The sequence below is a fragment of the Myxocyprinus asiaticus genome, chromosome 41, assembly GCF_019703515.2.
Source record: "Myxocyprinus asiaticus isolate MX2 ecotype Aquarium Trade chromosome 41, UBuf_Myxa_2, whole genome shotgun sequence".
Lineage (NCBI taxonomy): Eukaryota > Metazoa > Chordata > Actinopteri > Cypriniformes > Catostomidae > Myxocyprinus > Myxocyprinus asiaticus.
Genome location: NC_059384.1, coordinates 30,522,696 through 30,594,784, shown reverse-complemented (window position 1 = coordinate 30,594,784; position 72,089 = coordinate 30,522,696). Strand labels below are relative to the sequence as shown.

The 72,089-nt window shown below is 40.3% G+C and overlaps 1 long non-coding RNA gene across 1 annotated transcript; it reads left to right on the top strand.

Moving 5' to 3' along the window:
• The first annotated feature begins 21,196 nt into the window (after positions 1-21,196).
• LOC127432040 (uncharacterized) lies at positions 21,197-47,709 on the top strand. The gene is made up of 3 exons (XR_007895677.1): positions 21,197-21,241; positions 44,973-45,137; positions 47,466-47,709. It is a non-coding gene; the product is annotated as an uncharacterized LOC127432040 (long non-coding RNA).
• Positions 47,710-72,089: the final 24,380 nt, after the last annotated feature.

Here is a 72,089-nt window from a genome sequence, read left to right as displayed (position 1 = left end):
CTGCCGGCCGTCGGACAGCAGAAAGGCTAAAGCAGCACATCATTTGCAATTCAGATCATGGGCTGCCAGTCTGGGAATCAATGGTGCTGTATCAATCTGTCGACTGCAAATGTCATCTGCATTTTGATTCTTGACCCTCTTTTCTGATGCTCCCCACACAGGGGCCATTGTCCTCTGGGGCCACCCCTTGCTGTGTCCTCCCTTTCCCTACCCAAAGTCCCACAAGCCACATTGCCTTTCAGAGCAGCCCCAGTGACTGCTATTTAGCCGTGTGGTCTGCAGGTCTCTCACATTCCCATAAAGGAATTAGGAGTGTGAGACAAAGCTCGAATACCAGTCACTGTTTGGAAAGCTAAATGGTGCTAACCTTTGTGGTCATTGTGATGATGTAACAATTTGTGTCACAAGTCTGGTTAGAATGTAATGGTAAATCAGAACACAACAAAATAAATGGCAAAAGTCACAGCGGTCGGAGCATGTTGCGGTGATGCATGCCATGTCCAGGGGAGAGGGACTTGAGGAGTTGAGAATTAGAAACAAATTTCACAATGTGACACGCATCAAAAACACATTTTATTTTAATTCTTTTGTTGAATTTTTGCTAATTGCTTATGCCTCCTACACACTACAAGACTTTCAAAGACAGAGAATTGGCAATTTTTCTCCACCCGGTTGTGGTACAGTTCAGTGGAATCATCAAATAGGAACTGGTGCTCCTGCCAATGTTCCACTAATTTTTCCTCCATTTCTTTGGTCTAATGAGACTTTCTTGATACCGCAGCCATGCTAATTGATGTTCTGTTGCAGGTACATCAGGACTCCATTTCTTGCTCTCTCATTGGCTGTAGGTCAACGCTGCAGTTGTATTCAGTCAAAACATATTTCACATTGCGCGATTTGGAATTGCAGACAGGTCCAGATATTTAATATGCTAGATATCTTGCTGACATCGGCGACGCGTCAGCGCTTCTCTCAGATCGCGTATTTGATAATTCATACATTGCCTTTGTTGCTCACGGGAGCAAGCTCTGATTTGCCTATGATTTCGTGCTTTTGTCGGCGAGCTCCACAAAACTCGTGTAGTGTAAACTCAGCATTATGGTTTGATAACACTAAATAGTTGTTTCTATCCCAATTTTTCTTTATTATAAAAATCCATGAAATGTTTCTTTTGTTTATTTCCTTTGTGTTGTGAAAAATCTAAATAAATCAATAAAAATATTACTTGCAAAATATAAGGAATATCACTAAACAAAACTATTTAGCCATTATGTAATGTACATCAACTTTCAATTGTATTAATATCTAAGTGAGAGTTTATGAGACCACATTGCTAATAACAAACACTAGCCAAACAGAAACTTACTTCACATCTATTATTTACCTTCAACTCTCTAGAAAAATAGATGAATTCATTCTGAAATAATTAATGTCCAACACATAGAAATTTTCAGCTGAGGTCAAATGAATTCATTATCTATAATGTTAATAACAATACAGAGCTTTTGATGGTGTTTACAAAGCAAAGACGTCTAAATTAAAAGAAGGGGCTTTGGAATTAGACATTTAAGTATTTACACTCAAGTCTCTTCTTTTAGTCCTTTCATCTAATGAAAGACACACACACACACACACACACACACACACACTCACACTCATACACACAAACACGCACACACACACACACACACACGTTGGTGCGGCTACAACTTTTTTCCTTCCTTTTTCTCCCCAATTTGCTCTAAGTCCTCCTGGTGGCATAATGACTTGCCTCAATCTGGGTGGCAGAGGACGAATCTCAGTTGCCTCCACGTCTGATACTGTCAATCCGTGCATCTTATCACGTGGCTTGTTGAGCGTGTTACTGCGGAGACGCAGTGCATGTGGAGGCCCACGCTAATCTGGATTGTAAATTGGGAGTAATTTGCCCGTAAAATAGATCTTCCCGAAAACTTTCTGCCGGATTTACAAACGTCACGTACATCCGAGATTAATAGTTAATGGTGTGTATGTCAGTGAATACCAAACATTCGTCAATAGGGCACATGTGCACGCTCATCCACAATTATCATAATCTCCTCCCATTCAAGGAAAACATCAGACTTGCTGGTAAGTGCATAAACAGAGTTCCCTATCTGTCACTCACTCGACGTTGTGTCGATGTAGTGAAACTAGGGGTCACTCTTGGGAGCCTGAAACACCTCTGGTCTTTGAAAAAAGGCTCCTGGACGGGCCCGCGGCTGCGTTGGCACATCAACTGCCTCGAGTTGTTGGCAATTCTGCTTGCCCTGTGGAGGTTTCGGCCGTTGATCCAGGGCAAGCATGATTTAGTTCGGACAGACAACACGGCAACGGTGGAATACATCAACCGTCAAGGCAGTTTACGCTCCCGTTGTATGTCATAACTCGCCCGCCATCTCCTCCTCTGGAGTCAGCAGCACCTCAAGTCGCTGCGAGCCACTCACATCCCGGGCGACCTCAACACTGCAGCGGATGCGCTGTCACGACAGGTTACCCTCAGGGGAGAGTGGAGACTCCACCTTCAGGTGGTCCAGCTGATTTGGAGTCGATTCGGGCAGGCACAGGTTGACCTGTTCGCTTCCTGAGAATCCTCCTACTGCCCGCTCTGGTACTCCCTGTCCGAGGCACCTCTCGGTATAGACGCGCTGGCACACAGCTGGCCCCCTGGACTATGCAAATATGCATTTCCCCCAGTGAGCCTACTTGCACAGACCCTGAGCAGGTCATCCTGGTAGCACCCTACTGGCCCACACAGACGTGGTTCTCAGACCTCACGCTCCTCGCGACAGCCCCCCCGGCGAATTCCCCTGAGGAAGGACCTTCTTATAGGGCACTATCTGGCACCTGCAACCAGACCTCTGGAATCTCCATGTCTGGCCCCTGGATGGGATGTGGAAGACTTAAGTGGCCTACCACCCACGGTGGTAGACACGATCACTCAGGCTAGGGCTCCCTCTAAGGCCTGTGTGCCTTGAAGTGGCGTCTGTTTGCTAAGTGGTGTTCTTCCCGATGCGAAGACCCCCAGAGATGCGCAGTCAGGTCGGTGCTTTCCTTCCTGCAGGAGAGGTTGGAGGGGCGGCTGTCCCCCTCTACCTTGAAGGTGTCTGTAGCTGCTATAGCGGCACACCATGACACAGTGGATGGTAAGTCCTTAAGGAAGCACGACCTGATCATCAGGTTCCTGAGTGGTGCCAGGAGGTTGAATCCCTCCAGACCGTGCCTCATTCCCTCATGGGACCTCTCTGTAGTTCTTCAGGGTCTATGGGGAGCCCCCTTTGAGCCCCTGCAGTCAGATGAGCTTAAGGCACTCTCTTTAAAGACTTCCCTCCTGACTGCACTCACTTCCATCAAGAGGGTAGGAGACCTGTAACCGTTCTCTGTCAGTGAAACATGCCTGGAGTTCGGTCTGGGCTACTCTCACATGATCCTGAGACCCCGACCGGGCTATGTGCCCAAGGTTCCCACGACCCCATTTAGGGATCAGGTGGTGAACCTGCAAGCACTGCCCCAGGAGGAGGCAGACCCAGCCCTGACGTTGCTGTGTCCGGTGCGTGCCTTACGCATATATTTGGATTGCATGCAGAGCTTTAGAGTCTCTGAGCAGCTCTTTGTCTGCTTTGGCGGACAGCAGAAAGGAAGCGCTGTCTCTAAGCAGAGGATCGCCCACTGGCTCATTGATGCCATAGCAATGGCATATCATGCTCAGGACCTGCCGCCCCCGGCAAGGCTATGAGCCCATTCTACCAGGAGTGTGGCGGCCTCCTGGGCCTTGACCAGTGGCGCCTCTCTAAGAGACATTTGCAGAGCAGCGGGCTGGGCAACACCCAACATCTTTGCGAGGTTCTACAATCTCCGGGTGGAGCCGGTTTCATCCTGTGTAGTGGCAGGCACAAGCAGGTAAGTCCGGGACAGCTGGCCGGGTGTATCGCTTGCGCATAGCACCTTTCACCTCCCCTGAGCTGAAGACGTGCGCTGTTGACTCCCAGTAGTGTTCACAAACTGTGTTCCCTGGATGACTTCCTCCGAGCCCTGTGGCAGACGAGTTTGCGGAGAAACTCGCTGCTGGATCAGTACATGTGCTAACTAAGCCCTGTACTGGGGTAGGTGCTCCGCATGTGTTGGTTCCCCACTGGTAACCTCATGCGACGTATATCTTCCGCTAATTTGTTTCCCTGTTGGTAAACTGCATCTTCCTTGAGCAGAGGCCCCTCTGTCCCAGTAACCATGTTTTTAGAAACTCCTCCCCCATAGGGTAGGACCTACCATGGGACTTCTCCACATGACATACTTCCGACAAGGCTCGGCAAGACCATGTGACGTATTTCCACTCAAAATACCCCCCCCCCCGGGTGGGGTGTGGTCTCCGCAGTGTCTTCCCCTTAGGAGTGACACCCCACCCGTGTAGACCTGGTGGCCCCAGTCGGTTAACAAATTTCACTCTTTTTTTGAAAAAACAAAAAAACAAAAAAGAGGATAATAGGCCACGACTGGGCTAGCTTGTCTCTATCTTTTGGGCAGTTGACTTGTTCCCGAAGGGTCGTTCGACACTCATAACAGCGTTGGGGGAGGTTACGTGTTGGCCTTGTGCGCTGGCTACGAGGCACACAGTGGTCTGCCCATCACACACCGCCAGTTCACGTAACACAGTTCAGCTAGTTGTGGCGTTTCTTATAGGGACCCCTAGTGTCACTACATCGACACAACATCTAGTGAGTGACAGATAGGGAACGTCCTGGTTACTTTTGTAACCTCCGTTCCCTGATGGAGGGAACGAGACGTTGTGTCCCTCCTGCCACAATGCTGGACTACCCGCTAAAATGGCCGGGACCTTGTCTCGGCTCCTCAGCACAAAACCTGAATGAGTGTTTGCATACCAGCTCCTTTTATACCCGTATGTTTGGGGGAGTGGTATGTAAATACCACTCGCCAATTTTCATTGGCCTTTTTTCAAAGACCTGGGGTGTTTCGGGCTCCCAAGAGTGACCCTTAGTGTCACTACATCGACACAATGTCTCGTTCCCTCCATCAGGGAACGTTGGTTACGAAAGTAACCAGGATGTTCTCAGAAGGTAAGGAACTCACTTCAGAACTCATCGGTTCTTTTGTGAATCAAACAGTCCAAGGTCAAGAAAAATTATACCCCCTTGAAGTATACCCTACTAGCAAATGTATGAATCTTCAGAGAAATTAACAAAATGCGTGAAAGTTCTTTACCCTAACGTTTTAATCCAATAAAGATATGCAACCACAGTGTGCTGGGTTTCATTTTTTTTTTTTTTACTTCATTGTATTAACTGTGTCCTACACACCTGCCCATGATGTTTATTTATAACAGCATTAACATAGACCATACATTATCATCTGAATGCAATTTATCGATGCTCATACTAAATCAGTGAAACTTAAACTTTTCATGAGCAGGGTCTAAATTCCCCTGCAGTGACACTGCACAGCCGGTAGAGGTGGGCAGAGTGTAGAGGAGTCTTTTTTAATTTATTTCATTTAAATTTTAGATTTCTTGTCATAAAAATAATTAATAAAATACTGTATATAATATTGAAAACATGAGAACAAATGTGTTATGTCTGCTGTACTGTATTTGTTTTATTTATTTTGGTTTTATAGCTGTAAAAAACGAATGAACAAATAATAACAGCAGTCCGGTTTGCCTGTATGCACTGTTTGACTTCTCAGACATGTGTGTGTGTGTGTGTGTGTGTGTGTGTGTGTGTGTGTGTGTGTGTGCGTGTGTTCATATAGTGTGTGATTAACATCTGTCTCTGCTGTGATCTTTACTTGTGGAACACATCATCAGATTCTGCTCCATAAAGCTGCTCTTATGGAAGACTCACACACACAATAATATGTGGGTTTATGTGCAGTGTTGCCTATAGTTAATGCAAGTATTCGTCATTTCAGTCCATGGCTGTGTATCACATCAAGCATTTCAGGAAAAAGTAATCAATAAAATGCTTATGTTTTATAAGACAAAACCAACTTCTTAGCTGCTTGAAGATGTTCAGCTCACCTTAAATTGGATTGACTTGTTTACTTTATCCATCCTTTACAAAAATTAATCATGGTTTTACAGTAACCATAGTTGAAGTATGGTATTTGTAGTAAAACTACAATAGTAACCACAATATATATACAGGGTTGGGAGGGTTACTTTTGAAATGTATTCCTCTACAGATTACAGAATACATGCTGTAAAATGTAATTTGTGATGTATTCCGTTAGATTACTCAAGGTCAGTAGTATTCTAAATCATTTGGATTACTTCTTCAGCACTGGTAAATTTTTTCACTTGTTTTAACTAAAAAACTCTGCCAGAAAAGTAAGACAAAATACACATTAAAAATACATTCTCTGAAAAACCTAAATATCTTATGCAGTGTTGGTTCTAAAATCAAATTGATCTTGTTTTAAGGATTTTTAGATATTTTTACAGGAAAACAATACAAAAATTATTATCAAGAATACGATTTTTGCCCTAATATCAAAGGTCTTACTAGAAAAAAAGAAATTATGATCCAACGTGAATTTTCTAGATAAAACAATATGATCGTGTCTGGTAACATGTGAATGTAAAATGGCTAGAAATAGCATTTTAGCTTAGCGTAATGCTGACAATTTACACAAGGTTTATTTCTATTTCTTCTGCTCCAAATTTACTTCAAACTTACTTCTTTGTCTGCTCGTATGAATGTAACACTTCATAAGAATGTGTTTCACTGCTGTTCAAATGCACTTTGGATCGCATCATTTATATGTATAAATGTTTTCAATCTGAAAGGATTAAATATTAAATAAAACAAATGACAATAAAATGCAAAGTAATCTCTTCAGTAATCAAAATATTTTTTGAATGTAACTGTATTCTAATTACCAATGATTTAAATTGTAACTGTAGTGGAATACAGTTACTTATATTTTGTATTTTAAATACATAATCCCGTTACATGTATTCCGTTACTCCCCAACCCTGTATGTATATATATATATATATATATATATATATATATATATATATATATATGTGTGTGTGTGTGTGTGTGTGTGTGTGTGTGTGTGTGTGTGTGTGAAATCTGGAGTAATCACAACTGTAATAACCTTTTCCTTTTTTTTTTCTTTTTTTGTTTGGAGAACCATGCTTTTAAAAACCATGGAATAATAATGATAATGAAATGATTGTTACTACCATAGTTCCCTATCTGTCACTCACTCGACGTTGGTGTCGATGTAGTGACACTAGGGGTCACTCTTGGGAGCCCGAGACACCTCTGGTCTTTGATAAAAGGCCAATGAAAATTGGCGAGTGGTATTTGCATGCCACTCCCCCGAACATACGGGTATAAAAGGAGCTGGTATGCAACCACTCATTCAGATTTTCTCTTCGGAGCCGAACGGTCATGCTCGCTGAGCTGAATACTACTGTTCATTCACCTGCTGGATCTGACGGCGCATTTCAGCGGCTTCTCCCTCCTCTGCACTGGTGCACTGCAGAGAACGCCCCTGGGCGCTTCGGCAGAAAAACTAGAGAGTATATTTTCTGAAAGAGCATTTTTCCCCTCTAAAAAGAGTATATATTTCTCTAAAAGAGCGCACACACGGAACGTCTTTTTAAAGACGCGTCTTTTTAAAGATGCTTTTCCGATTGTGTGTTATTCCTGGTTGTGCTCGTTATCTCTCGCCTTCTAACGGTCACGATCACTGTCTTTCGTGTCTGGGCACTGCTCACGCGGAGACAGCGTTCGTGGATGGTCACATTCTCATTGCGAGAATGTGTCCATGGCAACGTTGCGGTCGCGGCTCGCCTTCGTAAAGAAGCGAGCCACCCCAGAGGCTCCCGCCTCGGTCCTTTTACCCACGGGTTTGAGGCCAGCGCGGCTAGCACTGGGGGCGATTTGGGGACCCCAATGGGACCGCCTCCACCGGGTATCCCCCCGCGGAACTCCCATTCCCCAGCACGCTCGTCTGCCCCGATCGGGCTTCCGGGTGAGTCCGCCGGCTCGTCTCACGGCGAGTTCGACCTCTTATTCGGAGCCCGCGAAAGTGATGAGCTCTCGAGCGCAGCATCGGAGAGCGGGCTCGTCCAGTCGGAAGCCTCGGCTGGGCTCCTCCCTTCGGGGTCGATCGCCCAGTCACAGGCTGACGCGGAGATGACGACATGCTTTCCCGGACAGCCGCGAGCGTCGGTTAGAGTGGATTGCACCGCTCTTCCCTGAACCCTCGCGGCTCTGTGATTGGTTCCTGGGCTCGCGGCGCCGCTCAAAGCCACGCCCCGCCCCGTTCCTTTCTTCCCGGAAGTGCATGAAGAGCTGACAAGTTCGCGGGAGGCACCTTTTACTGCCCAGTCCCAATCTTTTCAGCTTCCCCGCTCTCACTACCCTCGATGGTGGGGCGGCCAAGGGTTATTCGGCAATCCCCCGGTGGATAAAGGCGCTCGCGGTGCACCTATGCCCGCAGAGCGCCGCCACCTGGCGTGGGTGCCCAAAGCCCCCGTCCAAGGCCTGTAGGTTTACGTCGTCTCTGACGGTCAAAGCCTACGGTGCTGCTGGACAAGCCGCCTCCGCCCTGCACGCCATGGCTCTCCTGCAAGTCCGCCAAGGCGCTAAAGGAACTGCACGAGGGTAGTTCTGCCCCGGGATTGATGCAGGAACTGCGCTCGGCGACCGACCTCGCTCTCCGAGCGACGGAGGTCACGGCGCGGTCTCCCGGGCGGACGATGGCCACACTAGTGGTCCAGGAGCGCCACCTTTGGCTCAACCTGGTCGAGATGGGTGAGGCCGACAGGACACGATTCCTTGCTGCCCCCATTTTCCAGGCGGGCCTATTCGGCGACACTGTCGAGGACTTTGCCCAGCAGTTCTCGATGGTAGAGCAGTAGATGGATGCTAGCCGGCTTGTCCTGCCCCGGCGTGGCTCAAGATCCCCCCATCTACTCATCGCCGAGGGCGTCCCCCTGCGGTGACTGCACCGGCTCCGCCGCAGCCCGCCCCTCCGGCCCGGCCCCGGCGTGGAGCCCACCGCAGAAAGCCGACGCCACCCGTCTGACAGCCGGCACCGAAGAACCCACGGAGGTCTTTGAAGCGCCCCTGAGACGGGCGACCCAGGGACAATGAAACCCTCTGCTCTGGAGCTGGTAAGCAGATCTTCTTTTTGTTACCTTTTACATTTAGTTGCGCTGCATGCCCAAGTGGCTGCAGTACTCAAGAGCTCCGCAAGAGTAGTTTCCTTGTTCCCTGGGTCACATATTCGGTGTGTACGGCTGGCATCACGACCACCGTCCACCACTACATTTGGCAGGTTGGCGCTCCAGCGGCGGTCTCCCGCCCTGAGCGCCCAGCTGTGGCACAAATCCGCCCCCGATGTGACTCCACGGGTCATGAGGACAGGCCTCTTCCTCCCCCGTCCCAGGCTGTTCCGGGGGTGGTCACAAGGAGCCAGGTAAGTGCTTCGATGTCCTCGGACTCAGCACGGCCACGATGTGGTGTGGCACCTCAAGCTCCGCCCCGCCGCGAGGCCCCACCCGCCGGAACATCCGATGACGTTGTCCCTTTGGTCCCCCTTGCGCGGAACTTGGGTGCATGGCTTGCGCTTTCCAGTCCGTCGCGAGGGCTGGTCCGGACCATCCGACTCGGCTGCACGATTCACTTCGCTGGGCATCCGCCCAGGTCCAGCGGTGTCCACTTCACCTTGGTGAAGGATGGAAACGCTGCTACCTTGCGCGGAGATCGCTACCCTCCTACGGAAGGACGCGATAGAACCTGTCCCTCCAGCCGAGATGAAGAGGGGGTTTTACAGCCCCTACTTCATTGTACCGAAAAAAGGCGGTGGGTTGCGGCCAATCTTGGACCTGCGAGTATTGAACCGGGCCTTACACAGACTCCCGTTCAAGATGCTGATGCAAAGACGCATTCTAGCGAGCGTCCGGCATCAAGATTGGTTCGCGGCGGTAGACCCGAAGGATGCGTACTTTCACGTCTCGATCCTTCCTCAACACAGACCCTTCCTGCGGTTTGCGTTCGAGGGTCAGGCGTATCGGTACAAGTCCTCCCTTTCGGCCTGTCCCTGTCTCCTCGCATCTTTACGAAGATCGCAGAGGCTGCCCTTGCCCCGTTAAGGGAGGTGGGCATTCGCATTCTCAACTATCTCGATGACTGGCTAGTCCTAGCTCACTCTCGAGACGTGTTGTGCGCACACAGGGACCTGGTGCTCTCACACCTCAGCCGACTAGGGCTTCGGGTCAGCTGGGAAAAGAGCAAGCTCCTCCCGGTTCAGAGCATCTCTTTTCTCGGTTTGGAGTTGGACTCAGTCTCCTTGACGGCGCACCTTACGAACGAGCGCGCCCAGTCGGTGCTGGCCTGTTTGAAGGCGTTCAAACAGAAAACAGCGGTTCCACTGAAACATTTTCAGAGGCTCCTGGGGCATATGGCGTCCTCGGCGGTGGCCACCCCGCTCGGGTTGATGCATATGAGGCCGCTTCAGCACTGGCTCCAGACTCGAGTCCCGAGACGGGCATGGCGCCACGGGACACACCGCGTGGCATTACGTCAGTCTGTCACCGTCTTTTCAGCCCTTGGACCGACCTCTCGTTTTCACGAGCAGGTGTTCCGCTAGAACTGGTCTCCAGGCGCGTCGTGGTCACGACAGACGCCTCCAAAATGGGCTGGGGTGCTGTTGGCAACGGGCACGCAGCTGCCGGCCTCTAGATGGGTCCGCAGCTGCGTTGGCACATCAACTGCCTCCAGTTACTGGCAATTCTGCTCGCCCTGCGGAGGTTCCGGCCGTTGATCCAGGGCAAGCACGTGCTAGTTCGGACAGACAGCACGGCAGCGGTAGCATATGTCAACCGCCAAGGCGGTCTGCGCTCCCGCTGTATGTCATAACTCGCCCGCCGTCTCCTCCAACGGAGTTAGCAGCACCAAGTCGCTGCAAGCCACTCACATCCCGGGCAACCTCAACACTTCAGCGGACGCGCCGTAACAACAGGTTACCCTCAAGGGAGAGTGGAGACTCCACCTTCAGGTGGTCCAGCTGATTTGGAGTCGATTCAGTCAGGCACAGGTGCACCTGTTCGCCTCCCAAGAATCCTCCCACTGCCCGCTCTAGTACGCCCTCACCGAGGCCTTCCTCGGCATAGACGCGCTGGCACACAGCTGGTCCCCTGGCATTCGCAAATATGCGTTTTCCCCAGTGAGCCTGCTCGCACAGACCCTGTGCAAGGTCAGGGAGGACGAGGAGAAGGTCGTCCTGGTAAGCACCCTACTGGCCCGCCCAGACGTGGTGCTCGGACCTCACGCTCCTCATGACAGCTCCCCCCGGGCAATCATCACCATCCGGCACCCGCGCCCAGACCTCTGGAATCTCCATGTCTGGCCCCTGGACGGGACGCGGAAGACCTAAGCTGTCTCCCACCTGCGGTGGTAGACACATTCACTCAGGCTAGGGCTCCCTCTACGAGGCGCCTGTATGCCTTTAAGTGGTGTCTGTTCGCTAAGTGATGTTCTTCCCATCAGGAAGACCCCCAGAGGTGCGCAGTCAGATCAGTGCTTTCCTTCCTGCAAGAGAGGTTGGAAGGGAGGCTGTCCCCTTCCACCTTGAAGGTGTATGTTGCACACCATGACGCAGTCGACGGTGAGTCCTTAGGGAAGCATGATCTGATCATCAGGTTCCTAAGAGGCGCCAGGAGGCTGAATCCCTCCAGGCCACGCCTTGTTCCCTCATCGGACCTCTGTAGTTTTTCAGGGTCTACAGAGAGCCCCCTTTGAGTTTTGCAGTCAGCCGGGCTTAAGGCACTCTCCTTGAAGACTGCCCTCCTGACTGCGCTCACTTCCATCAAGAGGATAGGTGACCTGCAAGCGTTCTCTGTCAGCGAAACGTGCCTGGAGTTCGGTCCGGGCTATTTTCACGTGATCCTGAGACCCCCGACCGGGCTATGTGCCCAAGGTTCCCACCACTCCTTTTAGAGACCAGGTGGTGAACCTGCAAGCGCTGCCCCAGGAGGAGGCAGACCCAGCCCTGGCGTTGCTGTGTCCGGTGCGCGCTTTGCGCATCTATTTGGATCGCACGCAGAGCTTTAGACTCTCTGAGCAGCTCTTTGTCTGCTTCGGTGCACAGCGGAAAGGAAGCGCTGTCTCCAAGCAGAGGATCGCCCACTGGCTCATTGACGCCATAACTATGGCATGTCTCGCCCAAAACATGCCGCCCCCGGTAGGGCTACGAGCCCATTCTACTCGTGGTGTAGCGGCTTCTTGGGCCCTGGCCAGAGGTGCCTCTCTAACAGACATTGCAGAGCAGCGGGCTGGGCAACACCCAACACCTTTGCAAGGTTCTACAACCTCCGGGTGGAACCGGTTTCGTCCCAGGTAGTGGCACGCAACACAAGCGGATAAGCCCGGGATAGCCGGCCGGGTGTATCGCTTGCACATAGCGCCTTCCACCTCCTTTTGAGCTGAAGACGTGCGCTGTTAATTCCCAGTAGTGTTCACAAAGGTTGTTCCCTGGTTGACTTCCTCCGAGCCCTGTGGCAGTCGAGTTTTCGGAGAGACTCGCTGCCGGCCCAGTACACGCGCTAACTAAGAGCCCGGTTCTGGGGTAGGTGCTCCGCATGTGGCGGTTCCCTCTGAGGCTAACCCCATGCGATCTATATCTTCCGCTAGTTCGTTTCCCTACTGGCAAACTGCGTCTTCCTTGGGCAGAGCCCCTCAGTCTCCATGTTGTAGTAACTCCTCCCCCATTGGGTAGGATCTACCTTGAAGGCTCTCCACATGGTTGGAAAGACCATGTGATGTATTCTTCCACTTAAATATCCCCCCCTCTCTTGGGGCGAGGTGTGGTCTCCGCGGTGTCCTCCCCTTGGGAGGGACACCCCCCGACTAGACCTGGCGGCCCAGTCAGATAATCCCCCTTCTTTTTAGGGAGTGGAAAAAGAGAAGGGGAAAGAGGCCATGACTGGGTTAAGCCTGTCTCTATCTCTGGGTAGTCGACTTGTCCCCAAAAAGGGCCGTTCGACACTCATAACTGTGTTGGGGGAGGTTACGTGTCGACCTGGTGTGCTGGCTATGAGGCACACAGCAAGTCTGCCCACCACACACCGCCAGTTCACGTAACACAGTTCAGCCTTGTGGCGTTTTGTATAGGGACCCCTAGTGTCACTACATCGACACCAATGTCGAGTGAGTGACAGATAGGGAACGTCATGGTTACTGGTGTAACCTCCGTTCCCTGATGGAGGGAACGAGACGTTGGTCCCTCCTGCCACAACGCTGAACTACCCGCTGAAATGGCCGGACCTTATATCAGCTCCTCAGTGTAAAACCTGAATGAGTGGTTGCATACCAGCTCCTTTTATACCCGTATGTTCGGGGGAGTGGCATGCAAATACCACTCGCCAATTTTCATTGGCCTTTTATCAAAGACCAGAGGTGTCTCGGGCTCCCAAGAGTGACCCCTAGTGTCACTACATCGACACCAACGTCTCGTTCCCTCCATCAGGGAACGGAGGTTACACCAGTAACCATGACGTTAAAGTTACTATAGTTTTACTATGAATATCATGGTTCAAGTATGGTTACTATAATAAAAAATAATGCTATTGCGAGGGAACCCGAAATAATTGTGAAGGAATGCAAACATTTTTGTGAGGACATTTTAAACTATTGCAAGGGAAAGCAAAACAATTTCTGAAAATAAATCCCCTCTCTGTCCTCTAGGGTCTCCATAGAGTTGTTCAGCAGAACTACCATAAAGCATAAAAGTATCCTTATGACGTTCTATATTCCAAGTCTTCTGAAGCCATTTGATTGCTTTATGTGATGAGCAGACCAAAATTTAAGTCGTTATTCACTAAAAAAGTATAAGGATGATAAAATGTAAATTGTGGGTAAACTACTCCTTTAAGCAAATTAAATTGTTACATGTTAGCACTGAATATTTCACACACAGCATTGTGCATTTCACACAGATTTATTAGTGAAATATACTGTACACATAAATATGTGTCTTAAAAATGGAAGCATATAAGCAAAATTACGATGATGTATTTATAGTGAGAAGAAAGTTGTAGCATGTATAGTATTTATTATAAAAATATAAATAAATAAAAATAAAATCAACTTGCCAAAATCTATATATGTTTATCTTCAGTTATAAACTCTTTTTTAACATTGTTCTCATTGATAGGTCAAGTGGCTCGAGGACATCACAATTAGTAAGATGACACATTATCCTGTCAATACCTCATGTGTCACTCATCTGTCTGTCTGTCTGATCAGGAAGGTGACACTGTTAATCTAATACATCCTCATGTCCTTGTGTGTCCCAGTGTGTATGTGTGTGTGTGTGTGTGTGTGTGTGTGTGTGTGTGTGTGTGTGTGTGTGTGAAATGCCAATTTTCATTGTTGCGATAAAAATAAATAGACTAGCCATAGGGAGTATATGTGTGTGTGTGTGTGACAAGCGCTAATGTAATCAGACTTGGCTGGGTGCATCAGATAATCACGCTCAATCAGCATGTTTTCACTGTGAGTATACGAGTTTTAAACTGTTATCGTGGTGCTTTTGTGATAGTTTGGCTGTCTGATAGAACTCATATCAGATTTCTTCAAAAAATCTAATACAAACTGTGCTTTCCCATGACCTATTTGCCTCATGCCATGTACTTTTGCTGAAAAAACAAGATAAAGTTTATGAAGCAGAGTTGGGAATAAACTATACTTTGAAGAAATAAACGCAAGCATCAAAGAAACATGTAATTCAATTAGCCGGAGTATATGTTAAAAAGTAGACAAAATAAAAATCCACTTTTATTATTTCATTAGTTACTTTTTCGTTAATTTTTTTTTTTTTTTTTTTTTTTGAGTCACTTTTATCAAAATGTAGTTACTGTAGTTTACCTGTAAGAGCAAAACATGTTTGGATGCCTTTTTATTTTGTTCATACAGTGCCATATAATATTTTGAATATACAAAAACATTCACGAATCCAAGAATTTACATCAAAACAGCTTTACAAAAGATTTACAAAATAATAGTGTATTTACATATGTAAGCATACTAGTGTAGAGTATGCTTCGGCCTTAACGTAGAGCACATGCCAAAAAAAAAAAAAAAAAAAAAAAAAACAGTGGCAGTCAACAGTGGCCAAATCTTATTTTGAAAGCCAGATGTTGTAGGTCTTCTCTCTCAGGCATTACTCTGTTAAACTGAATTCATATTGTGACAACACTCAGTCCCTCTCTGGGAATAAACATATGGATCTCCCTGATCATAAGCAAGACACCAAGGGACCCAGACATTAAAATGTAGGCAGTGTACAGTTATAACTAGCTCTAAAAAGGGACTGTGAGAGTATTTTTTGTAGTATAAATACGATTCAAATGCAAAGCTGCTACATTTTATTAGCATTGATTGCTAAGGTAAGCATCACTATTACTGTTGGTCATACTTTGGCATAGGAGTTTTAACAAACCACTAACCCTAAGGATTTAATTTCACTGCATATCTCATCCCACATCATTTAAGCCTACTTTTGTTTTGTTTTTGTTTTTTGTTTTTTTGCTTTGTGGATGATTAGAAGTGGGCAGTAACAGGTGAAAAAAATCCCATAAATTTTAATTAAATTATGGACTCAAGCCATATCTGGGGACCAGAATATTTTAGAGACTTGGGGGTGGTCTTTTTGACCTAAGTCAAAACTAAGCAACAAGCTAGAAAACATCCAGAACACCCTGGCAACCACATAGCAACATGCTAATAACCACTTAGAACACCGTAGCAACTGCCAAGCAATGCCCTGGCAACCACCCTTGCATCATGCAGGGGAATTTTGCCGAACACACAAGGGACAGATGATTGGTATGCAGCCATTGATTGCTGGGAGGTTATAAAGTATACTGACTTCTTCTATAGCATTCCCTGAGAGATGTAGAGAGATAAAAAAAGAGTGTGTTAGTTGAGGTTACAAAGTGCACGCTACCTCTTTTACTCTCTGTTATGAGCGACACATGAAGGGTCTCTCCAACTCCAGTGCCTCACTGCTGGTCCTCTGCTGTATGGAAATGATATACAGTGCATTATCTCTGCCTGAAGAGCTTAATTTGGAAGACTGTGGCTTCATCTACTTATGTTTCATGCACAGTAACACCACGCTCGTGCCCAGGCAATGAGAGGAACAGACTTGTGTTTATTTATGAGAGCTTCTTGCTTCATTCGCTTTCAATCATTCATGAGGCTGGAGTGGACAGCCAAGTCAACCCCAATCCAATTCAGTTCAAACCACTACTGAGGGAGAGAGTGCAGAAAACACAGTCAATTTAATTTCCCACCCAAATCTAAATGACCCCAAAGATAATGACTTGATTAAAAAGTATTGCTTACTTTATTTGTGGTCTTTTTTGGAAGACGTTTTTTTTTGTTTAGTTTTGTTGGGCCAAAGTTACAACCTTTAAAAACACAGATAGAGTTTGATTGATATGACCACCACTGACACTCATGCAATCTTTATGCATGTCATATTTTAGAAGTTGATTACCCATTCGTTCAATAAATAATTGTTTGCGATATGTCTTACATGCTAACCTGATAACCCGTCCATAGACATTGCTTATAATTCCACCCAGACCTCTCAATCTGATAAAGTAATGTCCATTTGATTCTAAACAAATGGCTAAATAAATTAAAATATTGCTGTCAAGTGATGGTAAAGGTCAGTGATATGAAAAAAGACATTTCTAATTCACACAGACAATGTATTTACTCCGAAGGCTGCCAGATAAAGGAAAAAAAAAATAGAACAACAGATTGAATTCAAACTCAATCGATTAAACTTGCTTGACATTCTAATGTTTGTTTTTTTTAAAAGGCAATGGTTAAGTATTTTTGCAGAACGTTTTGCAGAAAGGGTTCCAGAGTTATTGTTATACTTTTAAGCCCCCATAAAATGGTTTGACACAGTTTTCTTTCTTGTGTTTACGTATTTCCTATTGAAACAGGAAGGGCCCCCAGTCAAGCCTGGTTTATGGCGCATCCAGTGCAAGGATGCAAGTGAGTCGCGCCACGCTGTACAAATGGGAAGCACATTTAGCTCCTAAAAAATGCTTTTGGGATAAACCACTGAATGTCTTAAGGGGGATCACACACTAGATCATCTTTTATTATCAAGTAAGAGCAGTCTCATTTTAGCTAACCAGTGCAAAGTAGCCATTTTTGCAGGAAAAGAGTAGGAGGTTCTGCTGGTTCCCCCTGTCTGTCCAGGGCCCTTAGAATTGTCCTAACCTTCCCGCCTGTTATGGTGCCCCTGTTGGTAACATGATTCAATGAGACCAGGTTGCAAAACCTACCAGTTTCCATAGCCCATTTATTACTGTATTTTTGTCTAGCTTCTAGATCACATGACACACAACATGAATGTCTTGTGAACTGTACTTAGTGTGGGGAGAAAATGAGTACAATAACCTCATAAACAACATTAACATTGCAATCAACTTCCTGCTGAACAAGCACACTCAAGAAATCACTTCCTCTTCTGTTCTACATGTTAGCGAAGCCCAGCTCTCCCAGCCAAAATGACAAAAACTATTTATCACTTTGGCCATTGTAAATGCTAATTTATGGCTTGTGAGGATGCACATGGCTTGTCCCTAACCAATACAGCAATCTGTAAAAACATTTAAATTAAAACCCTGAAAAGGGAGTTACCCCAATGAAACCAAGATTTTGTGGCTTTTAATCCAAGTTTGTTAGTGTAGCAGTTTCTTCAGATTTCTGTTTAGTCATCAAATTTTTGTAATTTATTTGCACATGAAGAAATTGTTCATATATTAAGAAGAGGGAAATAACAGTACACACATGCAGCCATGGATGGCATGTCCACGTTCCCTATCTGTCACTCACTCGACGTTGTGTTGATGTAGTGACACTAGGGGTCACTCTTGGCCTGAAACACCTCTGGTCTTTGATAAAAGGCCAATGAAAATTGGCGAGTGGTATTTGCATACCACTCCCCCGGACATACGGGTATAAAAGGAGCTGGTATGCAACCACTCATTCAGATTTTCGCTTCGGAGCCGAACGGTCGATACTCACTGAGCTGAATTCCCACGGCTGTTCATTCACCTCTGCTGGATCTGACGGCGCATTTCAGTGGGCGCTTCGGCAGAAATAAAAGAGTATATTCTAAAAAAAGAGTATATTTCTCTAAAAGATCGGCACACACGGAACATCTTTTTAAAGAGGCGTCTTTTTAAAGATGCCTTTCCGTTTGTGTGTTATTCCTGGTTGCGGTCGTTATCTCTCGCCTTCTGATGGTCACGATCGCTGTCTTTTGTGTCTGGGCACGACCCACACAGAGACAGCATTCGTGGATGGGTCATGTACTCATTGCAAGAACATGTCCATGGCAACGATGCGGTCATGGCTTGCCTTCGTAAGAGAGCATGCCACCCCAGAGTCTCCCCGCCTCGGTCCTTCTACCCACGGGTATGAGGCCAGCATGGCTAGCACTGGGGGCGATTTGGGGACCCCAATAGGACCACCTCCGACGGGTTCTTTTCTGCTCCCCATGGCTCAGTATCTAGCCTGCTTAGTGCATCCATGTGAGAGCTAACAAACTCATTGACTATTTATACACAGACACTAATTGCAATTTTAAAAGCTACAGGTGTGGGAAATTAAACTTTTATTGTCATTTAAACCTGTGTGTGTCACCTTGTATGTCTGTAACAAGGCCAAACATTCAAGGGTATGTAAACTTTTGGTCAGGGCCATTTGGATGTTTTCTGTTATCATTATGATTTAAAAAGGAGCCAAACAACTATGTGATAATAAATGGCTTCATATGATCACTATCCTTAAATAAAAATTTTAATAATTTTTTTTTTTGCATGATCAGTCATATTTTCAAATCAATGCCAAAATTTCAACATTTCTGCCAGAGTATGCAAACCTTTGAGCACAACTGTGTCACCCTTCTATGAAGGATTTTATGGGGCTGACAGCACGCCCCTGTGTAAAAGATTAACTAATGTGATATTAAAATGTTATCAGTAATTACATGCCTCATTCCATGAGTAGAAATCACATGAGATCAGTAAAAGGAGCTGTTTTAACCACTCGATGATGATTTAAAGTAATGTATATGCAGAAGAATTTGTCATGTTTACATTCTGCATTCATGCTAATGCTAACATGCTATACACGGTCCTAATTTGCATCAGTTATCTTCTGCTATTGTATTTTAGGATGAATTTTGTGAAAAGAATCCTCGTACTATCATGAAAAGGTTTTTTAATACTCTTTTTTTTTTTATCAAAGATATACTTTCATACTACTGCAAAGATAGGTGTGTAAAAGTGTGGCAACTCTGCACTCTCTTAGAAAAAAAAATGTAGAGTTCTGATAAACTTGCTGCAAACTTGTTCATTTGCATGTGAAAATAATGAGTGGCAAATCTGAAGCAAGTTTGCCAGAACTCTCGATTTTTGTAAGGGCTCCAGTGCTTTCATGTTGACTGATCTTGACTCAGTGAAGAAATTAACAAGAAAAAGATGTTGGCATCAAATTAAGTGGAGCACAGGGTCACACCCACTGATGACATGGACCAGTGGAAGTAAGAAGGTGTTTAACAGCTGGTATGATGTTTTCCTTAATGTTTGCGGTGGTAAGATTTGTCGACCCCTGCAACAGACTTAAAAACACCTTTTTGGCCAGATTTTGTTCCAAATAACGTCACATGCATTTTTTCCTTGATTTTGCTAGTAGTATATTGGCACCTTAAGGTAGTTAGATCATCTCACAGCTTAAAACAACAGAGGTTGTTTTTTTCCACTGCTTTTAGGGGGGTTTTGGGCATTTGTTTGCTGGTCATGCTGGGAGAGTAGCTAAACAATCTTAGGCTGGTTGAAGCTGTTTACTTTAGTAGGGAAAATTTACTTTTAGAAGAAATACACATGTAAAATTCACAGTCTCTCTCATGCCAGGAAATCAGACAAAATTTTGTTAAGTTATCTTGCACTGAGGAGCGTATATACAGTAATTTTGTATTCAGTGATTGTTTGTTTTCAAGTGAGATTGTCTTCCCCCTAATACCACCTACCTCTGACTGGTAATAGTAAGTAGGAAACCATGGTTTGTGGCTGTGACATAAACTAAAGCCTTTTGGTTGTTAAAAAATTCAAGCACTTCAATATGTTCCACCCAAATTTTCTGTGTCTATGGTCAACACAGGAAATAAAGCTTTTGAAGTCATTTCATAGAGTCTTCATGGCTGATATTTTATATCAGTCATCAAGTCTATATTTTGATATATATTATTAGCATTTTCATAATGATGCAGCACTCTCACCCTGGGCAGAAATATAAGGTCATCACATTACTAACCATTAACTGGTATTAAACTGGAATGCACATGAATACAAAAAACAGAAAAAATGCATTACTGTAAAAGACACTAAATTTTCTGAAATCAAGATGGCGTTTGTTATTTCGGAGGCAGATGTAAACCAGAATACAGGCCCCACTTGCCAAATGTTGAGTACTTAAGCCCCGAGAAGGGCTGTACGGCCACCCTGCAATAAGACTGTGCACTGTGCCTTGTAATAAGACCAGGATTCTAGAATGCTGCTTCCGCCACTTGAAGACAAGATTTGACAAATGGGAGGCACAGCTGCCACAAAAGTTTTGGAAATATTTAGTAGCATGGCTTTGCCAAGTCCCATGGCTGAAAAAAACAAAAACAAATAGAAAGCGTAACAGCATCTGTCCTGTGGCACTTGAGAAGATGGAAAGTTCTTCTTGCTTTCCAACAAAAGGGATGGAGTGTGCACAGGGGTGTTTTGTCAGAGGAGGTTAGAGAGGCAGTGCCTGCTCAATAACTTAGGATAAAAAATAACTGACAGTAAAGAAATAAAACAAAACAAACAATACAAAAGTGTGAGATCAAATAGTATGTAAAGCACTCTATTTTCTTTTTTAATAGTATTTTATACTACTATACTTTAACATTGTGTGACCCAATGTCCACATGGGCTTTGTATTTTGGTTTTGCTATACACAACGCATAAGTTTATTTCATTTAAACTGACTGATCTCAGTTCAGGAGACTCTAGGCTGTCAGTAAAGGGTTAAACTTTCGACCTATGGAGTCATGTGACAAAACAACAGGGCGCTGGCCACAGCAGAGATTGTCTTTGGGAGAAACACCAACAAAACTACATCTGGTAAGAAACATAACTAAGTTTTTACATTGAAACCTGTTTGAGTCAGAAGATTAGAGGCTCTAGTTTAATCCGATATGCCATTTTCTTTTTTTTTTTTTTGTTGTTGTTTGTTTTGTTTTTTTATTTGAGCGATTTATCACGAAATAGCATGCTGCTAAACACAATGTACTCTATAGTGGACAATAGTGCTAGATTTACATTAGAAATCCTATATTTACTATGCATTATCACATTGAGAAAAAAAATGCTGAGAGGCTTTATCCAGAGTTAGGATGAAAATAAGGTGCATTTCGAACTGTTCTGCGACCAGTGCAGAAAGACAGCACACTATGTCAACATGGCTGGTAGTGATAGGACAATGCTTGCCATTACTTTGAATCAGAATAATTTATGCTAATTTATTTCACAACTTAGTCCCGCTGTACACATACTGTATGAGGACATCAATCTTATGGATGTTTATCAGGTGCTACTAGTTACAAATCAAAAAGGGAAATGGAAAATGCATACAGCAGTCACACTCGGGTCTCAGCAGGTTAAGTAGAGTAATGCATTTATTAACAGGTTAGAAATAACAAGCAGAAAAGTGGTGTAACAGAATCAGGACATGACCAATGGTGGCCTGATTTGTACATGGATTCCCATAAACTATCAGTTCTATGTTAAGGGCAAGTGCACTACCTTTTGCATCACAAATTTTTCCAACATGATCACATGGGAATTTGACATGTTGCTTCCGAATGTTCAGATATTCTAAAATCAATCCAGTTCTGCCTAATTACTTACAAACGCAGTCCCCAATCAGACATTTTTACATCAATTGCACTGAGAGCAGTGGTTTGTATAAACTCGACGAGAATTTAATGTGACTTTACAATACGTTTCCATTTATTAATATTAGTTAATGCACTATGTATCATGAACTAACAATGAACAATATTTTTAAGCCGGATTTATTAATCTTGGTTAATATGAATTGATAAAAACAAAATTGTTCATTGTTAGTTCTTGTTGGTTTAAAAATGTATTAGTAAATGTTGAAATTAACATGAACCGAGATTAACAAATGTTGTAAAAGTATTATACATTGTTATTCATGTTAACAAATGTAATTTCCTAATGTTAACAAATACAGCCTTATTGTAAAGTGTTACTTTAATAGCATAAGGTAAATGGTGTTGCATGTGTTTTTAACCTGGAAACCATGTAAATATTAAATAAAGAAAAAGCATATATTTAAATTGAAAAAAAAAAAAAAAAAAAAAAAAAAACGCAAACCCAGTGAGGGAACTTTGCCTCTTCATTTCAGAAGTCCACCACACACCAATGAATCTACCACCAGCTCTATGGAAAGGTTTTCTAAATTTCCTAAAACCAAATGGCACTTGATTGTGTGGTGGAGGTTCAGATGCAGGATGATGGTATGGGGAGCATTTACAAATGATGTGGTCAGTGACTGAGCAATCCACACCAACTGAGATAAGCCTATTAAACAAGGGCACGCAACACAATCTCACTTGGCATTGTTGCACAGATGCGTAACCCATGTCACAGTGTCTCACTGAGGCATCAGGACAACAGAAAGCAGTGATTAAGAATAAGATGAATTGGTCACTTTTAGGGTCAGCTTTGTTTGAGTGTTTGCTCTTGCTGTTTGCCCAAGAAAACCCTCTTCTACTTCTTTTTTTTTGATGCCATCTGTGCAAGACAGTGTAACTATTAACGAAAACTGACAACAAATGAAAAAAATTTATTTACCTGAAGAAACATAAGTAGAAAAATTGGAACTAAACTATAATACATTTTCACTTCTCCAAAATAAAGTAAAGGGTTAGGGTAATAAACATCTAAATTTCGGTTTAAGTTTTTGAAACACTTTATTACCCATCTTCATTAAACATCACAATTAATGCCACAAGGTGGCGATAAAACTTAGCATTAAACATATTTTCATGATACAGTATGTTTACTATATACATATTGGCAGCCGTAAAATATAAAAATATATTGAAAAACAAACTAGAATAAACAGAAACTAGAAAACAGTGGCAAAACTTAAACTAGATGAAAACTAATACTAATGAAAAATAAACAAAATTGAAAGGACAGATAGAAAATAAAATAAAAAATAGAAAAAAAAATAGAAATAAAGTTTTAATAAAAAAAAAAAAAAATAAAAAATAAACTATAATAAGCCTTGTACAAGGCTTGAAAAATGAGGATATACTGTACAAATAGAGACCTGCAATGAGTGATCATCCACCGAAACGTTAATTACAAAACCATTTTAACTTCCAGCACAGTCCCACTTTTTTTCTTGGAAGGTTTAAAGTTCGACTTCAAGTGCCAAACAAAACAGGCTGTAATGGACATTTTCTGCCCGAGTAATTATGTGAAACGCAACTGCCCTTCAGTTTGTTTATCATGGTTGATGGCAGAGCAAATGCCGGTCCTGGGCAAAGGACAAAAGTTCAGACTCCGGTTCTGTTTGACTGTTTGTTTTTCTTTTTCAGAGCGCTCTAAATGTCTCTTTATGTACTCAGTGATCATACGAAAATGTTATAATTTAGACATGACATTTTATTGTTGTACAAACTGGAAAAAACGTTACTTAACCACTTTATGGAGTGGATTTGTGGTGGCTTTGTTTCTGAAGGTTGTCATTTTGGGCCATATTCTCACACAAAGTAATAGTAAAGACATTTGTCCTCCAAAAATAAAAATTCTATCATCATTTACTCACCCTCAAGTTCCAAATCCTGAACGATGTTCTTTCTTCCATGGTGCACTAAATATGTTTTGAATGTTTCGTGCTGTTCTTTTCCATACAATGAAAGTGAATGGTGAAGAATACTGTTGAGCTCCAAAAATTACAACACAGCACCAAAAATGTGATAAAAGTAGTCCATATGACTCCTGCACTGTATTCAAATTCTTCTAAAGCCATACTACAGCTTTGTGTGAAGAACAAAGCAAAATTTTGGTCATTATTCACTGAAAATCTTGCTGCCCACAACTCTAAAAACTCTTTAATGTTCGGATTTCAGACTTGTTGTTACAGGGTCAATTAATACTTTAGTATAGAATCAATCCTGGTGCGACGCGTCCTCATGCGCCATGTTTAAATATATGCAGATACAAATGAGAGACTTGGAATGTAGCGATTGAGTCATATAGACTATAATGTCCATATAGACATTCTTCCTTTTTGGAGCTCAACAGCGTCCATCCTCTTTCCTTTCATTGTATTAAAAAAAAAAAAAAAAAAAAATCATGCTATATTTATCTACATATTTCCTTGAAAAAAAAAGTAATGTGGGTTTTAAATGGCATGAGAGTAAATGATAGGGTGAACTATCCCTTTAACTGTTTTAACTAACGCAACATTTTTTTTCTTAACTGCATATCTGAGAGTAAAGTAATGTTTTGTTGAGGATTCATTGTATATGTTGACAATATAGAGGAGTATTAAATTACAAGTTTGCTGTTTTCTTATATATCTTTGTTACAAGGCTTCTTTGCTATCCATACATTCTTCCCAAAGATCAAATTAAGCTCATAATCATTCACTGTTTGTTTGGACTTGATAATGTTTGGATGACTTTCCTTCCCAAGAATAGTGTCTGGCAAATGAGACCAAATAATCTCACGCATATTCTGGCAACCGCTCTTTGTTCATTCAGTTCAGTTCACTCCAACAGAGTGTTGCTGTGTTCTCACATAGATAGATTTACAGCGACGCTGCCAAGCAGTGAACATTTCCCTCCGCAGGCATTTGAACATTATACCCAACTTTACATTTGGCAGGGTCCGCAGCATTCCACTAAACAATTTGATTTGTGTTATCCACTCCACACACTTCCCTTTATTACTACGGGGTATAATATTCTTACCACAACCATCATTTATAAATAAGTAAGTATAAATTAAAATATTACTCTGAAGAATTGGTTAAAGTTTGCGAATTTGGAATTGTGTGGCCACTTCTGAAGTGTCGGAATCAAGAACACTGGCCAGAATTTTTTAGCAGCAGATTTTCACACCTAGCATGTAACCCTCAGACAATTCTAAATATTTCACATGGTTGGTACTAGGTGAGTCTTGAAAGTTCTCATCCTAGTTAAGAAACAAGGCATTGTGCTTGAATCTGCTTGCACTGCACACATAAAACATACAATCTCAGCCATTCTGATCAGTTAATTGTATCATCCGTAGATGCCATTGCTGTTGTTGTTGTCATTTCCAATATTGTTTAGGAGCTGATTCTTAAAGTGGTAATTCACCCAAAAATGAAAATTATTTAAGTTGTTCCAAACACGCATGACTTTCTCTCTTCCATGGAACATAAAAGGTAAATTTTTGAAGAATGTCCTGGCTGCTTTTCCCTATGTAGTTAAAGTGAATGGGAACTGGGTCTGTCAACCTAAAAAATGACAAAAGAGCACCCTTAAAGTATCATAATAAAGTATCATAAGTAGTCCATACAATATGTGCACTATATTCCAAGTCTCCTAAAATCATATGATGGTTTGTGCGAGTAACAGACCAATATTTAAGTTAGACTAAGTTTCACTGAAACTCAAAAATGTACTATAAAAGTCAAATAGACTAAAGTTAAAGTGTCAAAACCTTTTGACACTAAACATCATTGGTTCTTGCATGTATCGAGACTAAATGTCTTTGATGCCCTGCCCGCCCACTTTTTCAGCCGTCTTGGTTCCAGAAGTATTTTTCCTATTCATTTTTTCCATAGGGATTTCATAAAATTCTTCATGAAAGCCATGAACCAAACCAAACAGCTTCGAGGTAAATTCCAACATTACAAACTTTAATTTGAAGCAAAAGATTATTATAAAATTGGACAAAAAGGTTTAAGACTAACAGCTTTACAGGCCATGAACTACAATTCCATGAAGCATTGTGAATGACATAATTGAATTAAAAACAATGGAAAAATATAAAACTATTCATTTAAAGTTGTTGAGGTAAGTATAGTAACAATATATTGTAATTTTATTGCAAAATATTCAGATATATACAAATAAACAACAGTTAGTTCCGGTCCTCGAATATAAGTGGACGAGAAGCATTCCAAGAGTGCTGATGTCTCAGAACATCAGCACTCAGACACTTTAATGTTTGGATCACTCCGCTTGTGTTCATGGTGCTCTAAACTAAAATGTAAGAGCACCGCAGATGTTTCTCTTTTTATTTATTCCTGTGACAAAGAATTTAGCCAGCAGGTGAAAAAATACTATTTTGTGTGTCTTGAGCAAATTGAGCTGACGATCATTTGAGTCGGCGCTGACAGGTTTCTTTGAAGTCACCAGTAATTGCCACTCACTCCATGATCGCTCAGATTTCTACTACACTTCAGCTTGGAAATAAAGTTAAACTAACAGCTTCAGCTTTAAGGCTTATCACAGCTGAGAGACACAACAGGCTGAGTAATCACACATTCGCTTATCTGACACTATTGGAGTGTCCACTTTTGGAGGAGATGTAAACAAACATTCAACATGGCGGAGGAGAGCATGGTTTCAATAGTGAATGACTCTTGCTCAATGCCACCGGCAACTTGTAAGAAACAGCCCAAGACGTCTTTACTAGTTCTAAAGTGATGTTTTTTTAAATTAGTAACGGAGGGTTGAGTGCATCTTTTCAACTAGCAATGGCAGATTCTCATCCGTGGTGTGAGAAAGTAGTTCCATGCACAAGTGCTAGAGGTCTGCACGTGCCTTAAAATGAAACCCGAACCTGACCCACATCCGAGACCGTGTGGCCCGACTCTACCCAGCCTGAACGATACAGTCAAATTTTTAAGCCCGAACCCGATCTGAACCCGAAATAGCTTAATATATAATTTCTTCTCCTAGCAAGTACCATTGCAATAGGCTGTATTTTATGCAAGCATATAGGCAACATTTGTAACAGTACTGAAACAGTAAACATACACAGTTTTAACAAGGCACAGCAGCCCTTTAGCCCTTTAGCCCCACACTAGAGCTAGAGCAGAAGGGGAAAAAATGCATTAACTTACCATTTATTTGCTGAAACTTCACTTGGTGCAGAACAATGTGGAATAAAATGAAACAATGCAACAGTCCCCTCTTGGTGCAGAACAATCTGGAATAATATGAAACACTGCAACAGTCCCCTCTGTTAACAAGTACCGTTGCAATAGGCTGTATTTTATGTAAGCATATAGGCAACATTCGTAACAGTACTGAAACCATAAACATACACAGTTTTAACAAGGCACGGCAGCCCCTTAGTACACTAGAACTAGAGCAGAAGGGGAAAAAAAAAGCATTAACTTACCGTTTATTTGCTGAAACTTCACTTGGTGCAGAACAATGTGGAATAAAATGAAACAATGCAACAGTCCCCTCTTGGTGCAGAACAATCTGGAATAATATGAAACACTGCAACTGTCCCCTCCATGCAGCCTGAACTTGCTCAGATTGTTAAATCTTTGTGACAACTGCGCTAAAAACAATCTAGACGCAGCACAAAGAATGAAACAGAGCGCAGGTGTTTCAACATGCTTTTTTGAAAATGTGAAGTTCTTTTTAACTTGACATGGTGTTTAAAATGTGCCAGTCCTGTGCAAGGTGCTAAAGAAAAAGCAAGACATGGTGTAAATGTCAAAGACATTTGTCCAGCATGTGTTTACATAGGAAAGCAATGGGAAAACAGAACAGATGCGCACAAAAATACGTTTGATGTGAACGCCCCCTAACTCGTCTGTTCGTGCGTGTCTGTTAGTGAGAGCGCATGTGCGAAAAACTGACCTGAACCCGGCCTGAAACCCGTTGGGTTCTTGGGTCCCATCAGGCCCGGGTCGGGTTGCAGACCTCTAACAAGTGCGCCCTTAGTTTTTCCTCATTTTTTTTTTTTTTTTTTTTTTACTTGTTCATTGAACTGTTGTATATAAGCAATATCACACACGCAATCGTGCTGTATGTCCCTAAATCAGCACGGCTGTGACCTACTACCGAAATCACAGCCGTGCTGATATCGGACAATACAGCACTCTTGCTTGTGTGATATTGCTTTAATATATACGTATTTTGAGAGTGTAAGGAGGCGACTCGGCTGCATCATTCAAAGTGCTTGTGAGCGGTTGCTGCAGAGTTCTATTTGCCACAATGATCTAATTGGTGGATTTTCCCCCTCAGGATCATGGGTAGTGTAGTTCTTCACCAGGAATTCTTCTATTGAACACAATTTTTATTTTTATTTATTTATTTTTTTTATTACATTGAAATAATGCGACTGATGGCTTCAACAGAAGCATATACTGTACCATCGATTAACAAGCACGCGGCTGGTTTGTTTTTTAAGGTTTATAAGAATTGGTTAAAAATGTACTCACCGGGGCCTGGGTAGCTCAGCATGTATTGACGCTGACTACCACCCCTGGAGTTGCGAGTTTAAATCCAGGGTGTGCTGAGTGACTCCAGCCAGGTCGCCTAAGCAACCAAATTGGCCCGGTGGCTAGGGAGGGTAGAGTCACATGGGGTAATCTCCTCGTGGTCGTGATTAGTGGTTCTCCCTCTCAATGGGGCATGTGGTAAGTTGTGCGTGGATCTCAGAGAGTAGCATGAGCCTCCACGTGCTGGGAGTCTCCACGGTGTCATGCACAACAAGCCACGTGATAAGATGTGCGGATTGATGGTCTCAGAATGTGGAGGCAACTGAGACTTGTCCTCTGCCACCCGGATTGAGGTGAGTAACCGCACAAACACAAGGACCTACTAAGTAGTGGGAATTGGGCATTCAAATTTTTTGAGAAAAGGGGATAAAAATACATAAAAAAATTTACTTGCCGATGGAGAAAATTAATAGGATTTTTACCTCAGGAACCAGACTGTTGTCCTCTATGGCACCACATTTGATTTGAGAGTTAAAGTGAAGGGGAAGATTTTTAGTGAATAATTATTTTCAGTCTGTTTGTCACACAAAGCTATTGTATGGATACAGAAGAATATAGCACAGTTGTATGGAGTTGTATAGAGAGAGTTATACAAGTTTGGAACAACATGAGAGTGAGTAAATAATGTCAATTTTCATTTTTGGGTGACCTATTCCTTTACTGTAGGTTTCAGATGGCTTTCAGTGAAGAGAAAGAGAGACAGCAAGAGGAAGAGACAGAAGCAGGGAGAGAGACAGCCTCTACACTTAACAGAGCACTCATTAGCTAGCTTCCACTAGCAGCCCTAACAGACCTGTTTGGATAGCCATTAGAGGGGAAGGTAGTTCTAGGGGTAAGAGGAAAATAATGAAGCCCCTTTCTCCTGATTGGCATTCCCACCAAAGCTTCGCAATTTTTGAGGGGATAACAAAGCACTGAGACCTGTCGACGGAGTACTTTCACAGCTTATTATGATAAGGGTTTGTAGTAGTCCTGTAACTGAGTCTTATTTCATTGTTACTGTTGTTGTCTTGCATTGTGAATCTTTGTAAACAAGTTCCATTTCATTAGCATTCGCTGGGAAATAGAGGAAATTTGTGACTGTCAGTCTTCCTGTCATATAATGAGGATGACCATGAATATTCATGAGCAAAGAGATATTACAGTGCTACTTAGAATTCTATCTAACTCCTATAATTTCTCTATTATGTTCAGAGTGATTTTACTAGCTTCATTAAATGGCAACCGCAAAACAAGTTTATTTACATTTTATGAAGAAAATGTGAATGGTGCTTGCCCATTTAAAACTCGCTCCCATAACGGTATGTGTTGTGGATGGTTGCAAGGGTGTTGCAATGTAGTTGCTTAGGTGTTCTGAATGATTTGTATCATGTTGCTATGAGGCTGCAGTGGTAGGGTACAATGGGGCTAGGCACCCATTATGGAAAATTTGCTTTTTTTCTGGTCGCAAAGTGTATCAAGATTGAAGGAAAAACATTTATTTTTATTGAATACTGATGGAACAACATCATTTGTGTGAAAATAAATAATACTAGAAGGTTGTTTTGATTAAAATGTATTTTTAGGCTATATGAAAGTTACATATACACAATATATCATCCAGTGATAGCTAGAGTAAACAATCTTTGTCTTTTGATAATGATTTGGGTCGAATTTAATAGGAAACTATGCAAGTTCCGTAGTACTGCAGAATTATGACGTTGAGCATTGGCGGTGTGTGCGTACCTTCGTAGAAAATTATTGTTTCGAATTTTAGAACACACCATGTCGTCCGCCAGACGTGTCCGGTGTGCGACCCCCTTTAATTTACCCTGTTGCTCACACTTCACCAAAGTTGTGTTGAGAAAAATGTTTGAAAAGACCAAGACTATTGTGCAACGAGCAGCCCTATTTATGTCTTTCACTAAGCACTGGGAAAATCTTCCAATTATCGATGCCTGAAAATGGCATCGATCCCAAACCTAAATAAGTAATTTTTTGCAAAATAAATGTCATAATTTCAGGGATTCTCATAAGCTACATAAATTTGCAACATTTGGAAAGTTATTAAATGTTAGATCAGTATCAACCTTTAGACATTGCTCATGATGACCTCATGGATCAACATTTTTTTTGCAGTACACAGTGACAAACAGATGGTTACGAAAGGGTTGTTGTAGTTTTTGTTGCTATTTAGTGTTTTGGGAGGAAATAAAATCGAAAGTGCCTTTTTTACTGAGGGGCCTTTAGTCCCATTATATCCAAAGTCAAAAGAGCCAATGCCAAGATTCTATGATATTTTAGTCCCTAGATGTGGCTTGGTTCCCTTACTTAATTTAAGTCTATTGGTTTTTTCTGGTCCATTTTATGGTCTGCTATAGCAAAAATCGAAAGCACACCTAGTTTAGTGGTTATTGTACAAAATATTTTTCTGCAGAATGCTTTGATTAACAGATCACAATCAAGTATTCTAGGGAGCAGTGTAACAAAGTAAATTAATGTACATTAATGGTCTGCATTTCTTTCTATTTTTCCCCAATAATGAGTGAGAAATTTGTCAGCTAATTTCCATATCTTCCCATATCCTAGTGTGGCACCTCTTTCCAAGGTCAGCAGAGAAAAAAGTAAGAAATATCCAGATGCAAATCTCTGAAATTAGCATGTCCTTCATCAGAGCAAGCAGCCCATTAGAGAGAGCATGCTAGCATGCTAGCACAATAAATTAGATGCTCTCTTGGGTCTCCACTGCCTTCGTGGTGACCATAAAAGAAAAGTCTGGAAAAACTCACTCCATAATCATGCCTATAGAGCTTCGGTGGGCAGTCCAAAGAAAACAATGTTGGACTGACTTCCCTCATCAATTTTCCTGAGGGCTTATAAAAAAGAAAATTCTTTGCTCATTTATAAATTTGTCTCCATGCGTAGAAATAAAGGTGTTCACTGTTTTGACATGCAAAGTGTGTTGATTTAAGAGGCTATTTTACTACACTGGAAAAATGTAGGGTCAAGTATTTGTCTGATGTGTCAAAATAGAGCATATAAAATTTCCTCAGTAGTAATGGGAAGTCTGATTTATTTTCGCAAATCAGTTTGTTTCAATGAACCGGTTCAAAAAATTATTCAGCAGTTTTGGTCTCTGATGTCCCAGCGTAACACATTACATGCTCTAAAATGTTCCGATAAAGCCATGTGTAGGCACAAAACACTGTTTATTACTTTTTATTATGTTTTATTAATAAGGGTGCCCTTAAGAAAAATCTAGAGTTCTGGCAAACTAGCCTCAAACTTGCCACAAATTGGCCATTCATTATTTTCACATGCAAATGAGCTTGTGATTCACCGCAAATGTTTGCCAGACGTTTTCAGCTCTTCATCGTTAGTGGTGAACCTGCAGCAAAAATTTGGCAACAATGGACAATTTGTTGCAAGTTTGCCGCAAAGCTCATTTGCATCTTAAAAATAATCAGTGGCGATTTCAAATTCGCTGCAAGTTTGCGGCAAATTTGCCACAAACTCCCGATTTTTGTAAGGGTATTGTCATGTCAGGTGTCCCAATTCAGTTGCAACCATGATTCAGCTCAAAAAGTTCATAGCCTACGACTATATACAATTTATATTTACAATAAACAATACTAAAATGTAATTATTTAAAATATATTTAGATCAAAAAGTTTACATGTTCTAATAAAATTATATTTATTAAAACCAACTCTGTATGACAGTTTTATCAACACACATACAGAACAATTAAATCATAAACATATTTCCAGTGCATTTTATATGTTAACATCTCTGCTATTTGGCTAATAAAGTGACAATATTTTCGCTCCATCAGCCAAGTGCTCTTAGTATTAGATCACTCATCAGTTATAAACATTGATTCTAAAATTAGGAGTTGCACATTTTCGAAAATGACGGTTGCCGGTTTGATGATTCAGTGAGTTGTTGTTGCAAGAACCGCTCGCATTGATTCATTCTGATTCATAAACAAATCATTCAGAAAGGTTTTGTGAACTGGTACACCCGATTTTGAAAAAAGATCAGACTCAAAGTATGATTCGCTCACCAATCAAACATCGCTATTCCTCAGTCTACACTCCCAAACAAACGCCTTAAGCATCATTGAGTACATAAGATGGCTCTTCAAAAGACGGACCCTCTTTCAAATTCCTGAGGTTATCAGGCAGGCAGATGTGTTTATATCTTGGAGTTACACCTGGGGCTGTGTGTCTATGTGTACACACATGGATACGTGCATTTGTGTGAGTGTGTGCGTGTGAGACAGTTGTTGTTATTGCCGGAGATAGCACATTAAGCCCTTGAGAGCCATGCCATGCACGCTTCATTAGTTTCATGCGGTTTGTGCTGACCTGGTAGAGGCCAGTGTGTAATACACTCATTAATATTTCAGCTTTCTGCTCACCTGGCCAAAGGCTACTCGCAGCTCATCGCAACAGCCAGTCATACACCAACCCTTGAGAATGCATCCTGCTTGAGGTTTTCTCCTGCTGGACCTCACAAGCTTTAGTGAGCTTGATGGGTAGACAGTATGTTATATGTGTATTTTAACAAATTTAAGCAAAAAAGCTTTTTGTAGCATTTGAAGAATGGGATGAAAATCATGCTTGACTTTGTGTGGCTGAATTTGAGGTTGTTGCACATTGCCCATGTGACCGTGAAGACTGGACATTTCTGTTTGAACTCTTGTTTCTCAACAAGCTAAAAAAGCTTCAGTTCTTCCATATTCTGCTTCATCCTCCTGTGTTAAGAGTAGCACAGTCTAGTGATGATTGCTTTAAGACTATCAATGTATTGAATTTATATGGATGAAACGTCCATCCGTTCCATCCATCCATCCATTCATCCCAAACTCACGGTTAGGGATGTGCCCAAAGCCGAAAACCTTATTCGGAAAGGCACAAATAACAGATTAATCCGAATAATATTAAAAATAATCGTATGATTGATTATCCAAGAAGCACAAGGGTAAAGCGGCATTTTAAATATACATATCCAAAAATTACAACGAATTTATGAATCTGTGCTGCCAATAATTCTAAAGCGTAAACCTTATGAAGGGTCGACTCCGTTTGCGTTCTCTGTTAATTGTGCGCGTCTGGAGCTTGTCAGGTGTAACATTAACTAAGATACAACATCATTTACACTTTCCACTTGTTGAAATGTCTATGGTAATGTATCACACAATTCCTATGTATATATTTATAGCCTAAACCTGAGCACGATGTTAAATTCCTGACCTGAAGTGATTTCACGTCAGGGCTCGTCTATCCATCCCTTAAAGTTGACAATATTTATAACCACATGAGCAATTAAGGTAATTATCTGGTTGAGACTTTATTCCAAAAAAAAAAAAAAGTTCAAATGTTCCACAAAGGTTTAAATGCTCAATAGAGTAGTCTATTCATCTCTTAGGAATATTCCTCCTTGTATAAAATGAAGAAACTGAAAAATGCTCCATCTTTTTTTTCTTCTTCAAACTGTGCTAAATTTGAGAATGTTAAGTGTTCTTGAACTCTGGAAATGTGCTATGTAAATTTAACATTATTATTATTAGTCTATTATTATTAACCTATTATTATTATTGTTGTTGTTGTTGTTATTATTTGACTAAATAATCGTATAATTTCATAAAAATTCCTGATAGACTAACGGGACTTAAGTTGTTTGTAGGCTATATTGATTTTATTTTGATTTATTTTAATATTTGACTTTGTATTCATTATTCACTGCAAATGTGTGCTTGACATTTCACATTTTGCTTGACACCTCCTGCCTCCAGAATAATGTTGTTATCCATGCACAGACAAATGAAAATTCTGTGTAATGCAGATATTAATATCTGAAATACCAGGAGAAACCACAAAATATTCCACAGTTAATATAGCCTACAAATTCAGTTTCATCTGGTAAGAAAGAAAAGAATAAAATAATATTTTTTAAATAATAATAGTATAATAATAATAATAATAATAATAATAATAATTATTATTATTATTATTATTATTATGCTATTATTAGGAAAAGGCACATACAAGGCATATTTTATTTATTAATAAAAACTATAAATGTGAGAGTAACATTTAAAAATGGGCGTTTCATTTAGTTTTGATGCACTTCCGGTTTAAGCCCCGCCCACACCCGGGTCTGTCCGAATTCAGAGACAAAAACAGATAATTTTGCCATATGAACAGATACAGATACAAATACAGATAATGGCTTCGCTGCACTCCCCTACTCACGATAGTGCCACAGAATTTAACTTCACCTTTGAATTAACTTTCAAGAAAAATCTTGTAAATTTATATGAAATTTACCTCAATTAGGGCTGTCAATTGATTACAAATTTTAATTGAATTATTTACATGATGTGCCAATTAATTAATCTAATTAATCGCATATCAATATTTACTGAGAAAGGCCCTCAAATAAAGATAATTCAGTATATAATAATTAAAATAAATGTTAAATATTATATATAATAAATATTATATTTCAGATCATTCAAATATGTTACGTCATATACATACACTCACTGAGCACTTTATTAGGAAGACCTGTACCCATACTTATTCATGCGATTATCTAATCAGCCAATCGTTTGGCAGCAGTGCAATGCATAAAATCATGCAAATACAGGGCAGGAGCTTCAGTTAATGTTCAACCATCAGAATGGGGGGGAAATGTGATCTCAGTGATTTAGACCGTGGCATGATTGTTGGTGCTAGTTGGAGTATTAGGTGCCAGTTGGAGTATTTCTGTAACTGCTGATCTCCTGGGATTTTCACACACAATAATCTCTAGAGTTTACTCAGAATGGTGCCAAAAACAAAAAACATCCAGTGAGCGGTAGTTCTGCAGACAGAGATGACTTGATGAGAAAGGTCAGCAGAGAATGGCCAACACGTCGAACCTTGAGGCAGATGGGCCATCTGTCGGGAACTTTATTAGGACCATTGTGTTCCTAATAATTTAAATGTTGGTCTATGTACTCAGTCTATGGAGCATCTCACTTTTGTTGTCATGCCTCAATAGTTTTCAGCATCTCTAGTCATAAATACTATGTTTTAAGACATTGTGTCAAGGTAAATGTAGTTTGAAATGTTGAAAAATACATCTCAAAAGCCCTGCATTCTGTTGTGCTCAGTCCAGCTGTCTCTACCTGCATGAAGTTCGCCCCCCACCCAACGCAAAACGTCGGCAAAATAGTCTCAATCGTTTGTGCTCCGTTTGTGCTGGTTTGTGCTGTAAAAAATTTCATTTGTGCTGCTTCGGTTTTTTAGATATTAAAATAATATTTATAGGTCATTCTGAGGTCACTCAGCCCCCCCACATGCTCCAAATTCACCCAAAATAGTCTGGTTTGTTTGTGCTTCGTTTGTGCTGGTTTGTGCCAGTAAAAGTTTCGTTTGTGCTGCTTCGGTTTTTTAAATATTAGACATTGAATTATAGACGATGACGTCATCAGCCCCCCCACATGCTCCAAATTCACCCAAAATAGTCTCGTTTCTTTGTGCTTCATTTGTGCTGGTTTGTGCCGGTAAAAGTTTCGTTTGTGCTGCTTCGGTTTTTAAAATATTAGACATTGAATTATAGATGATGACGTCATCAGCCCCCCCACATGCTCCAAATTCACCCAAAATAGTCTCGTTTGTTTGTGCTACGTTTGTGCTGGTTTGTGCCGGTAAAAGTTTCGTTTGTGCTGCTTCGGATTTTTAAATATTAGACATTGAATTACAGGCGAATTATAAATGCTGATATTTATTGAATTCAATACCGACGGAATAAAATAGATCACTTAATGGTCACAAAAATCAAATATAGGTTAGTAGCAGTCTCGGTCATTCTGATTACTATATATTAGGCTACTATATTATATATTTCTAAAATAGATCTCTCTTGTTTTGTGTGTAGTCAGTACGATTTATGAGCAGTGAGCATTTTATTTCGGGTTTGTCAATTCAGTCTCTTACCAAAATGTGGGATGATGATGTTTTAATACAACAACAACTCCTTCTTATCAATGTTTTTGTAGTCGCTATGGTGTTTATTAAAAACTTATTGGTGTTCAGACAGCAGCAGCTCAATATTCATCTGGTGTCTGTCGGACTCTTTTTCTGTCACTCACTTTCGCTCAGCTCTGGGCATGAGAACAAAAGCGCAAATCTCCTCGATGTGAACACACTTTTAGAGTCGAACTGCCGAAGACTTTCTGTCAAGACTAATCATCACATCAATTGTTCAATAAACAATTATCTTTACTTCATTCACTGGTCTCTCCTGATTGAACATTGTATTTATTTACATGGAGTATCATCTGCTACACTTCACTGCCACCACTAGGCGCAAGTGACACTTCTGTTCAAGATGCTCTTGTGCAAATTAGTGTAGAGTTAGTAGAGAAAAAGTCGATATAAATCAAACTACAAAAGTCGTTACTAAATCAAATTTCTGGCCAATGTAAGTACAATGTTTTAACGCTGTCAGTTACAATATTATTTGTTAACTTCAAGAATAATGGCACAACATTCAAGAGAGCTAAGATTGACAATGTTTATTGAACAGAAAACTCATTGCTAATACTAATATATGCTAATTACAGTTGCACATGTGACCCATGTTTGTTTTTTGAATACATTGTGCATCTAAGGGTCAACATTACCATATTGGTCCTAATATAAGATATATTATCCTTATATATTATTACTATAATATATTATCCTTATATTCGGACCAATACAGTAATACATAAAAATAGGTTTATACTGAACATGACATATTTTGAGTCAGGATTATTTAAGTGGGCAATTATGTTTTGCTTATGCCAGATGCCCAAGAAACCAGCAGTCGACAGAGATTCCATTTTCACTGTCCTGTGTTCACCTAAAGAGGCCATAGTCCAAAATGGCAACATAGCTACTCCTAATCTGGACAGAGCTTAGTAAGCAGCTAGAAAACAAGATCACTGCAAAGGCTCTATACACTTCTGTTAAATTAAATAGACACAACATCTGGACTGCTTTAAGGTTTACTCATGAATGTGATCATGAAACATGTTGGCAGTAGTGATGACACTGATTTTGAGCCACGGTCCCTTTCACCCAGACCAAAAGATTGCTGGACTTTTGATCTTGAAGTTCCATTTCAGAAATGGATTGAATTCATGCCTGAAACGGTTAAATACAACAAGTTCTCTAAAACACAAAAAAGGGAATACACAATTTTAAGTCTGGCATCTGGACATGTGTGATAAATCATCACATGTTTTTAAGTTTAAGTTTTTAAAGGTCCATTATTTGTGTTAATTGATGTTCGATAGTACACAGTAATTACATTTCAAAAGTAAAATTATTTTGGCTTCATTCTTAATTCATTGAGTCACGAGTTTCCACATACATATATAGTACTAGTCAAAAGTTTGAAAACATTACGATTTTTTAATGTTTCTGAAAGAAGTCTCTTCTGCTCACCAAGGCTGCATTTATTGGATCAAAAATACAGTAAAACAGTAATATTGTGAAATATTATTCCAATGTAAAACAGTTGTTTTCTATCTGAATATATAGTAAACTGTAATTTATTCCTGTGATCAAAGCCGAATTTTCAGCATCATTACTTCAGTCTTCGGTGTCACACGATCCTTCAGAAATCATTCTAATATGCTGATTTGCTGCTCAAGAAACATTCATTATTATTATCAGTTGAAAACAGTTGTGCTGCTTTTTTTTTTTTTTTTTTTTCGTGGAAACCATGATACACAACCATTCAAAGGTTTGGGGTAAGTGATATATATATATATATATATATATATATATATATATATATATATATATATATATATATATATATACAGGTGAATCTCAATAAATTAGAATGTCGTGGAAAAGTTCATTTATTTCAGTAATTCAACTCAAATTGTGAAACTCGTGTATTAAATAAATTCAATGCACACAGACTGAAGTAGTTTAAGTCTTTGGTTCTTTTAATTGTGATGATTTTGGCTCACATTTAACAAAAACCCACCAATTCACTATCTCAAAAAATTAGAATATGGTGACATGCCAATCAGCTAATCAGCTCAAAACACCTGCAAAGGTTTCCTGAGCCTTCAAAATGGTCTCTCAGTTTGGTTCACTAGGCTACACAATCATAGGGAAGACTGCTGATCTGACAGTTGTCCAGAAGACAATCATTGACACCCTTCACAAGGAGGGTAAGCCACAAACATTCATTGCCAAAGAAGCTGGCTGTTCACAGAGTGCTGTATCCAAGCATGTTAACAGAAAGTTGAGTGGAAGGAAAAAGTGTGGAAGAAAAAGATGCACAACCAACCAAGAGAACCGCAGCCTTATGATTGTCAAGCAAAATCGATTCAAGAATTTGGGTGAACTTCACAAGGAATGGACTGAGGCTGGGGTCAAGGCATCAAGAGCCACCACACACAGACCTGTCAAGGAATTTGGCTACAGTTGTCGTATTCCTCTTGTTAAGCCACTCCTGAACCACAGACAACGTCAGAGGCGTCTTACCTGGGCTAAGGAGAAGAAGAACTGGACTGTTGCCCAGTGGTCCAAAGTCCTCTTTTCAGATGAGAGTGAGTTTTGTATTTCATTTGGAAACCAAGGTCCTAGAGTCTGGAGGAAGGGTGGAGAAGCTCACAGCCCAAGTTGCTTGAAGTCCAGTGTTAAGTTTCCACAGTCTGTGATGATTTGGGGTGCAATGTCATCTGCTGGTGTTGGTCCATTGTGTTTTTTGAAAACCAAAGTCACTGCACCCGTTTACCAAGAAATTTTGGAGCACTTCATGCTTCCTTCTGCTGACCAGCTTTTTAAAGATGCTGATTTCATTTTCCAGCAGGATTTGGCACCTGCCCACACTGCCAAAAGCACCAAAAGTTGGTTAAATGACCATGGTGTTGGTGTGCTTGACTGGCCAGCAAACTCACCAGACCTGAACCCCATAGAGAATCTATGGGGTATTGTCAAGAGGAATATGAGAAACAAGAGACCAAAAAATGCAGATGAGCTGAAGGCCACTGTCAAAGAAACCTGGGCTTCCATACCACCTCAGCAGTGCCACAAACTGATCACCTCCACGCCACGCCGAATTGAGGCAGTAATTAAAGCAAAAGGAGCCCCTACCAAGTATTGAGTACATATACAGTAAATGAACATACTTTCCAGAAGGCCAACAATTCACTAAAAATGTTTTTTTTTATTGGTCTTATGATGTATTCTAGTTTTTTGAGATTTTGTTAAATGTGAGCCAAAATCATCACAATTAAAAGAACCGAAGACTTAAACTACTTCAGTCTGTGTGCACTGAATTTATTTAATACACGAGTTTCACAATTTGATTTGAATTACTGAAATAAATGAACTTTTCCATGACATTCTAATTTATTGAGATGCACCTATACATAGTATATTATGTATTATTTTATTTTATTATAATACATAGACAATTCAGTGTCTAATATGAAAAAATCCGAAGCAGCACAAATGAAACTTTTACTGGCACAAACCAGCACAAACGAAGCACAAACAAACGAGACTATTTTGGGTGAATTTGGAGCATGTGGGGGGGCTGAGTGACCTCAGAATGACCTATAAATATTATTTTAATATCTAAAAATCCGAAGCAGCACAAACAAAAATTTTTACAGCACAAACGGAGCACAAATGATTGAGCTTATTTTGGGTGAATTTGGAGCATGTGGTTGGGCTGATGACGTCATCGTCTATAATTCAATGTCTAATATTTAAAAAACCGAAGCAGCACAAACGAAACTTTTACCGGCACAAAACACCACAAACGAAGCACAAACGATTGAGCCTATTTTGGGTAAATTTGGAGCATGTGGGGGGGCTGAGTGACCTCAGAATGACCTATAAATATTATTTTAATATCTAATAAACCGAAGCAGCACAAACGAAAATGTTTACAGCACAAACCAGCACAAACGGAGCACAAACGATTGAGACTAAACGATTTGCTGACGTTTTGCGCTGGGTGGGGGGCCAACTTCACGCAGGTGCTGTCTCTGAGTGCAACAGTGTTCATCTGTTGAAGGCTGTGCTGCCTGCTCTTGTTGGTTCGATGCAAGTAGGTAATGCTGCAGCCCGGAGATCCTGAAAAGGAGGCAGAAACTCCAAAAGAGGGCAGGGTTTCTCCAGAAGGGGGCGGGGTCACTCCAACCTAACCTAACACGTAAGCCCCCAACCTAAACCTTTACCTAATTAATTTAGTGTGATAATTATATGAAAAATAACGTGTTTAAAAATTAACACAACTAATCATGTCCACAACTTGTATGAATATTCTGTAAGGGTGTGGAGCTACTCCAGAAGGGGGTTGGGACAACTCCAAAAGGGGGCGACACTACCACTCACTGTTAAGGTTAGGGAAAGAGTTAGGTTAGGAGTTTACGGGTTAGGTTAGGTTGGAGTAACCCCACCCCTTCTGTATTAACTACGCCCTCTTTTGGAGATTCCACCCCCATTTTGAGATCTCCAGCTGCATCTATACCTACTTGGTTAGATGAGGCGTGTTGCCTGTACAGCTGGAGCTGTGCTGGCTGCCCCTACTGCCACAGATTCACAAAAACATTAAGGTAGTACATTAAGCTTGAATTGCTCTGATGGTTGGAACATTCCTTATTACATCATTTACGTACAGATCGTAGACATGATTAACTGTGTTAATTTTTAATCACACTAAATTAACGGATTAAATCGACAGCCCTAAGGACAATATTTGACTCCATTTGAAGTAACAATTTTTTACTTTTAAGAAAGGTGCTGCTTGTCAGCACTGATGATATTACTACAAAGGCAAAACACAGTAACTATTGCTGAAACTGAAAAAAAAGAAAGAAATGGCATGAAAGTTTCTTGGTGTGGATTTTGTAGTTACCACAGGTTTCATACAGTTTACTCTGAATCTGAGTACATGACCCGTCTGTCAGAGGACAGATAATAGTCTATGAGACCCGATTTCAGTCATTACTCAATTCTGACAAAACATAGTTTTGTGTAGTTACTGCATTGTGCCTTTGCAGGGAATCTGTTATCTGTGCCTGAATGGTGATTTGCTAAATGCATTACTTTCAACCTGATGTTGTACATTGCTGTCTCATGGCCCCAGATAGGATATGTATTAGATGTTAGACCATGTAGGGAAATTTGCGACTTTATGTTGGTATATTTACAACTGCCAGCATTCATCACCAATTATATGTAGGGAATTGGCATAATGGTTAGCTTATGGCTTTAAGCTTTTGCCTTCGTCATTTTCCAACCACTAATGCAAGGAATTTAGCTCAATAAGGGGATTAACGATTGATTTGGGGAATATTAAAAGAATTAATGTTTACGTCCAATCAAAGTCTTCGGCCAGCGATGAGTTGATCAGCACGTAAGATTAATTCTTACAGTAATACTACTTAAATGGCCATTGAAAATAATATCATAAAAAGATTTAAATACAGATTATGAGCAATGCAGCTTTTAGGATCGAGAGATTTCTGGGGACTGATATGATTTGATCAGATACACAGTAAAATTCTCTTTGAATACAAACAAGACTTTATTAACTAATCTACAACATAAAACTAAACTAACACACATCCAGTAGACAAACATAAAACACAGGTTGGTGAGCGAGCTTTGACAAAAGATGAAATGGAAATAATCTGTGATGGAAAAATGAACTTTATGGAGTCTACAGACTATGCCTTGAGAACCATAATTACTTAATTGAGTATACCTTGATTTGCAATCGGGTACGAAATTATTTATAAACCACCAGCACTTTCAGCTAAAGTTTGGAGGTTTGTACTTGCGTAAGTTGCATTGCGTTACTTTGGTTCTTTTGTCTTTGTCTGTCGCATCGATGGATGGGTGATGGAATGACCAGACCGAGCCCCGGAAGCAAGGGCTCCCGCAAGGGTGTGTGCAAGAAGAATAATGAAGAACGGAGAGCATTCGTCCTAGGCGGGGATGTTTAGTTGAGTTGAGATTAAGCCAATCAGAAGTGTCTTTTGCTAGGTCACATGGTCATTTCCGTCCTCCCCTCAAGATAATTAATTTACAACCTATTGTTCTAAGGTTTGTGAGTTTCCTGCTCAAAATGTGAACATTTTAATCATGAATTTCATAAGAGAACTATAACTGCAAATAACCAAAATACTTCACACCATCACTCTGGAATTTAAAAGACAATAAATTACATACCAAACACTTGTACTTTCTTATTAAATTACAGTTATGATTCAGTTATAATGCATGATAAAACTTCCTAATATTTAGTTTGTTAGTTTTAAACATGGATAATACATTACACGTTATAAGAAACATAATTGTCTGGGTTATCATCTGCATAGGATGCATTTGTCAATTTTTTTAAGTATAATCCTGCACATGGCTGTGTATTTTGACAGTAGTAAAATAAGCAAGTCCAAAGTCCATGTCAAATGTTCATGAATTAAGCTTAATGTGAGCTGGTGAACTGGAAAAATGCCTCATGATTAGTACAATAATTTTAAGTTTAGAGAGATGGTTATATTTAAGAACAATGGAGGTTTTCGTGGTGGTCATAGAACAGTGCCTCAATTTATCAGTCATGTTATGAGTTGGGGGTTTATCTGATTGTTCAGTTTGTCTTAGTTTTCTTCTGCGTCTATGCACTACAACCACATGTGCCAAATTAGATTCGAAAAGAATGGATTGTTTGTGTTCACACTCACCATACACTGAGATGCCCACAATGGATCCAGTATGAGTATTCTCAGCAAATTCTCAGATGGGCAAGTAATTATATCCAGGGGCCAGCATGTCACATCGGACCCATTCCCTTTGGTCCGGACCACCCTGGATTGAGAGAGTCATAAGACTCCCCCATGAGATTCTCATTGCGAACTACAGTGGCCCCAAAAAGTATTTGGACACTTAAATATATATATATATATATATATATATATATATATATATATATATATATATATATATATATATATATATATATATATAAAATAGCATAAGAACACTTCAAGCAAAACATTGCACAAAAAGTTTGTTAAGTTTGAAAAGTATTTGGACACGTTCTTGGTGTCAGTTGTTAGTGGAACATGTCTATAGTCACTCACTCTAATAGGACACCTGTGTGAATTTGAGGGGAAATGACTTCATACATTAACTAAAACCAGTCAGTTAATGTAACTGCAAAAATGGCATTGGAAAGTGAAGTTAGTTCTGAGAAAAGGTCTAGCATCATTTGCTTGCAGATTCCAATTGGTTTGATATTTTGTTAACTAATGTAATGACAATGATACATTTTAAAGTGTGATTTAAGCATCCAGATACTTTTGGGGCCACTTTATTTATGACATTTCTATAAGTAGCTTCCTGAACAGACTGATCTCACAATGAAATTGAAACAGAAGGCTGACTTTTCTTTAGCTGAAATCGTTCTGTGCTTCCAAAATTCGAAACATGTTAAGTTTTGTTAGATGTACGTGTGTGCTCCATTTTCCGAATGAAATGCCCACAGAGGGGCCCCAAAAGTGAGTTGTGAAGCGAGTTGTTTCCAGCTGCACAGGCTCTAATACAGTGAAGAATGCATATTTTATAAACTGAACCCCCCCAACCCAAACCCCAAAGCTAAACCTAACCATCAGTGGAGTAAAAATGTAACGTTAGAGGGACAAATGCAACCTCTGAATTGTGCTCATCAATGATTATGCGAATGCGATTACCTCCTGATTTCAACACGGGATCCGAACCCTGTTCCCCAATGCTGTTAACGCAACATGCTTCCAGTCAAAGGTAAACACTCTTGAGCTGATGCAAAAAAATTGTATTGGGATGGTGCTTGTCAGTGAGTAAGCATAACATGGCCGATCCTAGGGTACCGGAATTTTTGAAACAACATGCTGACTTCCCATGTGATCATGTTGTCCTGAATTTTAGAACTCATTACACTGCTGCATATTTTAACTAGCTATTTTGTAACTATTATTTATTTACCTCCTTCGTTATTCTAGAAATGTTTAGTTATAGAGTAATTGATACCATAACAAAGTTATGCTACATTCCCATGACCTATGTTGCAGAAAAACTTGTCTTGGCTCATGGCACCCAAATTCGAGACTCTCAAACCATCTGTCATTTCATCATATTAAATTCTCCCACCCATACCGGATGAAAATAATATCAACCGGTTTCATGAAATACCCCCCAAGTGAAGCCCCCACCCAAGAGTGGAATATATGCATTTCACCCTGTTGTTCCTGCATAGGAAATATTATCTGATCTACAGCAGCCAGCCATTGAAACCCAAAGATGGAGACACCCAACAGATGGGACCCATGGAGATGGGAGGAACTACCTCAGGAGACCCCCTCCCCTGCCTGAAGTGTCCTGGAGTGGGCCGCTGCGGACATCTGTCAGGGTCCCCAGACAGGTGACCAACAACCCTCACGCAGGCTATGAAATATGTATGAAAAGAGGATGTTATTTCTTAAAAAAGGAGGATGAGAAAAGGAGAGAAAAGGACACGCTACTGCTAATCAATGATTCGATTCTTCAGCAAACTTGCCTGCATACATTCATGCAGTCAGATTCCACTGCCAGTGTCGCATGAAATGTAAGCATACTGTATACGTGTATAAATAAAATGAATAATTTTTTTTAAAACAGAGCTTATAGCCTAGAGGTGGATCTCACTGCACAAGCTATATTCGTTCTTGCCAAATGATTTCTCTCATAGCGATTGCGATATTTCCTTTCTTTCAAATGTAAATAAAGAAAACACAGAATCCACACTAAGTTAATGCTTCTCTGCATCTGTAAACGTTAAAGTGCTAAATGTCAAATGTGTTGATTTCAGTATGTGCTAATAGGTTTGGGAATCGAGAATTTGTTATTATTCAGAACGTGTTCCATTTAAAAAAATATATAATGGAACGTTGCAGAGGGAAAATCACTCTAAGGCAACATCCACACTAATACGTTTTCGTTTGAAATGCATCGATTCCGCTACGTTTACGCCTTTCATCCACATTGGAAACAGTTTTCCTCCACCGAGAATGGAACATTTTGAAAACGCTCTCCATTACCGCATAGTTTGGAAAACAATGACATTAGAAATCAGACAACAAAATTTTGAAAACGAAAACAGATTAGTAACACATTGATTTTGCATCTTGAAAACACTCTCCATTACCACATTCTTTGGAAAATGGTGACATTAGGAAACGAAAAAAGGAGTTTTCAAACGGAAATGGTTTATTGTGGATGTGGCCTTATACATTTTCTTTCGATATGCATTGATTGCTCTCACACTGAGCACTGGAACGCGTTTTCCTCCATCAAAACGGAGCATTTTGAAAACCCTCTCCATTACTGCATACTTTGGAAACCAATGACTTTACAAAATGGAAAACAGAGTTTTCAAATGAAAACAGATTACTAATGCATTAATTGCAACGTTTATGGCACTTATCCACACTGGAAAATTTTTCTTCCACCAAAAACTGAGCATTTTGAAAACGCTCTCTATTACTGCACACTTTTGAAAAAACAATGACGTTAGAATACAGAGTTTTCAAGTGAAAACGGAATAGTAATGCATTGATTTTGTTATGTTTAAGGCTCTCATTCACACCATAACGCATTTTCCTCCACTGGAAAGGAGCATTTTAAACACGCTCTCGGAATAATAACGCATTGATTTTGCTACGTGTATGCCTCTCTTCCCCATTGGAATGTGTTTTGCTCCTCTGAAAACTGAGCATTTTGAAAACGCTCTCCATTACCGTATACTTTGGAAAACAATGACATTAGGAAACAGAAAACAGAGTTTTCAAACAAAAATGGATTAGTGTGGACGTGGCCTCATACATTTTCTTTTTAAACTTATTGATCTCGCTACATTAATGCCTGTCATCCACACTGGAACACGTTTTCCTCCACCAAAAACTGAGCATCTTGAAAGCACTTTCCATCACCACATAGTTTGGAAAACAATGACATTAGAATGCAGACAACTAAATTTTATAAATGAAAACAGTTTAGGAACGCATTGATTTCGCATCTTGAATACACTCTCCATTACCACACACTTTGGAAAACGGTGACATTAGGAAATGAAAACAGGAGTTTTCAAATGGAAATGGTTTATTGTGGATGTGGCCTTATACATTTTCTTTTGATATGCATAGATTGCTCTACGTTAACGCCTGTCATGCACGCTGGAACTCGTTTTCCTCCACCACAACGGAGCATTTCGATAACTCTCTCCATAACCGCATACTTTGGAGAACATTGACATTAGGAAACTAAAAATAGAGTTTTCAAATGAAAACTTGTAAGTAATGTATTGTCTTCACTACGTCTAAGCCTCTCATCCACACTGGAACATGGGTTTTTTTTTCCCCCACCGAAAATAGTGTTTTAAGAAAGATGACATTAGGAAACGGTAAAAAGAGTTTTCAAACTCTAATAGATTAGTGTGGATATGGCCTTGTATGTTTTCTTTTTAAATGCATTGATTGCTCTACGTTTACACCTGTCACAAAAGTACTAGAACAAAATGTTAACAGAATCAATGCTTGATCCTATTAAAGAGTTAAAAATCAGAAATATTGAAGTGGATTCAGAATAAAACCAGAATCGTTAAATTCCCATCCCTACGGAAAATTATTACTTAAATTCTTATTTCAAAATACAATAAACAATTTTTTCTTTTCTCACTCTCTCTCTCTCTCTCTCTCTCTCTCTCTCTCTCCAGATGGTCTCGGCTTCTATGAACTTTCTAATTAAGTGAAAGTACCTGACTTGGTCTAGAAGATAATTGACCTCAACTGGAGTTGAAGCAGAGGGAGCCAGGGGCACTGTCAGCTAATGGAAGGCAAATCCGCTACCTGGGGAAATGGCTGTGTTCACACTAATCCTGTGGCCTGCAGGCTCGGGTCTGATTTAATAGGGGCACTGAGGGGATAGGTCATTGTCCACACTGCCTGTCAAGAGCACAGCAACACGTGAGTCAGGCCGTGCTTTCTGTCTCTCCATCTCTATTATCAGCAGAGCATGATTGATTCAAGAGGGGAACAGTATACCAAGACAGAGAGGTAGATGGATGTGCTGAGGTACTGCTTATTTTTACATTCATAGGAAAAGCAAAAGATGACATTTTAGCATTAGGCAAGGGCCTAACAAGCATTATTACTGGGGGCAGGGGCATAGGAACAGTCTGAAAGGTGGGGCGGGAACATGAATATAAGCATTTTCAGCTTGGCTCATGGAAATTGATTAGTTGATGTAAAGTTCACCCAGTATTCCTTGCTGAAAGTCAGGTAGATGGGTGCTAGTAATAGTGGATTTCCATTTGTTCAGTTCACCCCTGATGCCAACGATGGCCAGATGCTTTTACTTAGTCTTAAAGTTGTTCTTTTTGTTTTTTATTTTTTTCAGGACACTACAATTGTTTTCTTAGCATAGTGGCAAAAATTCTTAAAATAAATGTTTTATTTAGAAATTTTTTTTTAGAGTAAATGTTGCTACATCCCTGACTGGTGTTGACATGTAAAACGACAACTTCAAGACCAACACACAAGTGGTAAGCAACACACAGGAAGCACTTACCGTTTTTTTCTGAAAGTAACTAGGCCCTTGGAAGTGGTTGTTTCATAAATGTTTTAGAACATTTGAGTGGATTAATTTAATTTAAAATGAATGTATAATTTTTTTATATATAAAATTTGAGTAGATTAATGTATTCATTTAATAAAAAATTATGTTTTTAAGATACAATTTAAGTTGATTAATTTAATGTATTCATTTAATTTAGAAATTCAATTTGAAGGGATTCGTGTAATTTATTGATTTGATTTAGAATGATTATAAGATTTTAAGATAAAACTTGAGGGGATTAAATGTATTAATTTATGATTGTTTGATAAAGTTTGATTGGATTAATGTATTAATTTAATTTAAAATGTATTTATGTTTTTTAAGATAGAGTTTAAGTGGATTAATTTAATTTAAAATTACATTTGAGGGTATTAATATAATTTATACATTTATTTAACATTGCTTTATAATTTTAAGATAAAATTTGAGTGGAATGATTTAATTTATTAATTAAATTTAAAATTAGTTTATCATAGGAGAAAACCAATCCCATTTACAGATTAATATATATATATATATAACCTGTAATAAAATCCTCAAAGTCTGCTGTAGACCTACATGTGTGATTCAATGTGTCTTTTTTTTTTTCTTTTGGCTTCTTTTATTCATTAAGCCTACAAATGTTTTGGATTTTTGCTTTATTTGAAGAGAGACAACTTTTAGACAGGATTTTTTTCTTCTAAAAATTTACCAAATCTATTTTCCACAAATAAATAAATGGGTAACTAAGGTAACCAATATTTTTTCTCCCCACAGGTGAGCGATCCATATTTTCCTGTCTTTATCTATACTGCGAGCTGCTGAAAAAACAGTGGTGCGTGATGCAGCGGACAAAATCATACATCTGATGCACATAAAACGACAATTTAAAATAGCACATACAGTGCACACACACACACACACACACACACAAAAAACAACAACAAAAAAAAAACAATTATGTGCACTTGAGCCCCTAGAGACATAAATGTATCTTGAATTAATTCAAGCTTTACATTAACATGTAATTGACAGTGATTAGCACTCCACCCTCCTGCCCTGCAGAGATTATTATACATTTAAATTTGCAAGGGTTAACGAGAGTCATTGAATTCAGAAGGCTTATTCTGTTAACTCAGATACATATAGAATGTTCTGGATCTCGTTGCAGTCAATGCTTATTTTGTGTGCCTACACAGTTTCCTATATAAACATTCACTGGACTGGGATGTCCTAACAAACAGCCTCATGCCTGTAATTAGCATTTGATGGGGGAAACATGTTGGATCATGACTTAATTAGTGGCCATGGTAAACAAGGCACACAATGACATGTTTCAGGAATGGACCCCGCCAATCATTCTGCAATACACATGAGTGGGCGTGGCCTAATTCCCATATATTCTCTAGTGTGACAGCTGTAAAACCACATCTGAGAAGTGAAGTTACAGAACAATACCGGAGAATACATGATTATGTTCATAAGCCATATTTGTACTGTTTGGATGTATTTTTAGAACCAGTTTAAAAAATAAAAGCTTTAAAACATTCTTGCAACATAATTTATGACTGCAGTCAGTACAGTATTGGAAACAGACGCTTTATAGAAATATGTCTGCATTAATTTTTATAAGTCTACCTCATTCTCTTTAATATGATTACATTTTTAAATCAAGTGGTCAATTTTTACGAAAATGTATTTTTAGTGTAATGTAAAAGTGTCTCCTCATATCTGTTCATTTAAACCTCAATTAACTAATTTTGGTGAAAATGCTATCCAAAAGTCAACAGTGATTCCCAAGCACAGCTTACCACCATTCTCTTACACAGTTAATGTATAATCGCTGAGAGGTGATAAAGCGTACAGCCATCACTCTATATGTAAATAAGTGACATTTCATTTCCTGCCCGCTCGTCTGTGACCTCCGCAATGTGCACGGCATGCAACAGACTGGAGCTGTTGCTAGAATGAAGGGGTCAGCGTCATAATTAACCTCGCTCATTTAGGAGACAGCATTCCTCAAACTCATCGTTCCCTTTAACAAACGTGTCCACTTGCATGAGAGCCCATTAGAAACAGACGTTGATAGGCTCTGTCAATGATGAGCTTAAAACTAGATTTAAAACAGTTATCAGTATGTTATCAGTGCATTTAAAGGTATAGTTCAGCCCAAAATGTAAATTCTGTCAACATTTACTCAACCTCATGTTGTTTTAATCCTGTAAAACTTTCTTTTTTACTGGGAACACAAAAGGAGATGTTAGGCAGAATTTTCCTATTTAGGGGTGAGCTGTCTCTTTAATCAGCATTTTGTTTATGTGGGTCAAACCATGTTTACAGACAACAGTTATTAGCCAGTCAACAGAGTTTCACATTCAGATAATCTATGTCAGTGGAGGTTGTTCATACTCATCAACATCACAGCCACGTTTCTCTTTCATGATGTCGCCACGCAGACAGTCAGTTGGAGCTGCCAGATTTGGTTCAGGGGTTAATTAAGGATATTTTTGGAGTTTCTGCAAACATGCCTCATGATTGTAGTCAGTGTTGGGTAAGTTACTCTAAAAAAGTGATTAATTACTATCTACTAGTTACATCTTCTACAGTGTAATTAGATTACTGTACTAATTACTCTGTCTGAAAAGTAATCGCATTACTTATTAATTACCTCCTAAAACTCTTATCAACCTCACCCAGATGAACAATACAAGATTAGACATGAAACTGTTCTTTTAATTCTTTCAAATAAATCATATAATATCAAATAAATTATTCATGAACTGGCCAGAGAATTTACGGGGGCAGCATTAAATTAGAAAACAGATATTTTAACAATAGATGTTAAATTTCGATTTTAAATTCAATATTGTTTTATATAAAATTGTTCTATAGTCTACTCCGTATTCAACACAATTACATCAGAAGTAACTGTAATTAAATTACTGAAAAATGAAGAGTAATCCCTTACTTTACTTTTTTCAAGGAAAAAGTAATTTAATTACTGTAATTAATTACTTAGTAATGCATTACACCCAACACTGATTGTAGTATTACACTGGCGGCCAAAAGTTTGGAATAATGTACAGATTTTGCTGTTTTGAAAGGAAATTGGTACTTTAATTCACCAAAGTGGCATTCAACTGATCACAAAGTATAGTCAGGACATTACTGATGTAAAAATCAGCACAATCACTATTTGAAAAAAGTCACTCCAACACCTAATCCTTGAGTAATCATGCTAAATTGCTAATTTGCAAAATTGGTACTAGAAAATCACTTGCCATAATATCAAACACAGTTGAAAGCCATTTGGTTCATTAAATGAAGCTTAACATTGTCTTTGTGTTTGTTTTTGAGTTGCCACAGTATGCAATAGACTGGCATGTCTTAAGGTCAATATTAGGTCAAAAATGGCAAAAAAGAAACAGCTTTCTCTAGAAACTCGTCAGTCAATCATTGTTCTGAGGAAGGAAGGCTTTACAATGCTTGAAATTGCCAAAAAACTGAAGATTTCATACAAAGGTGTACACTACAGTCTTCAAGGACAAAGAACAACTGGCTCTAACAAGGACAGAAAGAGATGTGGAAGGCCAGATGTACAACTAAACAAGAGGATAAGTACATCAGAGTCTCTAGTTTGAGAAATAGACGCCTCACATGTCCTCAGCTGACAGCTTCATTGAATTCTACCTGCTCAACACAAGTTTCATGTACAACAGTAAAGAGAAGACTCAGGGGTGCAGGCCTTATGGAAAGAATTGCAAAGAAAAAGCCAACAGCATCACTATTATTATTGCTCTAACTTGGGTTAGAGATTTGAACGAACCTCTAACCCTAAAGACCCAGGTATACTTCCGTTTTTGCACGTTCCGGATCGTCTCGCCTGGTCGACTGCTTTGCCTTTGTGAGTATACTCTTCTGACCATGAGCGAATATGAATGCGTTTGACGCATGCCCACTAAAACTTCTTTGTGATACTCTTTTAGTATAGTCAATAGCAGGCGTATACGTCAGCAACGTGCATGGTCAAGCCATGCGGCTGTGCTGATGATGCAACTTGCCTCACACATACTGTGCGTGGAGCAATCCGCAACGTGGATAACCGAAGTATATGTTGGCCTTAAAAGGTTCAGGACACCCTCTGTTTCAGCACAGTTGGGTTCTCACCACAGTTTTAAAAGATGCAGCCAAAGTGGGCATGTTCAGCAGGGGAGTGGAGGTGAGAAAAGGGAGTCAACACAACAACTGTCTGATCCAGTCACTCAGTTTTATTTCACGAATACAGTTAACAGCATCAAAGATTCTCACAATTGCTCGTAACAAAATGCACAGATAAATTATACATTGCTATGTAAGCTCACAATACATTAAACAATCACTCTGGTCATTTTATATCTGTAATTTAATGCCCAAAAAATGCCAAGTCAATGTATTATGCATTTCTTTACACTTAATAACTTTTGAGACTTATTCCAAGACGGTGATTCACAAATATAAGTGCTTTGATCGGTTAACACACTCATGGTACAGATGGATGGATAGATAGCGTTTGTGTCTAGAATGTAAAATGCATCTCAATAGAACCCCAGTCAGAGACTGTCCGCCTCTCTGCATTTCTCAAAACAGTCACGTTAGTAAATGCGTTTGCCGTGAACATTTAAAAGGTTTTGCCATTGATTGAAAGCCTGTCCTGTCCCTCTGTCAGTATCGTGGGGAGGCGGTGCAGTTTTTTTTTTTTTTTTTTTTTTTTTTTTTTTTTTATCCAGATACCAGAATATCACAAAGAATTTGGGGTGGACACTTTTGACATGGGCCAGTGTGCAACAACCTAGCAACAGCATAGCAAGGCACTACACTCAGAAGTTGAACGCTTAAGAAACCTTATAGCAACTGCATTGCTGTGGGAGTGTTTTGCCATATTGTTCACATCATTTCAAAACGATGAAAATTTCAAAGTCGTTTGTTGTCTCAGATTATGAAAATGATTTTTGAAAAAAGCACAAGACTGTCTACCCTGTTTGAACTAAATAATTGACCATTCGCTAAACCCCGCCTTAAAAGCCTTTCTGACTATTCCTGTGTTAGCAATTGTTGCCCCACTGCCATTTCTCTGACAAGCATTTGCCTTTTTACAATGAGAGCCTATGGGAGTAATGTGTGTTTGGGTAGTTTTAAGCGGGATTTTATCGAAATGATCCAATAAATTTAAAAAACGTTGATTCTGGGTCACTTGTAATGGTCACACAGGGTACCTAGAGAGGATTCACGCAGTTTTTTTTTTTTTTTTTTTTTTTATAAATATTGAGAAGAGCATGCTATGGATTAAAGTGTGTCATTCCTCATACTCATATGACTATGTATAACATCAGTAAATGTACAACGTCAGGTAAATTAAAGCTAATATCTTAACGATAATTAATTTATGTATTGATTTAGGTCTTAGTAAAATGTATTAGTAAATAAAGAGTTAACAGCATTATAGTCAGTGTGTTATGAGACGTTATAAGCAGTTATTTTCAATTACACTAATGTTATGAGGTTTGTAATCGCTATTAAATGACGCTTTTCTCTTTTCAAGTGACTGTGATAATCCTTTGCCTCAGTTCTGATTCACAGTCTGCACAGTTTTCAATCAAATTACTGTGAAATTTAACTATTTCTTTTACAAAAAACGTCAGATAAATATGCTTTACAATGTCACTCTTCATTCCAGCCCACATAATAATATTATCCATTCCGTTTATGAGAATATTTTGCCAAACACCGTGCTGTTCAGGGCAATCTCCCATTCATTCCTATGGGGAGTTCTGCAGTCAAAGCGAGCAACCGTAATCAAGGGGGGTGGAGCTTAGCGAAGGATCAATTACGTTAGATGCAGGCACGACCCTACGGGAATCCCTATCAAAAATTCAATGAATAATTAAATATATTGATTAAAATCAGCATTTCAATATTTTAATTAGTTGTAAGACGAGAGTAAGATGCTAGACATAAGAATAAACTATAATATTTAGAATTTAAATAGTAGTCACCATGGATGAGAGGCATAGTGTTTGGTAGAGCTATAAATAAGGCCTATTAAGATACTTGGAATTTATATGTTTTTATTGATCGGCTTGCTATCGAATTGATTGATCAATGTATCTTTTTCAAACGAATATAATTCCGATCTTCAATTCCTGCGCTATATGCAAATAAAAGTTCACTTCTGTGATTATGCTAATTCCGGGCAGAATTTAAAAAAAGTGCTTTATTATTTGATTCCAAGTGAATCGAGTGTCTCTGTGTGGGCGTTCTGTCTGTTTTTCTCTTTGGGGCATCCGTAGGTAAGATGCAGCATGTCAGTTTCAGATTCATCAGTGATCTGCATCAAATTTATTTTACTAAAATTTATTTTATTTTAAAATTATTTACTGCGTGATGCAAGCCCTATGCAGATATTAGGTGACAGCTGTTATGTTTTGCATTTTTCCTATGCTGACATAGCGCTGTTTGGGTGGAGTAAAGTTTACATATGCATCTTGAACAGCCAGATGCATTTAGACTTCACCGAGTTACGAATGCAATGCGTCTCAAACCACCTACTGAAGTGATTTGAGCAATCGGATTGCAATCCGTCTTGAATGCGTTTCGGAGGGCATTTACACCTGGTTTCATTATCGGATAGCTATCCGATCAGTGAAAACGCATGAAGTGGCCAAGTGTAAACAGGCCTTAAGACATAGCTCACATATAGGGATTATAATGTATCTGTATATGTTGTTTTCTCTGTTATCTCTATCGTTTGTCACAAGCACAGCAAAATAAATGGACAAAAATATTTCTCCACAAAGCTTCCATTTAATAACATTACTGCTGTTTGATAGTGAGCTTATATATAGTGTTAGATAAATTCCGGCAAACTTATGTGCATATTAACTGCGTACATAATAATAAACTATAGCGACTGTTCAGTTTTAAGATAAGCAATGATTTAATGTTAGTAATTTAGGTGTACTAACTATCATAAATCAAAGAATTATATCTTACCGTTATTGTGAGTTGAAAATGAGAATACACTCTGCCTGTATCACTCAGCCGCCATCTGTAGATTCCTTAAAAAAAAAAAAAAAAAAAAAAAAGGGGGGGGGGGGGGGGCGGGGTCATTTGTGAAAACTGGGAAAAATAATGGACAATGTTGCGATGTGTTACGGCAATAATTTGAAGACATTTCTAGTTTATGTTTCTAGTATTCCAGTTTCAGTGAAGCACCAGGGAACCCCCCAAGTTTTTAACTTTTAACTTTTATCTTTATGTCAACTTGGACTTACACTGACACTTAGTGGCTTGGATGCAGCATCATTTAAAATAAATAGTTTTCAGTTTCAGATGTTATTGCAATAATATAGTATTCACAGTCAGCCATGATTACTTTAATCATTGAGTGAAAGTGTCAAATAACAGGACAGTTACTGAGATTAAGCGAGTAGTATTCGGCTGGACATGTGATTCAAACATGGCAGCCCCCATGTGCGGACCCTCTCCATGTAGAATAAAACAGCTTTTATAAGGTTACTGATATGACTGGAGTCTTCATTTTAATGTGAGTGCTCATGATTTCCTACATATATTGCAAAATTACAATTCATGTCTTTAGGAGTTAAACTGTTTTAATGAGGAAAAATTACTGAGTGAACCTTTACATTTTTGTTGGCCTTAAGGGGGGTCCCTTAACTCCAGACCCCCTCAGTTCAAACACTGCTTAAAACCATTAAGAATATTAAACACCATAGCAACCACCCACAATACCATAGCGAATGTCGCGCAACATGCTAAAAACAACTCAGAACACCTTAGCACCCACAAAGCTATGCCCTAGCGATCACCCACAACACCAATGCAACAGCATAGCAACACACTAAAAACTAGGGGTGTAAATCGCAAGTTTCACCACAATGGTCTTATATCGACTCTCTTAGCCAGCGATCAGATGTTAGCCGATAGATCAAAGTCTGCCTTGTTGTGATTTCAATTCAGAGGCCTGTGATCTATAATATGAAATTAAGTCTTTCAATCCAAAATACTTACGTAAATACTGTACAACACGAAGCAGGAATGGATAGGAGTCCCGAGGATGAGACAGGGATACAAATAGAATAATATTAGCATAGATGCCATTCAATTTATTGCAGAGTTATAGATCATGATCAATGTTTCTTGTTTCTGGTTCCAGCAGACCTAACTAAAGCAGCCTAATTGTGAGTTGAAGGATAAATTAGGTGTATGCCTGGCTAAATAGATGAATCTTTAGTCTAGACTTAAACTGAGTGAGTGTGTCTGCATCTCGAACAGTGTTAGAGAGACTATTCCATAGTTTAGGAGCCAAATATGAAAAGGATCTACCTCCTTTTGTGAATTTTGATATTCTAGGAACTATTAACAGGTCAGAATTTTGCGATCATAATGAACGTGATGGAATATAGCATGATAGAAGGTCACTTAAGTACTGTGGAGCTAGACCATTCAAAGCTTTGTATGTAGTTAATAGAATTTTTAAATTAATACAAAATTTAACATGTAGCCAATGTAACGACGATAAAATTGGGCTAATATGATCATATTTCTTGGTTCTAATCAGCACTCTGGCTGCTGCATTTTCAACTGCAAGTTTATTTATTGATCTTGCTGGACATCCTTCCAGTAATGCATTACAATAATCTAGTCTTGAGGTCATGAACACATGAATTAGTTTTTCGAAATCAGCAACAGAGAGCATGTGTCGTAATTTAGCAATATTTCTTAGGTGGAAGAATGCTGTTCTACAAACATTGGTAATTTGATTTTCAAAAGACAGATTAGTATCAAATATAACACCTAAGTTCTTCGCTGTTGAAGACAATGTATATCCATAGAGAGTCAAATTATATTTTAGCAGCTTGTTTTTAGAGGTTTTTGGTCCAGTAATTAGTACCTCTGTTTTGTCGGAATTGAGTAGAAGGAAATTTCTGTCCATCCAATCTTTGATTTCACTGATACACTCTGCTAATTTGAAGAATTGTGAAATTTTGTCAGGCTTTGAAGAAATATAAAGTTGGGTATCATTGGCATAACAGTGGAAACTTATTCCAATATGCCTGATAATATCTCCCAGAGGAAGCATATACAAGGAGAAAAGCTGAGGCCCTACAACTGATCCCTGTGGCACTCCATACTTAACTTTTGTTTGGTTTGACAATTCCTCATTTACATAGACAAAGTGGTAGCGGTCTGCTAAATAGGACCTAAACCATGCTAATGCAAGTCCACAAATGCCAATATAATTTTCTAGCCTATTCAAGAGAATGTTGTGATCTATCATGTCGAAGGCAGCTCTAAGATCTAAAAGCACTAAAAGTGAAATGCAACCGTGATCAGATGATAAGAGCAAGTCATTTGTAACTCTGATCAGTGCAGTCTCTGTGATGGGGCCTAAATCCTGACTGAAATTGTTCATATATACTATTTCTCTAAAGAAATGAACATAGTTGGGAGGAGACTACCTTTTCTGGTATTTTTGACATAAATGGGAGATTTGAAATTGGTCTGTAATTAGCCAGTTCTCCAGGATCAAGTTGTGGCTTCTTAATAAGCAGTTTGACAACTGCCATTTTAAAGTTTCTTGGGACATGTCCTAAGGATAGAGAGGAGTTAATAATATTAAGAAGAGGTTCTGAGATTACAGGGAATACCTCTTTTAAGAGCTTAGTAGGTATTTGATCTAATATACATGTTGTGGCTTTTGATGTTTTGATAAGTTTTGTTAGCTCTTCATGACCTATGACAGCGAAGGATTGAAGTTGCAATACTAGAGGGTATTTAAACACAGAAAACTAATGAATGAATGGAAGGCAGGTGAGGATGACGATGAACAGATGGAAGTGATTAGGGCAGTGAATTCTGGGAAATGTAGTGCAGGGGAAAACTTCAAAATAAGAGTCCTTGAAGAACATGATGGAGACAGACTGTGACAAATATTGTAGCAAGGGCAAAAGACGACAGAGTTTTTTATTTTTTTATTTTTTTATATCTGATGGTGTCACATTAAGCATTATTAGTTCAAAAGACTTAAACGTATATCCTGTCATCTGAGAAACACCAAAAACTTAACTGTAAATTGTAGCAACACCTCCTCCTCGACCTACAGATGAGGCTCATGTTTATAACAATAACCTGGGGGTATTCATTTAAACAAATATATTCATCCAGCTTAAGCCAGGTTTCGGTCAAACAGAGTGCATCCAAACTACGATATGTAATAATTTCATTTATAATTAGTGCTTTGGTTGAAAGAGATCTAATGTTTAGTAGCCCTACCTTCATATGATGTTTCTCTTTAATTTTTTTTTTTTTTTTTTTTTGACCTTAATCAAATTTTTCTAAATGATTTAGTGAGTATTTTATGTTTGGTAGTTCGGGGAACAGACAGTTTCTATATTATATCTAGGTGATACAGTCTCTATGTGTCTCACTCAGAACACATTAGCAACCAAACAGCAATGCCCCACAAAACCATAGCACCTACATATCAACACACTTAAAAGAACACCTTAGCAACCACATAGCAATGCCTTAGCAACACACTTAAAACCATTAAGAACACCTTAGTACCCACAAAGCAATGCCCTTGCAATTACCTACAACACCATAGGAACTGCAAAGTAACACACTTAAAACCATTCAGAAGACCTGAGCGACTACATATCAACACCCTCACAACCACCCATAATACCACAGCAATTACTTAGCAACACACTGAAACTTAAACCGAAAACCTTAGCAGCCAGATTGCAATGCCCTTGCAATCACCCACAATACCAAAGTATATTTATGGCAATGCACTTAAAACCACTCAGAACACCTGAGCAACCACATAGCAATCCCCTAGCAACCACTCAGAACACCTGAGCAACCACATAGCAATGCCGTAGCAACACACTTTAAACCATAGCAACTGCATAGCAATGCACTAAAGAGAACACCTTAGCAACCACATAGCAACTCCCCAGCAATACACTAAAAACCCCTCACAACACCTTAGGAACCACTTAGCAATGCATTAGTAACAACTGACAACACCCTAGCAACTGCATAGCAATGCACTAAAAAAACACCTTAGCAACACGCATAAAACCATCAGAACACCTTAGCAGCTACTTAGCAACAACCCACAACACCCTATCAATTGTGTAGCAACATGTTTAAAACAACTCAGAACAGTTTAGCATCTGATTAGTAATTTTTGGACAGGCAAGCACAACGTACATTTTCTTCAGAAAATGTGAAAATCTAGCTGAATTTCAAATATCAACTCCTGTAGTCTTTAATAGGACAGACATGCAGTTAGTTATTGTCATTTTGCAGAGCCTGTGGTGAAAAGCTCAGTGATCAACTCAAATGGTCTCCTGTCTTTTTAATTGAAGGCAGAGCTGAGGTGTTGTTAGCAGACAGATAGGCCTGTGTAATTATTTCAGCTTGTCAGCTCTCATCCTGTCTGTCTGTCAGGTGCTGTAAGACATCCACTGCTGCAGGGAGACAGGAGGCACTGAACTGAGATGCGTGGATAAAGGAAAAGAGATGTGGACAGAGGAGAGACTGGAGGTCAGAGGAAGATTGAGAGAGAGCGAAGGAGGCGATTCCTCTTGCCATGGGGAACCTGATTTGCTAACTTTCTCTTCATCCTGTCTCCTTTCCTCAATACTGTCAGAGAGTGAGATTTTACATACTATTGTAATGACAATGAGTTGTTGTTGGGTTTTTTAATTATAGTAATTCTTTTTTGCATTATTGTAATGACCTTGAGGCTTTATTTTTTTAATTACGGTAATGAAAATGAGTTTATTTTATTTTATATTTCATTACAGTAATGAGAATGGGTTTTTATGCATTATTGTAATGACAATGAGTTTTTTTATTATGGTAATTATTTTATTTTTATTACTGTAATGAGAATGAGATTTTATGCATTATTGTAATGACAATGAGTTTGCTTTTATTATGGTAATGATATTTTTATTACAGTAATGAGTGAGACTTTATGCATTATTGTAATGACAATGAGTTTGTTTTTATTATGGTAATGAGATGTTTTTTATTACAGTAATGAGAATGAGATTTTATGCATTATTGCAATGACAATGTTTTTTGTTTTTTTAGATCATAGTAATGAGAATGACTTTTTTTAGATTATAATAATGAGAATGACTTTTTTTAGATTATAGTAATGAGAATAAGTTTTATTTATTTTAATTATGGTAATGAGAATGGGATTTTATGCATTATTGTAATGACAATGAGATTTTTTTCAGATGATAGTAATAAGAATTTGTTTATTTTTTATTGCGGTAATGAGAATGAGATTTTATGCATTACTGTAATGACAATGAGTTTGTTTATTTTTAGATTATGGTAATAAAAATTTGTTTTTTTTTAATTATTGTAATGAAATTATTATTATTATTATTATTATTATTATTATTTGGATTATAATAATGAGAAAGAGATTTTTCCCAGATTACAGTAATGATAATGAGTTTTTGTTTTTACTACGGTAATGAGAATAAGATTATTATTATTATTATTATTATTGTATTATATTAATGAGAATTAAATTTTTGCTTTACAAAAATAATAATGAGTGTTTTTGTGCTTTAATGTAATAATAATTAGTTTTTTGGCATAACAGTAGGCTGTTGTTAATTGGCAGAGGGTGATTAAAATGTGAAGGGAAAAAAATCACAATATAAACTCACTTAGCACTTTATTAGGTACACCTGTACACCTACTTATTCATGCAGTAATCTAATCAGCCAATCGTGTGGCAGCAGAGCAATGCATAAAATTATGTAGATATGGGTCAGGAGCTTCATTTAATGTTGATGCCAGATGGGCATGTTTGAGTATTTATGTCCTGGGATTTTCCACGCACAACAGTCTCTAGTGTTTACTCAGAAAGATGCTAAAAACAAAAAACATCCAGTGAGTGGCAGTTCTCTGGACGGAAATGCCTTGTTGATGAGAGAGGTCAACAGAGAATGGCCAGACTGGTTTGAGCTGACAGAAAGGCTATGGTAACTCAGATTACCACTCTGTACAATTGTAGTAAGCAGAATAGCATCTCAGAATGCACAACATGTCGAACAGTAGAAGACCACGTCAGCACTTTATAATGATACCATAGTGTTCCAAATAAAGTGCTCAGTGAGTGTATATATATATATATATATATATATATATATATATATATATATATATATATATATATAAAAACTGGTGGCCAAAAGTTTGGAATAATGTACAGATTTTGCTCGTATGGAAAGAAATTGGTACTTTTATTCAACTGATCACAATGTATAGTCAGGACATTAATAATGTGAAAAATTACTATTACAATTTGAATGTTTTTTTTTAAACATTTAATTTTCTTAAACTACTTCAAAGAGTTCTCATCAAAAAATCCTCCACGTGCAGCAATGACAGCTTTGCAGATCCTTGGCATTCTAGCTGTTAGATTGTCCAGATACTCAGGTGACATTTCACCCCACGCTTCCTGTAGCACTTGCCATAGATGTGGTTGTCTTGTTGTGCACTTCTCACACACCTTACAGTCTAGCTGATCCCACAAATGCTCAATGGGGTTAAGATCCGTAACACTCTTTTCCAATTATCTGTTGCCTAATGTCTGTGTTTCTTTGCCCACTCTAACCTTTTTCTGTTTCAAAAGTGGCTTTTTCTTTGCAATTCTTCCCATTAGGCCTGCACCCCTGAGTCTTCTCTTTACTGTTGTACATGAAACTGGTGTTGAGTGGGTAGAATTCAATGAAGCTGTCAGCTGAGGACATGTGAGGTGTCTGTTTTCCAAACTAGAGACTCTGATGTACTTATCCTCTTGTTTAGTTGTACATCTGGCCTTCCACATCTCTTTCTGTCCTTGTTAGAGCCAGTTGTCCTTTGTCTTTGAAGACTGTAGTGTACACCTTTGTATAAAATCTTCAGGTTTTTGGCAATTTCAAGCATTGTATAGCCTTCATTCCTCAAAACAATGATTGACTGATGAGTTTCTAGAGAAAGCTGTTTCTTTTTTGCCATTTCTGACCTAATATTGACCTTAAGACATGCCAGTTTATTGCATACAGTGGCAACTCAAAATCAGACACAAAGACAATGTTAAGCTTCATTTAACGATTCAAATAGCTTTAAACTGTGTTTGATATAATGGCAAGTGATTTTGTTGTACCAAATTAGCAATTTAGCATGATTACTCAAGGATAAGGTGTTGGAGTGATGGCTGCTGGAAATGAGGCCTGTCTAGATTTGATCAAAAATGACTTTTTCAAATAGTGATGGTGCTGTTTTTTACATCAGTAATGTCCTGACTATACTTTGTGATCAGCTGAATGCTACTTTGGTGAATTAAAGTACCAATTTCTTTCCAAAACAGCAAAATCTGTACATTATTCCAAACTTTTGGCTGCCATTGTATATATATATATATATATATATATATATATATATATATATATATATATATATACAGTATGTGGGTCTTAAATAAGTTTCATTTTCTTTATGCAAAGCATTTTAATTATTTCTTGTGATTTTAGGGTGAAATTTGACCTGGACATTTCTTGAAATTTTTCATTAGATTTACCCTATTCTCATCTCTCAATTTTGTGTCTTCTCTCTATTTCCTGTCTTATTTTGGGGTGTGAAGATGTTTGCCTGGGTTTTCTAAACATAGTTTGTTTTGGTTCAGTAGCATTCAATCTAGAGAATCATGATATTTTGTTCCAGCATGTGGCAATTAGTATGTCAAATCAAACACCATAAAAGCAAATTGAAAACGAATGTCAGTTCTATTTCTAGCTTGGTGCATTTTTCACAAGACCCTAAAGCACGGTTGTGGGGAGCACACGCAGACACACGAATTAAGCCTTTCCTTTCTCACAGCAGTATGGAAATTACCCACAGAGCATAACAATGTTTAAACCCTGACCTCAAGACTGTGGCAGTATAAATTTTCCCAGTCGAGCTAGTTTCACCCTTGTGACCTTCCACACCAGGCCATGGATCTATCAGTCAGGGCCTGTCCCTCCTTTTGACCTCTTGGGGCTTCACACACACACTCACCACACACAATTACACAACACACATTTTCACGCTATTCAGCACACACACAGACATTAGTCTATTATGAGACATACTAACCACCGAAGCACTTAGTACCTGATTGATCTTAAAATACTTGTTTGGGATTGGTTCATGTTAAATTCACACAGCGGTAGTTACTTTTGAGCAATAGAATTTTTATTTTGGCACTTATGTAATGTAATTCTACCATAACAGGCTGAGAGTCACCATTTCTCATCCAAGGATATAAAGTCTAGTTTCCTGTGTCTGTAACAGAGGAACAAGCACACGACACTCATTGCCACCAAACACATGCATTCAGCTCTTCACCTGCTGTGGAGTGAGAGCACTAGATTGATTAGAGTGGAAGATGAGTCCCAGATAGATGACCTCAAAGGAAGTGACCCGTAATTAAGCCGTTTGTCACTCATTAGCCCTGCTCTAACTGGAGCAAATTCCTACATGTCCCTGAGTGAACCCTAAACAAAACGACTCAAGCTGCAGGGGCACTTGTAGAGTGCTTGAGGAGTGCTTTAAGCAAAATCATATCCAGAAGTGTTATTCAAAGAGTATTTGCTGTTTTATTTTGAATAGATATTTCAACCAGGTCACATGACATGTCAAAATAATAGTACAAGATGGTGAAATCATGAGAAATTTTAGATGGCTCATACAAAAACATACTTTTACTCCCATAAAGAAAAGTAAACGAACAAACAAACAATGTTATTATGATTTTTCCTAAGTTTAACCCCTAACCCAAAGCTTAACCTATCCAGGATTTTAATAGGAAAATAATGTTAGTGCACCACGAAAGAAAGAAAACGTCTCGGTTACTGTCGTAACTTCCATTCCCTGATGGAGGGAATGAGACGTTGTGTTGATGAAGTGACACTAGGGGTCGCTCCTGGGAGCCCCAGACATCTCTGATCTTTGAGAAAAGGCCAATGAGATTTGGCGAGTGGAATTTGCATGCCACTCCCCCAGACATACGGGTGTAAAAGGAGCTGGAATGCAACCACTCATTCAGGTTTTGCACTGAGTAGCCGAGACAAGGTCCCGGCCCATTCAGCGGGAAGTTCGGTGTTGTGGCAGGAGGGACACAACGTCTCATTCCCTCCATCAGTGAACGGAGGTTACGACAGTAACCGAGACATTCCCCTTCTGTCACTCACTCAACGTTGTGTTGATGAAGTGGCACTAGGGGTCCCTATACAAAGCGCCACAACTACTGAACTGTGTTAGCGGGGCGAGACGGGCAGACCTCTGTGTGCCTCGTAGCCAGTGCACCCGGCTATCACGTAACCTCCCCCATCGCTCTCCGGTCCCCTGCACCTCGGGGACAAGTCGACTGCACAAAAAAAAATGAGGACCGGCCGGCCCAGCCACTGCTTTTCCTCTTTTTTTTTTCTCCCCAAAAGGAACTAAATTGTTCAGATGGGGGCCATATAAGGTCCATGTCGAGGGGTGTCCCTCCAAAGAGGAGGACACCGTGGAGACTACACCCCACCCAGAGAGGGGGGGCTTTCAAGTGGAAATACGTCACATGGTCTTACCGAGTCTAGTCAGAAGCACGTCATGTGGAAGGGTCCCGTGGTTGGTCCTACCCGAGGGGGGAGGAGTTTCTACAGACACAGTGACCCGGGGCAGAGGGGTGTCTGCCCAAGGAAGATGCGGTTTACCAACGGGGAAACCACTTTGCATAAAATACATCACATGGGATTACCAATGGGGTAACCAGCGCATATGGAGCACCTACCCCAGTACAGGGCCTAATTAGCACACGTACTGGGCCGGCGGCGAGTTTCTCCGAAAAGAGGCGCCGTTGGTCAGAGCCCAGGAGGCCGCTACACCCCTGGTAGAGTGGGCACGCAGCCCTGGGGGGGGGGGGGGGGGTTTACGTCCTTGGCTTGATATGCCATAGCGATGGCGTCAATGACCCAGTGGGCAATCCTCTGCTTGGAGACAGCGCTTTCTTTCCACTGTCCCCCGAAGCAGACAAAGAGCTGCTCGGAGCTTCTAAAGCTCTGCGTGTAATCCAAATAGATGCGCAAAGCACGCACCGGACACAGCAATGCCAAGGCTGGGTCTGCCTCCTCCTGGGGCAGTGCTTGCAGGTTCACCACCTAATCCCTGAACGGGGTCATGGGAACCTTGGGCACATAGCCTGGTCGGGGTCTCAGGATCATGTGAGAGTCACCCGAGCCGAACTCCAGGCACAGTTCGCTGACAGAGAACGACTGCAGGTCCCCTACCCTCTTGACGGAGGTGAGTGCCATTATGAGGGCAGTCTTCAAAGAGAGCACCTTTAACTATACTAACTCTAGGGGCTCAAATGGAGCTCCCTGTAGAGCCTGAAGGACCACGGAGAGGTCCCACGAGGGAACGAGGCGCAGTTTGGGGGTATATCTCTGGGGGTATTTGCGTCGGGAAGAACACCACTTAGTGAACAGACGCCACTTCAGGTCATACAGGCGCCTCGTTGAGGGAGCCCTGGCCTGAGTGATCGTGTCTACCACTGCTGGTGGTAGGCCACTTAAGTCTTCCGCATCCCATCCAAGGGCCAGACATGGAGATTCCAGAGGTCTGGTCGCGGGTGCCAGATAGTGCCCCGCCCCTGAGAAAGAAGGTCCTTCCTCAGGGGAATTTGCCAGGGGGGGCTGTCGCGAGGAGCGTGAAGTCCAAGAACCAAGTCTGGGTGAGCCAATAAGGTGCCACTAGGATGACCTGCTCCTCGTCCTCCCTGACCTTGCACAACATCTGTGCAAGTAGGCTCACTGGGGGAAATGCATACTTGCACAGCCCCAGGGGCCAGCTGTGTGCCAACACGTCTGTGCTGAGGGGAGCCTCGGTCAGAGAATACCAGAGCGGGCAGTGGGAGGATTCCTGGGAAGCGAACAGGTCCACCTGCGCTTGACTGAATCGACTCCAGATCAGCTGGACCACCTGAGGGTGGAGTCTCCACTCTCCCCTGAGCGTGACCTGCCGCGACAGCACATTCGCTGTTCTGTTGAGTTTGCCCAGGATATGATTGGCTAGCAGCGACTTGAGCCGCTGCTGACTCCAGAGGAGGAGACGGCAGGTGAGTTGTGACATTTGACAAGAGCGTAGACCGCCTTGGCGGTTGATGTACACAACCATCGCTATGTTGTCCATCCGGACCAACACGTGCTTGCCACGGATCAACGGCAGAAGCCTCCGCAGGGCGAGAAATACTGCCAGCAACTTGAGGAAGTTGATGTGCCAACACAGTCGCAGAACAGTCTAAGGGCCGGCGGCACTTCCCTTAGCGGGACAAGGGCTGCCTCTGCAACCTTCGTGACAGGGACAGACCGAAGGGGAGGACCTTGTACTGGTATGCCTGGCCCTCAAAAGCAAACTGCAGGAAGGGTCTGTGTTGAGGTAAAACTGAGACATGGAAGTACGCGTCCTTAAGGTCTACCGCCGCGAACCAATCTTGATGCCGGATGCTCACTAGAATGCATTTCTGCGTCAGCATCTTGAACAGGAGTCTGTGCAAAGCCCGGTTTAGAACTCTCAGGTCCAAGATTGGCCGCAACCCGCCGCCTTTTTTGGTAGGGGCTGTAAAACCCCTTCATCATCTCGGCTGGAGGAGAACAGGCTTGATCACGTCCTTCCGTAGGAGGGAGGCGATCTCCGTGCGCAAGGCAGCGGCGTTCTTGCCTTTCACCGCAGTGAAGCGGACGGCGTTGAACCTGAGCAGACGCCTGGCGAACTGAATCGCATAGCCGGGTTGGACAGTCCTGATCAGCCAACGTGACGGGTTGGGGAGCGCGAGCCACGAGGGGGACCAAGGGAACAACCATGTCGGACGTACCGGCGGGTGGGGCCTTGCGACGGGGCGGAGCCTAAGGTGCCACTTGTGGCCGTGCCGAGTCTAAGGACATCAAAGCACTTACCTGGCTCCTTGTGACTACCCCCGGAACGGCCTGGGACGGGGGAGGAAGAAGTGCGTCCACATGACCCGTGGAGACCATCACATTGGGAGCAGACTTGTGCCACAGCTGGGCACGCGGGGGCAGAAGTCCCGAGGAATCTCTGAGTACCCCCTCACTGCCCCACCGTCGAGGGTAGTGAGAGCGGAGGAGTTCGTAAATCCTGTGTGGGCAGTAAAAGGTGCCTGCCACGAACGGGTAAGCTCCTCATGCACTTCTGGCAAGAAGGGAATGGGGGCGGAGTGTGGCCGTGAGCCGCGCTCCGGCCCCAGGAACCAATCATCGAGCCGTGAGGGTTCAGGGGGGAGCCCATCCCTAGCCAATTTGGTTGCTTAGGAGACCTGGCTGGAGTCACTTAGCACACCCTGGATTCGAACTTACGACTCCAGGGGTGGTAGTCAGCATCAACACTCGCTGAGCTACCCAGACCCCCCCAGTCTGAGACATTGTTGAGAACTCTTGAGGATGTTTTTCTCAGGGAAAAAAATCTGAGAAGCAGGAAACTTTAGCAAAATTCTCAGTAACATTTTAAATTAATTCTCCTTTTATTACTAATAAATCATTTACAAATGCATTATAAATCTTTGATATGCAGTTGTAACAACATAAATAAAACTTTCATGCAATTTTTGCCAAATAGTGAGTATTTTAACTGAAATGTTATAAATACTTAATAAATTACACTTATTCATACTTATATTAATCAAAAAACATAAAATGACATAATTAATGATTTATGTCACAGTGCAGCAAAAATAGACTATATAGTGAGATTAAAAGGAGGGATTATGTCATTTTGCATGTCCCAATTTACCTACTGCAAGTCCTCTGCTAAAACACTTTACAGCTCTTTACATGCTCATTTACAGCACATATCATATAATAAAGCCTGAGGACCATTAAACCACACTTAACTTTATGTACATAGGTTTCAAATGTTGTCAACTCCTTAATAAATTCTTAATATGTGTCCACTTTACATTAAGCAACATTTTCATAGGTTACTAATGTTGAAGAAGTGTTATTAAGCATTTATAACATGAGGTGAAATGACACACTATTTGGCAAGTATTGCATAAAAGTCACCCTTTTTATGCACGCTTTTATAAACGCACATCAATGATTACTAATGCATTTATAAATTAATTATTAGTCATTTATTAAGCATTTTCCTAAACCTTAACAAAAGGAACATTAATGTAAAGTGTTACCAAATCCTCAATTTGCTTTAATATCTTATCAATTTCTTTATCCATTTAATCAAATAAGTGATGTCTTAGAGAATCAATTGAGATATCAAAGAGATCTAATTTGTGATTTCACTTTCCTAGGGGTTTGTGTATGTGTGTGTGTGTGTGTGTGTGTGTGTGTGTGTGTGTGAGTGTGCATACAGTGTGCACATGTGGCATGACTGCTAACTCGCCTCGGCTGTGATCTGTCAGTGAGGGAAGCAATAGTGCATGGGTAGAGTGTGTTTGCATGCATCAGTGTGTGTGAAGGGTATGACTGCCCCCCCCTGCAGACACCTCCTGATGTGATAACAAGTTCCGAAGGCCTCCTGCACAGCGTGAAGCTCCTAGCCACAGACATCTGAAGCATCTCCTGCCCATTCTGAGCAAAACTTATACAACTAAATGTTTTGTACTCTACCCACGTGTTCTCACTCTCTTTCTCTCTCTCTCTTATACAGTTTTATTGAAATGTGCAACTCTTTTAACAGAAATCAACAAGGCAAAGAGAATGCATTGCTAATGAAATGGACCAATCTGTGTGCGCTGCCGTTTTTCAGTCCGCACACCACCGCAATAAACCCCCACAAACGACCAGACACGTTTACTCATTTACCGTAAATCCATGCACTTTCCAGAGCATGAGCATTTACATCTCTGCACTTTCCAGAGCAAGAGCATTTATATCTCTGCACTTTCCAGAGTGCGAGCATTTATATCTCTGCACTTTCCAGAGCACGATCATTTAAATCTTTGCACTTTCCAGAGCACAAGAATTTAAATCTCTGTACTTTCCAGAGCAGGAGCATTAAAATCTCAGCACTTTCCAGAGCATGGGCATTTAAATCTCTGCACTTTCCACACTTTCCAGAGCAGGAGCATTTAAATCTCTGCACTTTCCAGAGCCCAAGCATTTAAATCTATGCACTTTCCAGAGCACGAGCATTTATATTTCCACACTTTCCAGAGTATGTGTATTTAAAGTCTGTACTTTCCAGAGCACGAGCATGTAAATCTCTGCACTTTCCAGAGCACGAGCATTTAAATCTCCGCACTTTCCAGATCATGAGCATTTAAGTCTCTGCACTTTCCACACTTTCCAGAGCATGTGCATTTATATCTCTGCACTTTCCAGAGCACAAGCATTTAAATCTCTGCACTTTCCAGAGCACGAGCATTTAAATCCCTGCATCTTCCAGAGCACAAGCATTTAAATCTCTGCACTTTCCAGAGCACGAGCATGTAAATCTCCGCACTTTCCAGAGCATGAGCATTTAAATCTCTGCACTTTCCAAAACACGAGCATTTATATTTCCACACTTTCCAGAGCATGTGTATTTAAAGTCTGTACTTTCCAGAGCACGAGCATGTAAATCTCCGCACTTTCCAGATCATGAGCATTTAAGTCTCTGCACTTTCCACACTTTCCAGAGCATGTGCATTTAAATCACTGCACTTTCCAGAGCACAAGCATTTAAATCTCTGCACTTTCCAGAGCACGAGCATTTAAATCTCCGCACTTTCCAGAGCATGAGCATTTAAATCTCTGCACTTTCCAAAATACGAGCATTTAAATCTCCGCACTTTCCAGATCATGAGCATTTAAATCTCTGCACTTTCCACACTTTCCAGAGCATGTGCATTTAAATATCTGCACTTTCCAGAGCACGAGCATTTATATCTCTGCACTTTCCAAAGCAGGGGCATGTATATTTCTGCAATTTCCAGAGCACAAGCATTTAAATCTTCGCACTTTCCAGAGCACGAGTATTTATATCTCCACACTTTCCAGAGCATGAGCATTTAAATCTCTGCACTTTCCACACTTTCCAGAGCATGTGCATTTAAATCTCTGCAATTTCCAGAGCACGAGCATTTATATCTCTGCACTTTCCAGAGCATGAGCATGTAAATCTCCGCACTTTCCAGAGCACGAGGATTTAAATCTCTGCATTTTCCAGAGCACGAGCATTTATATCTCTGAACTTTCCAGATCATGAGCATTTAAGTCTCTGCACTTTCCACACTTTCCAGAGCATGTGCATTTAAATCTCTGCACTTTCCAGAGCACAAGCATTTAAATCTCTGCACTTTCCAGAGCACGAGCATTTAAATCTCCGCATTTTCCAGAGTATGAGCATTTAAATCTCTGCACTTTCCAGATCATGAGCATTTAAATCTCTGCTCTTTCCACACTTTCCAGAGCACAAGCATTTATATCTCTGCACTTTCCAGAGCACGAGCATTTATATCTCTGCACTTTCCAGAGCATGAGCATTTATATCTCCGCACTTTCCAGAGCACAAGCATTTAAATCTCTGTACTTTCCAGAGCAGGAGCATTTAAATTTCAGCACTTTCCAGAGCACGAACATTTCAATCTACCAACTTTCCAGAGCACGAAATTAAAATCTCTGCACTTTCCAGAGCACAAGCATTTAAATCTCCGCACTTTCCAGAGCATGAGTATTTAAATCTCTGCACTTTCCAGAGCACAAGCATTTATATCTCTACACTTTCCAGAGCACGAGCATTTATATCTCCACTCTTTCCAGAGCATGAGCATTAATATCTCTGCACTTTCCAGATCTTGAGCATTTAAATCTCTGCTCTTTCCACACTTTCCAGAGCACGAGCATTTATATCTCTGCACTTTCCAGAGCATGACCATGTAAATCTCAGCACTTTCCAGAGCATGTGCATTTAAATCTCTGCACTTTCCAGAGCACGAGCGTTTATATCTCTGCACTTTCCAGAGCATGAGCATGTAAATCTCCGCACTTTCCAGAGCACGAGCATTTAAATCCCTGCATCTTCCAGAGCACAAGCATTTATATCACTGCACTTTCCAGAGCACGAGCATTTAAATCTCCGCACTTTCCAGAGCACAAGCATTTAAATCTCTGCACTTTCCAGAGCACGAGCATTTATATCACTGCACTTTCCAGAGCACGAGCATTTAAATCTCCGCACTTTCCAGAGCATGAGTATTTAAATCTCTGCACTTTCCAGAGCACAAGCATTTATATCTCTGCACTTTCCAGAGCATGAGTATTTAAATCTCTGCACTTTCCAGAGCACAAGCATTTAAATCTCTGCACTTTCCACACTTTCCAGAGCATGTGCATTTAAATATCTGCACTTTCCAGAGCACGAGCATTTATATCGCTGCACTTTCCAAAGCATGGGCATGTATATTTCTGCAATTTCCAGAGCACAAGCGTTTAAATCTTCGCACTTTCCAGAGCACGAGTATTTATATCTCCACACTTTCCAGAGCATGAGCATTTAAATCTCTGCACTTTCCACACTTTCCAGAGCATGTGCATTTAAATCTCTGCAATTTTGCAGAGCACGAGCATTTATATCTCTGCACTTTCCAAAGCAGGGGCATGTATATTTCTGCAATTTCCAG